Source organism: Pyrgilauda ruficollis, unplaced genomic scaffold, assembly GCF_017590135.1.
Source record: "Pyrgilauda ruficollis isolate IOZ18807 unplaced genomic scaffold, ASM1759013v1 scaffold155, whole genome shotgun sequence".
NCBI classification, from domain to species: Eukaryota; Metazoa; Chordata; class Aves; order Passeriformes; family Passeridae; genus Pyrgilauda; species Pyrgilauda ruficollis.
This window is the reverse complement of record NW_024514210.1, coordinates 59251-129355: the sequence shown is the minus strand read 5'-3', so window position 1 is coordinate 129355 and position 70105 is coordinate 59251. Positions and strand designations below refer to the sequence as shown.

At 50.9% G+C, this 70105-nt stretch overlaps 1 long non-coding RNA gene across 1 annotated transcript; it reads left to right on the top strand.

Moving 5' to 3' along the window:
• Nucleotides 1–13079: 13079 nt before the first annotated feature.
• Nucleotides 13080–66613, top strand: LOC121350468. The gene is made up of 3 exons (XR_005954674.1): nt 13080–13228; nt 15462–15634; nt 66508–66613. It is a non-coding gene; the product is annotated as an uncharacterized LOC121350468 (long non-coding RNA).
• The last annotated feature ends 3492 nt before the right edge of the window (nt 66614–70105 follow it).

The following is a 70105-nucleotide window of genomic DNA, read 5'->3' as shown; positions in this document are numbered from 1 at the left end:
GTTAGAACCACCCCAGGATGGCACTGACTGGAAAAACAAAACCTTGCTGTCTTTAAAAATGTCTCTGTAACTGTAAAGGAGGAGCGTGGGGCTTAAGAACAAACTGTCTGTGATCAAAGCCTCTCCTGGAAGCTGCTTGCTGCGAAGTGATGCTTTGATGATGTGTTACCTGTTCAGCAGCTGGCAGGGCCCCCCTGGAGCAGCAATCACCCCCAGCCCTGCAGTCCCTGCACTGCAAGAGCCTCCTTCGTGCTGGGGCAAACTGTGCTGGGCAAGAGGCTGCTCAGCCCACAGGCTGGTGTCACAGTGTGGAGACAAAGCTGTGCCTCCATCAGCTCTCCCTCCCAATGTGCCAGAGCAGACCTGGAAGCTAAGAAGGTGCCCTGAAAGGCTGGGAGATCCCTAGTCTGCACTGCTGCAGCTGGCCTTGCTGGAGAAGGTGGATGATGTTAATTAACTCCAGCTGTTTCTAAAGCAGGAGTGGTTAAAATTGTTCTCCTGTCTCTGCACAGCACAGCCCAGGGAGAGCATCTGCTCTGAAGGGCTTACAGTGAAACCATGGGGTGAGCCAGTGGGTGGAAGCCGAGGAAATAACTGGATAGAATCCCGGAGTGGTTTGGGGGGGGAAGGACCTTAAAGATCGTCTAGTTCCAACCACCCTACCATGGGCAGGGACAGCTTTCAGATTAAGGCAACAAGGAAATTACCTGCACAGTTATGAATAGGGTGGTGTGACAATTCAGGTGTCTAGGCAGGCCCAGAATTCTAGGGAAATTTAACACCTGTCAAACCAACTGACATCACTGGAAAAGAAACCCAGGGGTTTTTTTGGGACACATCAAACCTTTACCAGGTCTCAAACAGAAAGAGCAAACTTCAAAGGGAGATGCAAATGGGGAAGCGTGGCTCAAAGTTTAATTGGACTTGTTAATCAGCTAGACTGGGGGAGTGAAGAAGTAGCTGACACACGAACGCAGGGGAGAGCCTGGCCTCTGCCCAACTGAGCCAATGCTGCAGAAGCACAGGCAGATCACCACGTTGCCCCAGCTTGATTTTCAAACAGAAAATATAATAATTTAAATTACCACTCACCTTCCCTGTTGAGGCAACAGGTGCCCTGGGGACTGGGTCTGCCTGGTTCTGCTGGTGCAGCTCTCATCCCCACTGGGTATCAGGGGTTATGGCACAGGGGGCTTCAGGAGGCTGCAGAGCTGGGCTGGGCTGGCATGAGCAACCTCATGGATAGGCTTCACGGACCTGTCAGAGGTGACCAGAGATGGGAGTTTTCCTTTCTGCTGAAATCTCTGATATTTTTCCAGCAGAGGCATCATGAGGGACCTCACTGAACCTTTGCTTTGGGGGAAGCATGTGTCAGGAAATCAGGAAACCACCCAATTCCTGCATGTTGAGATCCCATTTGGGGATCACAGCCTTAGGGCTGCTTCTTGGGGCTGAAGGGGGATTTGTGCCTGGCACTGCAGACAGAAACAGGCATGTCTGCCCTCATGGTGGGAGAACAGGAACTGGCAGCTGCAAATACCAGCAATGCTTGTTCCCAAGGGGGAATCATATTCAAAAGCTCCAGTCTTGAAAAGCCTGGCAGTCGCATTTTCATACTTTTGGTCACTACAGAAGGAAAATGAAAGTTTTCCCAGCCTGAAGCACTCTGCTTTAACTTCCTGAACTTGTTCCAAGTGATTGGAACTGTGTAAGCATCTCCTTGGAGATGGACATTGCTTTTGAGGGTGTTTCCCTCCAGGAGCCCAGTGCCTGTTTCTCTCACTGGATCCTTCTCCTGGCTATGGAGTTGCACCTTCCAGTGTCTTCCTTGATAACTGGGATGCCCGTCTGGAGCAGTCTGTGCCGCATGGTGAAGAACGAGACATTTTAGGGGGAAACTGCCACAGGAGGGAATGATTCACGGGCTCTAGGAAATGCAATTCTCTGTTGAACACGCTGGTAGATTTACAATTCCTCAACCCTTTTGCACAGCAAGGAAACTCGCATGACAATAGCTTACCAACCTTAAGATGCAAATATCTGGCATTTCTGGAGATAGCAGAGGGCAGAGTTTTGTGCTGGGACTTGGTAGCAGCAGCAGTGTGTGACTGGCAGAAACTGATTTGAATAATTGGGTGTCACGTCTCTATTTTTCTTTCAGTTTAACTACATGTGCAATTAATTAAAATAATAACCTAAACGGTCTCCTGCTGGGGTTGTGTTTGCTGCTTCACTTCAGTCTGCCATCAACGCTGCTGAAAGAGTTTTATCGAGAGTTGCTTCTTGCTGAGAGGAGCTGGAGCAGAGAAAGGCTTTCCCAGAAGAGAAACATTTAATGCTTGTGGCATCTGTGCTCTCCCCAGCCATGTTGTCTGGGTGGCGGATAGACAATATGTAGGGATTTAATGTATCACTTCCCACATCCTCTGCCTGACCTGTGCTTTGCCTGGCATGGAGAACTGCCCCATTCATGTCATGGGAAATGTGGTCCCTGTCCTGCATCCAAGGTGTCTCGGTGATGCTGCAGAAGGGCTTGTGGGGGTTGCTGTGAAATCAGGACCTCCCCCAGGTGCAGGCACAGAATAGCCCTATCTATGACAGAGACAAGGTAGAGAACACAAGACTTGTGCTGCTGAAAGGTCCCTCAGGACCACTCCATAGAGCGTCAGATGTCCAAGACTCCAGGCACTGAAGTTTTCCTGAAAGTGCCAACTCCTTCTCCTCTAATTAACTCTAATTTCTAACAGCTCAACACAGGTGCACCTGCCTCCAGATCCCAAGTGATAATTTTGCTGTCTGTTTCCATCCACGTTCCCTGTCTCACCTCTGCTCTGTAAGCCCAAGGCTGGCAGATGCCCTCGGCAGCCTTTGCATGAAGAGAAAGCTCTGGTCCATGAGGGAACCATTACAGGCTCTTCATTCATTCATTCATTCATTCATTCATTCATTCATTCATTCATTCATCCATTCATTCACAATGCTCCTAAGTGAAGGCCAAGATTTTGGTGCACACAACATCCCTTGCAAGATCATGGTGCAGCTTTTGCCCGTTGCTTCCATGCTGCAGTTCTCCATGGAAGAAAGTAAATTACTTGGGGAGCTGTGCTCCTGCTTCTCACACTCCTCCTAAACACCCTTTATCTGTGACTACATGCAGTTACAGTGGCAGCAGGAGCATATTTTAAAAAATCAAGATGCTTACAAGTCTTTCCCTGTTACTGTATTCATTGCTGGTACAAGAAATATTGTTCCCCTGCAGCTGAGTGCATTCGCATCTCGTCTTGCTCCTTTTCTCAGTTCTTTTTCTTGCCTGGCTGATTCTTTGTCAGCAGCCAACACTAATCTATCCCTGGCAGTTCCTTCCCTGCTTTTAGTTTTAAGGATGCTTGAGATACAAGGTATTGACCATGGTTGTGAGCATGGTGCCAAACTGCCCCTCACCCCACAACTCCTGCCTGCTCCTGGCAACAGAAGACAATGGCAGAGATTAAAGCGCCTGGCTGGCAGAAGCAAGATTATAAACTTGTCCAGAAGAAATTGAATTGGAATTTAGCTGAATAGGAAAGCAATCAAAATTCAAAAGGTTTTGTTGGGTTTATTGTTTTGTTGGTTTCGTTGTTTATTTGGTTTTTGTGGTTTTTTTTTTTTTTTTTTTGTTTTTTTGTTTTTTTTGGGTTTTTTTTTGTTTCTTTTTTCTTAAAACAACTGACTGAAGTAGAGCTCCCAAGACTTTGAACTGCATTCATAAACTTTAAGGACAGCGAGGACCATTTTGATCTTCTGGTCTGACTTCTTCCTTGGTGTGAACCTGATCCCTCCTGCCAGCCTGAGCTCTCCTGCATCAAGCACAGGATTTTTGTACATCTTTTTGGAAAAACAATCTATATGGATAGAGAGATCAAGAGAATGGCAAGCATCTCACACTCTTCAGTAGTCTGTAAGTGCAGATTAAGCTGTTTTATCAATTCTTTGAATAAAAGGATGTCTAATGCCTACCCCAGAGATAATGAGGACCTGCTTCTCTGCCCACTTCTGGGCACAGGATTTGCAGAGCATGAAGGATATACCAGGAGGAAAAGCCAAAACACTGAGTCAGAAGAGAAGGGGAAGAAATCTAAAAGCACTGCTTGACAAAATATCACCACTTTCCTCTCAGCCCATTGTCTGAAAATAAGAGATGGTGTGCTTTTGTTTCCATCCCCACTTCAATTAGCACAGTGGGGACAGCCATTAGTACCCAGCACGCCTCATCCAGAACCCTGACCTCCACAGAGAGGTCTCTAAGTACAGTTGTGATCTACAGCGGGGTCACTGCAGTTATTTATCACTGGTTACAGCAGAGAGTGATGTGGTAGGAGCTGTTACACCCCATGTACCAGCATTACAGCACTTTCCTAGCACAGGCTTGAAATGGCTGCTGGAGGGGAACATTTTCCTCTGGCCCTGACAATCCAGATGCTAGGGAGGTGCTGAGAGGCAGAAAAGGGTGAAGTCCCAAAAAGGGGTTTGCTCCCTGGCCAGCTCAGAGGAGCCTGTGGGAAGAATCCAGCCCATGAGAGGCACATATGGGGCACTGCTGACCTGGGCACAGCCAGAGCAGAGTGGGAGCACTGATGGGAACAAGCTGGGATCCAGCGCACTGAAATCTAGGCTGCCCCAGCCCCATGGGGTAATTTGGTTGTTGCTCTGTTCACTGATCTGTTCTCTAGCCTCTGCAGGCTGTATCTGATGGGCTGCACATGCTTGGGGGAGCATTCTCCTCACCAGCTGTTTGGGATGTTTGCTGCCCCTTCTTCTGTCCTGCCCTGAATACATCCCTGCTTCACTAGCCAGTGCAGACCTCAGATGTGAGCCTCACACTCCTAAACCCAAGTACACCCTCCCAGAAGCAAAACTGCTGCTCAAAACATCTCACAGAGCAAGAGCCACCTGAAGGCATGGAAATGGGACCTTCTCAACACTTCTTCTCCTCCGTATCACTGCTCCCTTGCCAGGGGGGCCTGAGGAGCCCAGGACCCACTGCTCGATAATTTGAAGGCACAGGAGGATGGGCCCTTGCTTCCCCACACTGCTGTAGGGACAGGCAAAAGCCAGAGGAAGGATGTAGGGAAAACATATGGACACTGTGAGAGCTTCTCAGGGATATTTTCATTTATGCCATGCTGTAATGTCCAGCACCACTCTTCCCTTTCTGTCCAGACATCAGGTTTAGCAACGGTGCCTGACTGTATCGATAGTGAGATCAGTGTTTGTCAAAGAACACCTATCTCAGTTAGACACCCCCCACACGAGGTATCACTTATATTAAAGCAGGGCAAAATGCGAGACCACTGCGTTACCTCTTTCCCCGGCAACCTCAGCCCCTCGGAGCTCAGCCCAGCCCCGGGCAGGCTGGGGGAAGCATCCCAGGCTGAGCACTGCCCTGCCGAAAGGTGTGCCCATCCTGGAGAACCCCCGCGGCCGCTCCGAGAGCGCCGAGCATCCTGCGGTGCCGGGAGATGGCACTGCAGGCACGGAGAACATCCCGCCGCGCTCCGCCGCCAGCAGCCGCCCGAGCCAAGACAGTCCTTTCCTTTGGTCTTTCCTACCCTTCCCCCGAGACCCCGCTGGGAAAATACTCTTCTCGTCCCCTGTGATCGCTGCATCCTCGCCGCTTTGCAGTATTTCTCTCTCACAGCGCAAAACTCGCTAAGCAAGGAGGCGGCGGGTGCACCAGGGATGGTTGGGAGCAGCTGCCACATCCCTGTCAGCATCCGGGCAAAGAGGGATGGAGGCAGAAAAAGTCTGTGCCCTGTCCTTAAACGATGAAGACACCCCTTTCCAAACGTGGCTTGCAGTCTCAGACTCTGCCTGGAACCCTCCAGAGCATGAATATTTCAACTGCAGCCTCCTCTGGATCCATAATCACCCAAAACTTCCCTAGGAGCTTTTTTTCGGTTCAAACAAAGAAGCTGTGCAAGCATAATTAATTTCCCTGTCTCTAGGTGGGAAGCTTAGCTAAAGTGGCTGTCAGGAAATCAAAATTTACAGCACCTGAAGTTTTGCTAACTCGCTGTTTCACATTGTAGTACCAGGGGAGATGCAGATTTTCTTGCTTCTCATGAGAGCTTGAATCTCCACCTGGATGAGACTGAGAAATTTCGGCAGCCTTTTGCAATGCTGGCCCAATTTCCTAAGGAAATTTCATGGGCTTTTCCTCACCCTGCCAGATTTTTCAACACCTTTCAGGAAGTCACAGCTGAGCAGTTTTGGTCAGGATAGTTTTGCATTTCGGGGAGAATATTTGGGCTGTTAGGTCTTCTTGGCAAACATTTGTTGGATACTCCCAGGATGGGTGTTTGTGCTCCACAGTGGTGCATTGTCCCAGGCAGCAAGGTGTTCCTAAAATGGGATATAATGAGGAAACTCAGTGAGAAGACACCCACCAATTCTCTTGTGAAAACACATCTGTTTGGGCTTAGATAAAAGGTTCCAAACTGATGCTGAGGCTTGGGGGGTTTTTTGCTGAAGGTTGGGTATGTGGTGGGTTTTTTGGTTTGGTTTGGTTTGGTTTGGTTTGGTTTGGTTTGGTTTGGTTTTTTTGTTGGTTGGTTTTGTTTGCCCCTTTTTGGGGGTGGGTGGGGAGAGGAAGGGGTGGATGGGGTGATGGGAGATATTTTTTAGTAGAAATTCTCAAATCTGAAGTTTTGAGAACAGTAACACGTAGGTGCCCTACCTGCTCTGAGGAGATGATAAAAAGCAATTATGCATTTTGACGTAATGCCCTATTCTGGCATTTTTACAGAGAAGTGGTTTGCTCAGTTTCAAGAAAGAGCTAAATAAATCTGAAAGAAGATCAGTGTCGCAAATGGAACGTTTCAACATGAGATAAACAGGCAGGTGGGCTGGACATCCTGTGATTGTGCCAGGTGTGTGAGAGAAAAGTAAACATTTGCCCCCTTTTGGGTTTGGTAGTGGTGAAGGTGAAGGAAAGGATGGCTGGAATGCAGCTAATGGGGAAGACAGAAAAAGGAAGATGGCAGAGGGTGCAGGAGCAGAAAGCAGAGGGTGGGTTTTTTTTTTTTTCCATTTTTATGAAAGGACTGTATGGAGCACAGCAATGTCCATTCTGACTTTGTCAGTGGCCACAGGAGCCATTCATCTCATGGTACAGGTCTACCCCACACACAGGCACCAAGGAGCTGTGGGGTGAGCATGGGGCTTAGCCCAGGAGGGCTTCACTTGCTTGACTGAGATTCTGGACTTGTAGGAATTTATCCTCAAGGTTAAGGAAGACAAACCAGCAAATCATTACTAAAAAATGCATCTTTGAAATGTTCATATTCACTTGAGAGCCAAAAGTTGGAGGGCACAGGAATGGTGGTGGTGGTGGTGGTGGCATCTCTCCACAAGCATCATATTTGGGATGGTGACTTCCCAGTGTAGCTCTCTCCTCCAAAGGCAGCTCATGGGATCTGCTGTTAGAGATGGGAGCTCCCTCTTCTCTTCATTCCCTGCTCTGCACACCCAGCACTGATGTTTCCCAGGTGTTTCTGACTTGCAGGGCTTGAAACTGAGTCACCTTTGATTTCTCCTGATATTTCCCAGAATTTTTTAAACTGCAATATTGTATTTATCCCAAATGTGGGTTTCTGGGGAAATCGTGCTTTTCAGCTAAAGACAATAAAGAGAAAAAGTGAAACAAAATTAATCTTTCCCCATCAAAACCCCCCAAAAAAACCAAAAATAAAGCCAATCAAAAAAAGCCCCACCAAAAATCCCCAACCCTTTTGAAAGTCATGGGGGCAGGGGTTTTAAAATTCCTCACCAAAAGACATTCAAAAAGCAGCTCTTTCACTTTTTTCTTTCAAACCAAACCTTTTCATGCTAAAAACATCAAACCGCTCTAATCCCTGGCTTCTGCTTTCTTATGTGAAGAAGATGATTTGTGATAGAAGCCAGTCCCGCAACCAGAGCAAGGAGCCACGCTGCAGCAGATGCTGGCTTGCCTCGAGGTGTTAATCCACAGGCAGATCGTGGGGATGAACCAGCCCTGCTGGCACCGGCCATGGCTTGGGAAGGGCTCACACGTGGCTGGCAAATGGTGGGGTTCTCTGGCAGGGGCTCTCAATCCAGAGAGATCCAGAATCTCACAACCATCAGGACATCCTTGCTTTCTCCATCCTTGTGCCATGCAGAGCCTGGGGCAGTTTGGGCGCAGTTCTGCTGCAGAAGGGGCTGGAGGCAGAAGGCTCCAGAGAGCAGCACTGACCTGGGTGTGCCTGATGCCATCCACATTCCCTCTGGACACCTCCAGAGCCCCCGACCCCAGCAGCGGTGAGCCCTTGTAAGAAGTCCTGATCCATGGGGAAAAAACACCCGATCTGGCAAACACACGGGATTATGGTGCTGATTTCCCCATTCCAGGAGCATTGCAACACTAATCCTGTAATTCAGTGCAAAGTGGTGCAAAACATGATCGCTTCAATGTCTTGGTTCTTGCCTGAGATTTCATGGGGTTGCTCTTCTGGCACCACAGGAAAGAAAGTGCTGGAGGAAAACTTTTCCAGACCCCTATCCTCTTGTTCCTTGCTCGGAAAGACATGTGCAAAAATGTATTATAAATATGGCTTTCATTCCACGCTGAGCCCCTTCCGAGTGAGGAGCTGGCAGCCAGGGGTCATGTGGTGAGTGGGTGATGGGACAGACGTTATTTATAACAGGTGTCAGGCGATACTTTGTCATCGATATCTTACCCAGCAGCGGCAGCAGCAGCAGAAGTGAGGGGGTCTCTCCGTACTCCAATCTCTGTTTTCCAGGAGTGGGTTTGGTAACAGCATGCACCTAACCTGACGTCCTTGTTGCACATGGAAATTTCACTCACTTATTTCAGCTGACTGGCAAGACCTGGTTCTCTCTGTACCACTCTGCATCCCAAATCATGCTAATCACTCATCTCTGTGCCACTTGATGCCCGTGATCAGGGCTACATCCAAGGACAGGATTTTCTCCTGCACAAATCTTTGCATACACACATGGCTGCATCACACTCTGTCCAGGATCTGGAGGTCCCCATGGCCTCTCCTTGCCCACACATTGTTGTATGCAGGCAGATGCTCACCACCATCACCAGGACTCTTCCCAGGCAAATGGGTAATGGGCTGGAAAGCCACAGCCAGGTCCTGTGCTTATTATCTCCATCTTTGTCTTCCGCATGCACCTCCCACTATCTACACAGGAAGAAGTTTTGGCAGATGTAATAAAGACAAGGTGAAGTTTTACATAAAATATTCTCTCCTGCTATGAGTCCTGAGGAATTTTAATCAGTCCAGGAGTACCAGCAGAATTCCTTTGCCTGCAATCTTTTCATGATCTTGCTTTCCCCTCTTGTTCCTCGTGGGGAGCATTTGCTGAGAAGATGATTAAATTGGGCTGGTAAAAAGCTCGTCGGCTCCATAGCTTCCATCTTTTCCTGCTTCTTTGCAAGAACATTTGTACTTTTTTCTGGCCTGCGGCATGCAAGGTCAGCTGCTTTCTTTGCAGTTTTCTTGTACGTTTCCTCACCATTGTTGTGGGGTTTTTCCCCCTCCAGAGAATCTCTTTTGTGCAAAGGCGAGAGACAAGGCTCCTAGCTCAGCCTGCTGTGTTGTTGTTCGCCTGAAGTCCAGCAGGAATTCAAGGAATGGTTCCCCACGTCTCCTATTCACCTTGCTCCTGCCAGTGGCAAGGGGTCGGGCAGGGGGCGGATATTTTGGGGAAGCTGTGAGCAAGGAGTGCAGACTCAGGGGCTGATGTGAGCTCAGGGATTTTGGAGGGCTGAAACTCATCTGCTGTTGCCTGCCAGTAGTTCAGTGTAGGAATTTGGGCATTTTCCTTTGAACAAATGATTCACCAGTAATCATTTAATCAGCTCTCCCGGTGTTTGAATAATCTGTGAGTAATTTAGTCAGATGTTTGCCACAGAGTATCAAATAAATGGTTTGGAAAGACACTGGCTCAGACTCCCACCTCGTATATGCACAGCTATGGGGTAAACCAGGCCAGTGCTGTCCCCTGAGCTTTGGCCTTAGGTGCCCAAGAGATTTACAACGGGCCAGGACCAGCCTCAAACTGGCCAGTTCAGGATCTGACCATGGCTCAGCTGCACTGTATTTTTGCCATGCAGCTGTGAAGCATCTGCTCTCCTGCTTGGGATACCACTGCTGCTGGAGGCTGGGGGTGGCATGCAATGCAGTGGAGTGGCATATTTGGTGATAAGTGTCCTGGCTGGAAATCAGTGTACAGGATTGTGATGAGCCCCTTGCTTGCTCTGAGTGGCTCCCTCTGGGGTGCTGTGGATGGGGAAAGCAGCCCAGGGTGATGGACCGATGCTGGCTCACAAGCTAATGGAGAATCATTTCCCCAGGTTCAGCTCTCTTCCTGGACCTATTAAAAGCTCCAGTATCTTTCCATTCCTGTCCCCACAAAACCACCTGCTCTCCTGACACACTTCCCAATGGCATCAGAGAGCTGCTGCTTCTCACAGAGCTTTGACTCCTTTTTCAGCTCTGATCCTGGCTGACAGCAGGGAGGGGTGGAGAGAGAGAGTGAGGGGTTGGCATATTTTTTCCTTTTCTTCCATTTTGTGACTACTTAAATCCAATCCCAACTTTCTGGGCAGCAGGGTCACTCCCCAGCTCTGCTGCATGCTGTTGAAAGTCCTTGGAGAAATCTGCTTTTGACTTTTAGTTTTCCCTCCTCATTTTTTTTTTCTGTGTCTTTTTAATTTTTTTTTCCCTAGGATCTGCTATCACAGATTCCCCCAGAGTCCCAAATGCTGGTTATTCTTCATGGATAAAATTACTAACAATAATAATTTATTGTGCACTTTCATCTGAAACAAAACATCATTATTTCCCTCCAATTAATAGTGTCTTTTAGCAGCATCAGTGAAAGACTAGACAAAATCTGGCTCCCACCCAGCCCCCTTCCTCTGCCTGTGTGACACTGTCTCCACAACTGCAAAGAGAGGTGGTAGCTTTGATTTGATCAACACTTATCTAGTTAAAACAAAAGAGAACTGCTTTTGTAGTCTTGCCCAAATATTAGGGTTTTGGGTTTTTCTTTAACAGGAAGATCAGGAAGAAAGCTCTGTTGTTTTGTTACTACTGTTGTTTTCTTCAGACCAGGAGGAGTCCTGGGATGCCAGGGAAAGTGGGAACCTGCCAATGGGAGTACTTCTCTCAAGTCTCTCTGCAGAGTTTTCTCGCATGTGTTGTTTCCTGAGTCACGGGGATTTGAGCTGGGAACGCTCGGATATCTGGAAGCTGGAACAGCCCTTACTGCTGACCTAAATGCTGATGTCCAGGGAGCAGCACCCCTGCCACAGTCACTAGGCTGGAGATAAGGGCAGAGGATGTGCATAACGGGATTCAGGGCTCTGCAGGGCTCCCCAAAATCCCCTGCAGGCACTGCTCCCTGTCCCTTGCTGGCAGCTAGCCCCTGGCAGGGAGTAGGCTGTTTCTTCATGGGCATTTATCTTTTCCAGGCTGGGAAAACAGAGGTATTTTTCTGCACACTGGCAGCCAAGTGGGGGATGTGGCTGGGAAAGGCTATTTCCCCCAGGCCTCCTGCTCCATGGCATTCCCCAGCCAGTGCCACCAGGGCGCCAGTCAGCCTTTCCCCAAATCCTACCCACGAGGTGTTTGCTGTTGCCTGGGCAGTTGGCAGGAGGCAGGGGTGGATGGCCTGCAAGGGTGCCTTCCCCTCGGCCTCCTGCCCACCCTGCCCTTCCTTGCCCTGAGGCTGCTTGGCTGTCCTTGCTCACCCTCCCCATTGGCTCCTGCCTGCTTGGCCTCACTGCTGCTTTAATTTTAGCAATTCCTTGGAAAGAGTCATTTTCCATAACTCAGCTCTCAGCGGAGCCCTCTGCCTGCCAGCTCTGCCTTCTCACACGTGTTGCTGGCGTGCCCCAGCAGCACACGCCTGCACCTGCCCGGCCAGGCCTGCCTGTCCCAGCCTCTTGCACACCAAAGCCTCACACCCGGCTCCCGTCCCCGCTTGGCACACTTCAGCCTGGCACTCCCAACTCTGTTGTGTTGTGGCTGGAGTGGGCAACCTGGCCCAGCTGTATGGCCACCCCTGGAGCTTCCCCCTCATCAGGAGTAACTGAGCACAGCACAGGGAGACATCTGTCCTTTTTGCCCTGCAGACCCCACCCATACGTGTGACAGCTCTCTGTCCTTATCTGTGATGAGGAATGTGGTGTTTCCACATGCTGCAGGGGACCCCACAGCCTGGGGTTGTGATGGATGGGCAGGGTGGGCTTGTTCAGCACCACCGGCAGGTTTTATTGAAGCAGAGAAGGTGGGTGCAGGTGTGGCTGAATGGCTGTGCGAGAGGGAGCACAGCCCACACGTGTGGTGGGTGTTTGGTTGTGCAGTGTGTGTGAGAGGGGTGAGAGGCTTTCACGACAGTGTGCATCTTCCTGTGGGCACCCCAAGCTTACAGACACTAAACTGGGCACTCCAGGAGGGTGTTGGTGTGAGGGAGCACGGCACTCACGAGTGGGGCTTGTGCAAGGATGCGCACGGAGATGGAAGCGTGGCTCCCTCTCTTGGGTCTGCATCTCGTGGTGGAGGGAAGGGACAGTGCGTGTGGAGGGTGCATTGTGCACGACCGTGTGCGTGCGTGTGCACAGGGCACGCGTGAGGTGACCACGACCCTGCTGCTTCCACTCTGGGGAGGGTGGGGAGACTTGCAGGGACTGCTGCTGGTGATGTATGCGTGTGTGCGTGTGTGCGTGTGTGTGCGGGGCGCCGTCCCCGCGGTGCTTCCACGAGTGTGCAATCGCACGGGGGTCGGTGGGGCGCGCGTGTGCGCGGTGCCTCCCTCCGGCTCAGCATCCGTGGGGAGGGAGGAGGCGGCGGCGGCGTGTCCGCAGGGGCGTGGACCAGCGTGTGGCTGTGGGGGGTGCGTGTGTGGGTGTGCGTGCGTGTGTTTGTGTTTGTGAGCCTGTGTGTGTGTGTGTGTGCGTGTGTGGTTGCGGGCGGGTGCGCGCGGCGCGGCGGGGCCGGGAGCGCGTCCCCGGCGCTGTGCCGGGGGGTGCGGGCTGAGCTCATCGCTGGCTCCCCGGCGCTCCTTACCAGTGGCTTCTGCGGTCACATGGGTTATGTGCTGGAGTTTAAAAGAGCTTATAGCCCCCGAGCCGGTGCAGAAGCAGCCGGTGGTTGCATGGGGTAGCGCCGGGAGCGGCGGCAAGGAAGGCGCCGTGAGTACCGGGCGGCCGGGGCCGGAGGGCGGCACGGGATGTACCCCCACCCACGGGACGGGGGAGGCGGCGTGCGGGCACGGGGGTCAGCGGAGGCGAGCCGTGGGGCCCGCCGCCGAGGGAGGCGGAAAGGAAGGCGGGGGGGAACGCTTTCTTCCCCCGCATTCGCTCCCGGTCTTGTGTTCCCTCCCGCCCCGCAGCCGCGCACCTTTCCAGCGCCCGCGTGTGTCCGCTCCCCGACGTGGGCCGCGCGTCCACCCCCCCGGGAGGATCCAATTTGGGCAGCTTACTTTCCTGCCCCGCCGTGCGCGTGTTCCCGGCGGGAGAGATGGGGGGCAAGGGGACGGCGCGTCCCCGCACCCTCCGAGACAGCGGGTCCGCATCGGGGCGCGGCGGCGGGACCCCCGTCCCCTGCCCGGTGGGACCCCCGTCCCCTGCCCGGCGGGACCCCCGTCTCCTGCCCGGTGGAACCCCTGTCCTCTGCCCGGTGGGACCCCCGTCTCCTGCCCGGCCGGGAGGGCATAGCGGCCGGCACCAGGTTGAGGGCTGGGAGGGATGAGTTCTCCCTGCGGCAGTGCACGGGGCTGGAGCGGCTGGAACTGCGGGGCGGCTCTTTGTAAACCGGAGTCCGTGGATTTCCTGGGCGGGAGAGCAGTCTTCTTCGTCTCTTCAAAGGCGCAACCTGCCTTCTTTCCTGTTGTGGCAGTGCAGATTTTATTTTTTTCTTTTTTTTTTTTTTTTCCTTGTTTTTAATTTTTTTTTTTTTTCTGAAGTGTGATTTTATAAGAAAAGTGTCTGCATGGTGCTTCTGGGGAACTGCTCTCCCTGGGCTAGGCAGACAGTTCATCCCGAGCGTGAGTACAACGGCTGCTTTCCAGAATTGCATAATACACACCGATCCCTATGCTGCTCAAAACTCCCTGACATTTCCACATCTTGGTGACTTCCCCCACTGCAATCCTGAAAACGAGTTGTGACTCCAGTCAGCTCGTGAGCCAATTTGTGGTGTCTTCACTGAGGACAGAACCAGGTCTGCATGTTCCAGCTTTCCTGGCTCCTCTGGCAGTTGTTTCTTTAACCACTAAACTTTTTTTTGGTATAACGATCGGCACTTCTTTACTCTCTTAAGTTCCCCACCCCAAGTTTACGGACACACGTGCAGGGTCTGTTCAGAGCACAGGTTACAGAAAGGGGATTGCCTGCAAAACTGTTCAGTTTCTTTTCCCCATCTCTTTGTGTTTTAATTTGTGGGATGGTTGAGGAGGTCCTTTCCTCGGATTGCTTTTTTTCGGAAACTTGCTGACGTCTCCTCAGATTTAGTGAATTTCACTGACTGTGCCCCCTCTCAGCACACCACGTTGTGTACTTGTGTGAGGGACAGGACCTGCACATGCTGCTGCTAGTCCCACTGGCTGTGTGTTCAGGCAGCGAGGCACTGATATTGGCTGCTTTCTGCAAAATGTGCAAATATGTGGGAGCAGCCGTTCTTGCTCCCAGATCCCTGCCTTGCCCCTCCGTGAGGAGTTAGAGCTTTGCTGTGATGTCTGGAGACGTGCAAGGGATGCTCCTGTCTGGCCAGGCAGCACGCTGAGACCAGGTCCTGGGACCAGAACTCTCTGGGGCTCACTGCACCAGGAGGACTTTCCCAAGACAGGCTGAGCTTTAGAAATGAGAGCCTCTTGCCTGGCAGTCTTCCTTGTGACAGCTCCTCAAGATAAGTTTATCAGAGCCTCTTGTCAGAGCAAGCCAAGCCATGATCTAATGACTGTACATTATCTTTGGTCTGATTTACCCCAAGAGGACCCCATTGTGCCAGGACTCTGCATCCCCTTTCCCCTGAAAGGTGTTCAGCAGCTTCTGGACTTGGGAAAAGCCCTGATACCTCTCAGAGCCACAAAGCTTGTGGTGCACACACACACTCAAATAACTGTGAAGCTAAGGCTTAGCTTTTTGGAGACGTGACTGACTCTCTGAAGCCGGCAGCAGGAGTTTTGTGGGTGCAAGCCCCAGCTCCTGGCCACTCTCATTTAATTCCCTGCAAGCTGGAGACATGCATCCTGCTCCAGCTCAGTCTGGGGCTGGGTGTGCGCCTGGGGAGCCTGTCTCTCAGCTCTGTCGTTTATTACTGCTGCCGCTGCCATTATGCCTGACAAATGAGAGTTGCTGAGTAATGTGCTGTTTGTGTGTAAATATCTGAGTGCTCGCAGCTGAGCTCACTCCTGCCACTTTGCAGGAAGCCATCTCAGCACCTTTCCCCTGTGAAGACCCAGGAGTGCAAAAGCATCCTTCTGCGGGGACCTTCCCACCGCTACGGCCAGCTCTAGCCTTCGCTCTCCACTGCTCCCCTGCAAGCGTGAAGCCTCCATCCTCTCCAGCTATCGTGGCAGCCCTTCTGCTTTCCTGAGTGTGAGTCAGGGGTGGGAAAGGGCTGTGTGTGTGTGTGTGTGTGTGTGTGTGTGTGTGTGTGTGTACAGGCTCTCTTGCTCCCCGGGGTCCTTGCCCGAGGCAGAGTGAGTTCTGGGGACTTTGAGTGTCATGCATAACTAGGCAGGGAGTTTTCAGGTTGGTTTGGGTTTTTTCCCTGTCTACTCAGCCCTGAGTTCCCCCTCATTTCATCCCAGTACTGATGAAGATGCTAAATTACTCTTGCCCATATTGTTTTCATCCCATTTGCAGATTAGCATCCAACTGCTTCTTGCAGTCAGCACTTGCTCAGCCCAGCTAGGCTGATCGCAGCTTTTTTAATCTCCCCTTGTAAATCAATCCCTCCTGCCTCCTGATAATTTTTGTCGCTCATTTTTCTGAAATCCCTCCAATTTGTCCATTTTGTGTTAGTGACGTATGCCTGGCCCTAAACATGATGTATACCAGGCATGGCAGTGTGAGGGAAGGACACCTCCTCCCCTCCCACCCCGCTGGGGCTTGTGATGCTTTGTCAGCACTGAACTGAGTTACTTCCCCATTATTCTAAGCTATAGTCCCTGCTCGGTGTTGCAGAAGAAAGCAGCATACTCAGGTCAGTGCCCTGGGGAGAATTCCTCCAAATTTTGGTGATGGGTTACTGAGGTTTGGTTGCATGCTGGTATGAGATGCTGGAAGGGGCCGGTGGTCTAGGTGCATTCCTGGGGTGCCTCTTCCCACAAGAACTAACAGCTGAACAGGAGGGATGAGGAAAATAAGAGAGGGTAAGCTGGGCAGATGGGGAAACTGAGGCACGTGCATGCACATTTCCTATGCACCTTTCCAGCACACAGCTCTTGTTTAGGTGCTCTGTGTGTGGGGTGTGGTTGCACTCGTTAGTGTTGCAGCTGGCACGGGCATTTTCCGAGGAGTTGCTGGATCTTTGGTCAGAGCAGGCTGGCACATGGGGATGCTGGGTTCTGTGTTGATTTTGTTCCTTGTTTCTCATGCCCGTAGCCAGAGCCTGATGCCACAGGTGCTCTCATGGGGAAGAAACAGGGTAACAAAGTGCCTTGCATTCGTGCACTTTGAAGTTTTATCATGCCAAACCCTAAGCTCCTAGGACGGAGCATGAGCATTCCCTGGAAGGGCCGTGCCCTTCCAGGATCCGTCTATTTTTAGGAGGAGTTGTATTCTGGACAGTGTCCACTGCAGATGCTCTCTGCCTCCTCCTCTTGGCCCTCCTCCAGGGACACCGTTCGGGCTATCTGCGGCAGGGCCCGATCTTGCGGGGGCTCCTCCAGAGCAGAGCGGAGGTGGCTCCGTGCTGGGCATGGGGACGCCTGGTGGGCTGTGGCTACCCCGGGGTGCTGGGGAAGGACAGCGAGCTCACGCTGTCCCTTGCATGAACTGTTGGGAATGGCGTTTTGCTGTGCTCTCGGTGCCAGCGGGACACGGCGGCTTCTTCACGGCGGGATAAGCAAGGGTGCCGCCCGGGCCAGGTGGTACCCGGTGCTTGGCGGCTCCCGGTGTCGGTCCGTTCGCCAGGATGACACTAGGGGGCACGAGATCTGCTGGAATTCCTTTGTTGGGGATGGGAAAGGAGGATGCAAAGCTGCTCTTGACCCTTCAAGCCCCGTACATCATTCCCCCGCGCGTTCTGTAGGATTACGAGTGTTAAACCCCACGAGCTGTCCCGGTGACTCGTCCCGCTGCCAGGGCAGGACGCAGCTCTCTCCTGGGTCTGTCCCTCACTGGCCGTGGAAGCAGCAGGAGTAGGAATGGATGCGGTCAGCCGGAAACATCCCCGAAGCGAGGAGGTGGATGCAGCCGGAGTGCCAGGGAATCTCCGGGGAATCTGGGAAATCCAGGAAAACACCTTAGCATGGTTTTAATGCCTCTCTAGAGGCGTTGTCCAGAGCAGGGATTAAGTTAGATTCAGGGCTGGCTTTCAAGATGCAGCGTGTTATGGTTTCATTTTCTGCTGGTTGTTAAATTCATGCATGATGTCTCCTCAGGGTCATGTTTTCCCAAAGCAGCAGAAACTTTAGAGAGTCTGATTTAATGAATGGTTCTGATCGATCTGAAACATGGAGTGTGTGTGTGTGTGTGTATTATATATGTGTCCATCTACATATCTGGGTGGGGTGCAAAGGATTTGTTTTTGAAGGATATGTTTACGCATTTCTGCATACATCCAGCTGTAATATTGTCCTGAGTCCTTAAAATCTATTATTCCAGCTGTGAATGCATGTATATATATATATTAAAGCACTGTATACTGGAGTCTTTCTCTCTTGTTATAACAAACCTCACAGAAAGCAAATAAAGAGACATTGTTCTCATGGCAGGCTTTTAAGGGCTCAGTATTTATCTTCTATGAATTTTGATAGTTTTTGTTCAGCATGTTTGCAGTTATGATGGTGGTGGGGGGTTTGCCTATCTACTTCAAATCTTGTGCTGTTGGGAAACTGAAAACATTTGGATAATTTCAGCTTACTCATTAGGTAATGAAAGCAGAAGTCAAGCTTCTGGATTGAAATGTTGGCACTTGATATCATTCTGGCATATTAATTTCTCAATGGTTAGGGTTTTTTCTAATGCCTTCCGTTGCCAGATACCAGGCTCCTTTGCTGGAGCCGTGCTTCTCTCGCGAGCCCCCGGGCAATATTTTTAGTAGGACACTGATGCATCGCAAACACTCCTGTACTCCGAGAAAAAGCTTTGCTGGCTGTTGTTGGAAGTAGCACTAGCATGGGTAGAAAGGAGAGATCAGAGGAGGACGGGGCTGCCGCTGCCTCAGAGCGTTTGCTTTGTGCCTGTGATGGAGGTTCTGTGTCGGGTCGTGCAGGTGCGTGCCTGTGCGGATGTGAGGGCAATTCCCCAGCTGGGTTCTGAGACAGGACCGAGGAGCAGGGGTTTATTTATTTTGAACTGCCTTGTGAATTGGAAGGAGGTCCGGGAAGAAGTGCCGAGTCAACTTTCAAGTCAATTAGGGATGCGTCTGGAGGTGTGAAGTGGTTTGAAGAGGACAGGGTGATTTGTCTGAAAGTGTTACCTAATTAGAGGGTATAGTCAGGGCTCTAATTAGCCATGACACCCTAAAGATGTTATCAAAGCCCCCTTGAGGCATGGCTGATCCAGGGCCGGGGCTGTGAGCTGTCTGGTCGGTGTGGCCGTGCACGGCCAGAGCTGCCGCCCTCCGACTCAGAGGCAGCCCAGATGCTTGAAGAGGCTCTTTTCCTTTCAGGTGACTTGTGATACCCTCCGGGGCTGCTGCCAACACAGAGTGATGTTCATAAAGTCACAGAATGAAAGGAAAGCCTGCAGCAGTTGGAAGAATTAATACTGGTGCCCACTATGTGGGAAATCTCCTTTCTTTTCCCTGAGGGGGATCACTTTCTGCTGCTCTCCGCCTGGGGGAGGCTGGAGGAGGAGGGCTGTGAGGATTTGCATTAAGTGATGCTGTGCTAACAGCTGGTGGAGGAATCGTGACCCCGTTCTTAGCATTGCCTGACAGAGGGGACATGGGATCAACTGAAATCTGGCTTGCCCAGACCTGGTTGTATTTAAATACTATGCAACACACCCTGTGAGGGGGAACTGGTGCGGGGAGCAGTACAAGAAGTGCTGGGTAAGAGGGAAAGGCTCCTGCGAAGGCTTTTCCCTGATATTGGAAGGACCTTGCAGCCTGGACCACACCTGGGTGGTGGGTGGTTGTTTCCCTTTTGAGAGTGGGGCTGGGGGTTGCTCCCACTGGGGCTGCTCTCGCTGCCTGTTGTTCATCTATCAGAACCATTGTTCAGTCAGCCCTGTGAGGAGAGGAGAGTGGGAGTTGCCCATTCCCAGCAGTGGTGCCAAGAGCCAGTAGGAGCCACCTGAAGCCAGGGAGGTGGCTGGTGGATGAGCGTGGAGAGCAGGGCCCATTGCCATGCTCAGCAGCAGTGAGCAAAAGAATGCTCTCCTCTCTCAGGGCTGAGGTCCCCATGGCTGTCAGAGCTCTCTGAATTGCCGGGAGAGAGCAGTGGGTAGCTCAGACCTCCTTGGCAGGAGGGAGCTGCTGTTACTCCTGTGTCAATGGGAAATGAACTGGATCCTGGGGCGAGGATGTTCCCTGTGTTTTTCGTCAGTGCTATGAGGAGCCTGGCTCTGCAAAGGGAGTCTCTTTGCTTGTGTAGGTGGTATTGCAGTCCCCCAAATGCAAACACAACCAGGCACACTCCTGTGCTAACAGTCACCGAGGGATGCGCCTGCTTTTAATTATGTGGGTGTTAAGCCAGTGAATTCATTTTGTTCACAAAGTTGCAGCCTGGTGTTTTCCTACTGCTCCTGGTCTCTGGCATTCCCAGACTCTGGAGCACATGTGCAAATAACTTGGGGAGTGGGTCTGGTAACTTGGAGGACACAGGGCTGACCCAGGCAGCTCTCCCTGTGCTAGTGCCCTGGTGTCCCAGTGCTGCAGGGGCCACGCTGCATTTTAGGGTGCTGTGTTATAGGTGATGGGTGGGGGGCTGCTCCCTGTGCTGTGGCATCACAAGCTGATCAGCACAGAAGGAGGGCTCTGCACTGCTGCCCTCCTGCCTGGGGAACCAGCCTGGTTTGGGTACTTTGGTGCCAGGTACGAGATTTGGTTGTGAGTTCAAAGAGTATCATGTATAATAAAACAACCTTATCTCTGCTTTTGCTCTGGGTACACTCTGCACCACAGTCCTTTTGCCTAAGGCCTAAAAATGCTGGTGATAATGAGGACACATCCTTTCTTGTGGTTAGAGTGTGGTTTTCAGATGCAAAGGAGAGGCAGCCTGTGCTAGACTTCACCACCAATGTGTGATTTACCCTCCTCTGTGCCACTGAACTGAGGGCTTGAAAAATAAATATGTTAAAAGGAAGGAAAGACAACAAAAGGCTGCTGGTGCTCTGAAATTCGATCAAAAAAAGCTCTGTCCAGTCCTCTGGGCTTCTCACTTAACAAGAGCTCTAGAAATAATAGTGTTACAGTAAAGTGCACCCTCAGATAACTGTGGGATTGGGGACGGGACTGTTTTGTTCTTGAGGAACCAGGTTGAAGTTCATTTTGGGCATTTTTACTCCCCCCAGAGGGGAGGGTTACTGTCACTCCGTGAATCCAAGGCCATTCAAAGCTGCCTGGGACCTCTCCGCTTTGAAACCCTTGTCTAGCCTGTAGTCTCTCCCCAGCACGCCAGACACACATATGGGTGGGAGGCTGCTGGATTTGGGAGCCCAGCTGGTGGGGGTGGGAGCAGTCACCCCGAGCTGCCGCCGCTGTTTCTCCCGGCTGGGTTCAGAGCGGTTTCCTCCTGCCCCATACCCCGGCCATGTGCGGGGCGGCCGATTGCCCACACGTGTTGCACAGACACGATTCCGCGCCGCCTCTTTGTGCCTGCCCACCTATTTGCAGTCGGGGGAGCTGAAGCTGCTCCTTCTTGTGATTGGTAAAAAAAGTCTCTCTCTGGATGGAGTTGTCTGTGCTTTTATTGACCTGGTTACGGGAACGACAGAGGCTTTTCCGTCTCCTGGACGCGTGATTTCTGCAAGGGCTCTGGAGCAGGGGCCGGCTCTTGCTGCTGGTGTGTTTCCAGTTCTCCTAACGTGATTAGTTTGACAGGCCCATTGGGTATGCTGGCGAGTCTAGTTTTGTGCATGAAAGTAAGTGCTATGACAGGGCTCAGAGCACCAGCTAATGCTGACATCTGTGCAGGAGGGACAGATGTCAGTATTTTTGGACAGTATTTTTGGCTGTGCCTCAGATGTGCTGTGCCACCTGGCAGAAGCCCCTTGCCCTTTTGATGTGGCATTTCTGTAATGTCCCAACTTCCTGACCATTTTGGAGACTCCTCCCTTGTATCTGCAGTTGGAGTTGTTTTGCCAGAAAATGAAGTTTGAGATCAGTGAAACCTGAGTGCTGAGGACATTCCAGGCATGCACCTGACGACTCTCAGTGAAGGTGTCCATCCTTCAGAAGTCCAACAAGCTATCATCAGTCATTCCCACTTGCACGTTTGCCTGCTGGGCTCCAGTTTTGTGTGTGTTGCCATCTTCCAGCAATGCTGAGGCACACCATGTTTTTGGGGCTTGTTTAGATGGGGGGAGGACTGGAATGGGGATCACTGATCATCCCTACCCTGCAAACTGCTTTTTGCTGTACAGACACATCTGCTCTCCCCCAGCCCTCTTTGATCTGGATCAGCAGTTCCAGCTTCACCCTAGCTTGTTCAACTGCAAAGCGAGGATGAAGAGGAATTTCCCCAACAGCCATGGTGGGTCCTCGACTTCAGGAGCATGCAGCATTTGTGCCTCCTAGTTTTGGTAAATCTGTACCTCTGGTCAGGCCAGAAGTGGTGGTGTTTTTTCCCAAGCAGGGCTGCCTTAGGCACAGGGGAGAGCCATTTCTGCACAAATGGACCTGGTATCTCCCCAGTTCCTTCCAGAGGAAGGAAGGAGATGATGGCATGACTTACAAAAGAGCCAGTGGCAAAGGATTTGTGTTGATGATTTTGACTTTGCCTCTCCCAAGGAATTGAACTGGCCTGTCTTAGGGTGTTGGACCCAAACTAGAGGTTTAATTCACTGCACATCTGTGATTAGGCTTGGAGGGTTCCCCAAGGCTGTTTGCTGTGGTACATTACCAGGGTCAGCCTTTAACCTTGCCACCACTAGGGGTTGGAGGCAAGCATCATTGCCTTCAAAGAGGTGAAGCTGAAACCTGGAGTGGCTTTGGGATTTCCTTGAGGTCCCAGAGTAGAGCTAGTGGCAGAAAACCAGATTTCTTGAGTTGCTAACAGCTCCTGCCAGCTGTGGGACACATTAGTAAACACTTGAGTAGATCAAAGTAGGGCATCCGGCTCTTTGTGCAGCACTGTGCTTATCTGTCTATCTGTCTGTCTGTCTGTAGTGCTTCTGGCAGTCAAGCCTAAGATGACATTTAAAGGCTTTACTTTTTTTCTCTCTTGCCGGTTTCAAATCAAATTTGCTGAGTTGTCAAGCTGAAGATTCTTTTCTCCTAAGTGCTGGCCCAGCAACAGCTTGCTCTGCTCCATCCCTGCCTTGGAGGAGTCCAGCTGGGTTCCTCCTGCCTCCCATCACTGGCATTCACGTGTGGGGGCTGGAGCAACAGCTTTGCTGGTGGACAGGAGAAAAGAAACAGATTTTAGCTTCCTTCTTCTCCCTGTTGATCAGGCCATTCTAGGCTCAGTTAGCAGCAGCAGTTCAGAAACAGCAGACAGAGCCAGGCTTGCACTGAAAAAGATGTGTTGGGGTGGAGAGGGCAGTGGTAGAGGCTTGCAGGCAAACCCTTCTTCCTCCTAAGCCTGGGTCTGACCTAGGTCTCAGAGGCAGGCATGTGTGCCATGGGCTGGTGGGCTCTCAGCAGAGTCCCAGCAGGCTGGGTGTCTGTCCTAAGACAGTCAGGATGAGTGGCACTAATCAGCCTCTCACCCACTGGGCTTCAGCAAGGAAGGCGAGCACTGTCCTTGTGTGTGCGGTGAGGAAATTGCTCCCGTGTCCCTGGAGGCAGTCACTCCAACACTTCGCTGTGCTCTGCTAGTGGGGAGCGGCACCAGAAGATGCCTCTTGCTGCTGTCTGCCCTGGGGACAAGCACAGACGTGTCTCCAGCTGGAAGTCAGCTTGGGGAGTGGAGAAACCTCCCCAGAACATGAATTTGCAAGCTCTGGTGTGTCGCAGTCCCTCCCAGGCAGTCACAACCTCCTGCCACGGTGTGAGCAGGAAGGCTCAGTGCCTGTTTCCTGGTATGAGAAGAGGATGGTGCTTACCCTGCTCTGGAATAGAGAGCCAGGGGTGGCTGAAGGTGCTGGAGCTGGAGCCAGAGCCATCCCTTGTTCCCAGCACCAGCAGCCAGCTCCAGCTTTAGTCCTGGGAGCATTTTTGAGGGTTTTGTGCAATGTGGTTTCAACTCCATCCCTTCCTCTTGTGCAAGGCTCCTCCCTGGGCAGGCACAGTGACAAAGTCAATCCTGAGACAGCTGTAGCTCTCTGGATTTTGCCTGCCTCTCACTTCCACTTTACATTCACCAGACCCTGCACAGTGCCTGTCTCAGCTGTCCCTGAGCAGCATCTTTCAGCAAGAATGGCAGTTCAAGAGGTTCCCCATAACTCAGTGGGGTGCTACCAGTTTGACCCAGCCAGTGGCCCTCTGGCAAGCCCAGCTGTGCCTGTGGGGGATACCAAGTAGCTGCTAGACAGCAGAGACACAAACTGACCTGCACCTTGGCTTTTTGGGGCAGAGTCAGGCTGTGTGGATAGAGCAAGGCTCTGTGACACAACCACTTATAGCACTGGCTTCAGTGACCAGAAAAGCCAGAGGTTGCTCTTGTCACCAGGCTAGGAGATGGAGGAATTTATTTATTGTTCTAACTCCTTTCCAGAAGCAGCTCAGATGCCTCAGCAACAGGCAGCTCTCTAAAACTGAGACGTAAAGCACAGGATCTTTCCTTTTGCTGTGTCCTGGAAAGTTAACCCTTTTAGCCATCCCGTGTCCAGATGGCGTGACCAGGCTCCGTGGGACTGCGGATCATCTCTCTGGAGACACCTCTGGGCATGGCCATGCCCACAGAGCAGTAGTGCTGAACCCTTCTATCTGCACAATTGGGATCTGCTCTGGGTAGAGCCTCTGTCTCAGTACTGCTCAGTTTGAAAGCCCTGCCTGATCGCTGTCCCCCCAACAATTGCTGCTGTGGACATTAATTTTTCCCAGATTTTTGCTTCCCTTTGAATATCTCTGCTATGGATCATTTTCCTTGCATGTGTTAGCTGGTATTTTCCCAAAGCTGAAGCTTGTGCTATTTCCTGCCCGTCTTTCTATGCTTTCTCTTGCTCCCTCTTCTGTCATGCCTAAAACCACCCTGGGCTTTTTTTCAGCTCACTTCAGAAGAAACTGCCCCTCTTCTTCTGAAAGGTCATAAGATGGGAAGAAAGGGCCATTTAAAAATATGAGGAATGCTGTCCACCCACATTGTGCTTCGCACCTCCCCAGCTGGAGAAAAGTGTCTCAGGACTCCTGGGGTGGGAGGATCAGCCAGGTGTTTTGTGGATGGGGAGAGCCTTGCAGGGCAGGAGCAGGCTGCTGAGGCTGTCAACAGCTTGTGAAGGCTGCGAGGTGAAGCTCCTGGCTGCAGCAGTGATGGGAGGGGATCTGGGAGCTCCTGTAGCAGGAAGTCTGAAGAACCACACAGGATGGGTGCTGAGGATGAGGCAGCAAGGTCAGGCTGGGTGGTAAGAGGGGTCTCTCCTCTCCTCTCCTCTCCCTCTCCCTCTCCCTCTCCTCTCTCTGGTGTTTTAGCTGGGGTTCTATGTAGGGAAGCAGGGCGTGTAAAAATTAGTCAGTTTGTCCTTTAGCAGTGTTTTTCCACTGTTCTCTGTAGATTCCCAAGTGGAAACTTATTTTAGGCTTGAAGTCACCCCAATGCATTTTATTTGTCTAGCTGTGGGTGCTGTTCAAGCCAAGTCTGTGTGGAGAGTATGTGATAACTTCTTTTTTAATGTCTCCTTCTTTAGTTCTATGCTCCTTAATTGATATTTGTAGTCTTTTATCTCTTCCAGCTGCTGCACTTGTCTCTCTGAAGGAGAGTGATGCTGCAAAGAGTGGGACAGGTTTGCTGCAGATCCTCAGGCGCTGAGCTGGGGACAGAGCATCCCCATTGTTGGCTCCTCTTGCTTTACCCTAGTCCTCATGCCATGTTGTGGCATTTTTAGAAGCTGTGGGCAGTCCTGTTTGCAGGGGTAGACTGACACAAAGTTCCAGGAGGATGGAGTGGAAAGGTTGCTTTACCTATCTGGAACAATGAGCCCCTTTGTGCACCTTTTTTTTTTTTTCCCCCAGACTTACCTTCCTTGTACCCTGCCTCAAAGAAGCAGGAAAGTACTGCTTTTCCCAAAGCCAGGTACCAGGGGACCACCGGCTCACACTGTAAGCTCAGGAGTCAGACAGCAGCTTAAAGACTAAATATATCTGCCTCTGCAGCTCTTGGCTTTTACAAAAATAAATCTTAAGGAGGTAACTTTCTGCTGTGCAGTTCTCAGGGCTGGCTCTGCTGTGGTTTCCACTGAGATAGCATTTGGCTAGCACAGCCAACCAGGAGTGGAACAGGCCTGGAGCTGTATAGAAAGTGATTAAGATAAGGCAGGGTTATGATTTGCCTGTCTGATCCTGAAGCTTTGTGCATTATTTAGTGTGTGTAGCAGGAGGTCAGTAGCCTCCTGATAATTTTCATTAGATTAGTCAGGCAGGATAATCACCTGCTCAGGAAAAAACCAACTCGACACTGTCTGTTCAATAGTTGGGGTTTAACTGAAAATAAATAGTCTTGTAATTATAAGGACATTGTCAAGGTCAAGAGGCTCAAAGATTCACTTTCTTTTTTCCTCTGGTATATTTACAGAGATCCTGCAATTCTTTGTGAGATGTTTGTTTTTTTTTTTCCTCCCTTAAATTCAAACCGAGATCTTCAGGGCTCTTAAAAGAAATTCAACACTTCCACAGCAGTGGACGTGAGCAGTGTTGCAATAGCCAAGTGGTCCTTGTGCCCTGCTGCAGCTGAGTGACCCCATGCTAATGAGCAGGGCACTTGCAAGCGCGCTGGGAGTGTGTGCAGCCAGCCCAAGCAGACCTAGACTGGAGTAGGGATGCTCTCCCCTCCTCCTCTGGGCTGACTGTGGGATGGATCCAGCCCAGAAGACTGAGTCCTGCCAAGCAGGCAGAGGATATCCCCTCCCTGGGAGCAGTCAGCCCAGCACGAGTGCCACTCTGTTGAAATGAGGGTGTGCGTTATCTCCTGTGGGTGACTTTGCTGCTGTAATTAGCTGAGGCTTTCAGAAAGCCCAGGAAAGAAGAAGTGGGAGTGAAGCTGATGCCATAATCAGTACCAATGGGTTCTGCAAAGGGTGCTGTGCTAAAGAAACTGATAGGTTATTAAAGCTGGGGTTGGTGCTTGTGCAGTGCCAAAATGCCTGCCCTTTTTCACCCTAGAAGGGCTTGTCCTTGCTATTTATCTTCCTCATACAACAATAAAGCTCAGAGGGACCTTTGTAATCATCTTAATCTGTCCAGCTGCAGGACTGGTGCTTGCTGGATGAGACCCAGGAATGGCTTGCAAGTGCTCAAGGTAGATTCAAAGGTGATGGTACTAGCCCAAGGTGATGGAGAGCTTGCTGTGTCCATGCTGTGGCTCCTTGGCAGTGTGCTGCCAAAGCAGGTAGCCTTGTGTGGGAAGTGTGGGAAGCTCTCAGCTCTCTGTCCTGAGCTCAGCTGCGAGCCAAGAGAGCTGCAGGGAGCCTTCAAACATGGTAACCTATATGGCAGAAGAGGCAGGGTTTGCATGCTTGTGCTGGCTGTGCATGCCTCTACCATGGAAAAACAGAGCTGGTGTTGTGGCCACATGAGCTAGTCAGTGCCCTGAGTCCTTGCTGCTTTTGTTTTGTTTTGTTCCCAGTCTAATTGCTCATAAGTGGGGATGCTTGTCATCAGAGCTGGTGGGGCTTGTGCTCAGCCCATCTTCACTAAAAATCTGCTGCTCTGGCTCCCTGTCACGGGCTTTGACAGATGCCTGGGGGAAAGCGAGGGCACGGCTTGGCCTGATATGCCAAGTGACTGGTGACTGATGCCACACGTCCGCAGCAGGCGCGCGGGTGCTCCCTTGCTCTTCTTCTGTGGGAGATGGGAAGAGAGGGGGCTGCCTTGACAGCTTGCTTTGAAAGCAAAATTACTCCAGGGCTGGATTTCTTCTCCCCCATTCCCATCATCTTCCCCCCCCCTCCCCCCCCCCCCCCCATTTCTTTTTTGCTTGACAGAAAAAGCATAACTCGTCTTTAATTGGTGCTTTGTGCCTGTCTCCTGACAGAACTCAGCAGAGAGGGGGCTGGCTGGATCAAAACAGCTTGAAGTTGTGAGACTGTTACACGTCTGCCCTCCCTGTTTAAAACAAAAAAAAAAACCTAGACTTTTATTTCCAGCCCCCCTCCCTGTTTTAAGCCAATTCCTTGTGAGCCATGAAAACAAGCAGCGCTCCTCAGACATCCCACCGAGGAGCCCGGCTGACGCGGGAGCACGCGGCGGAGCACAGCACACCACGCACTTGACCCTGCTCTGAGCCCGGGATTTGGAGCATCTAATTGACATGTGTGTGGAAGGTTTCAGACCACTTCATCATCTTACAAATAAGACCTGCCAGTGTCTTATTTGTAAGATAAAACAAATGTTGCATGGTGGATCAGGCAGGGAAGTGGTCTGCACTCCTCGGGCAGCGCTGCGGCATGGCGGCAACAGGGGGAACAGACCTGGCCATGAGCTTCTTCAGCAGTGCTTCCTGTGTGAGCAAGGAAAAAAACAGGGTTAGAGCAGTGCCCCATGTCCCTTCAACTGCCCTGTTGTGGTTTCTCTCTCTGTTGAACATCTGCAATCGCAAGAGGCCAGGTAACGTCTCCTTGGGGGCGGTGATGGGAAGAATCCCATGCCCTTGTGATGTCTTCAAGCTCCAGCTCTGGCAGAAAACAGCACTGTGAGACCACCCTGGAGCCTTTGCAGGCTGGGCTCACCCTGGTCTTTGCAGAGCAAAATCACAAAATCATAGAACAGTTTGGGATAGAAGGGACGTTAAAGATCACCTCATTCCACCCCCGTTTCATGAGCAGGGTTTCCTTGCACTATCCCAGGTTGCTCAGAGCCCCATCCAGCCTGGCCTTGAACATTTCCAGGGATGGGGCAGCCACAGCTTCCCTGAGCAACCTGTGCCAATAGCTCAACATCAAATTGTTTGCTGCAAGATGTGGCTCCTGTCTGCTCGAACACTCCTCTCTCCAAGGGGCTTCAGCTCCTCTCCTGGATTTCTGGAAGGGGCTTGGATGTCTCCTAATGCTGCTTGTTCCAGCCCTGCCTGTTGGGGTGGCTTCCAGGGATGTAAGGCATACACTAGGTGTGTCATTGAGGTCCTTTCCAGTTGGGTCTGTCCCCATGCAAGACGGGGACAGCAAGAAAATAAATTGCTTGGAATTGTTTATTTGTTTGTTTGTTTCTACTCTGGGGTTTGCAGGTGTTTCTGCCCTTCCCCAGCCAGAGGCAGGGATGAGACATCAGCTTGCAAGCTGTTCCTGGCTGGGAACCCTGCTGGGCTGTTCCCCTAAACTCTGCTTTTAGTACACACCAGCCCTGGTGCAGGTGAGGTAGAAGTCATTGCAAGTGGATTCACAGCAGTTGCTTGGTCCTTGCTGAGGCATCAAAGCAAACCTGAAGCTGGGTTGGTACTGCTGTAGGTGTTCCTGGGGCTCCTAGTAGGATGATGGGAGAAAAGTACAAAGTGATTGGTAACTAAATATTGGGCAATTCCACGGGCACCTTCAGGAGCCACGCCACTGTTGGTAAGCAGCACTTTGGGGGAAAGGGGATGCTGGGAAGAGACTTGGAGGAGCATGCAAAGAGGGGAGTATCTGCAGCTGGAGGCTGGAGAGGTCTGAGCAGGGTCTGTTTGCCCAAGGAAGGCAGCTGCAATGAAGGGCATGGGCAAAAGTGGGAGCCTGGAGGAGCTGGGTGCAGTCAGAGGGGTGGAGTGGTGTTACATGTGGTGTCCTTGAGCCAGGGAAGCACCATGATGGTCAGGGTGAGCAAATAGTGGAGACTGAACTGGTAAATTGGCTTGTCCTGGGCTGAACTGGAAGTGACAGCTATGTCTCCATGAGGAGAAGTCAGACTTAGACTGCTGCAACCACTCCACACAGCCACCAAAGGGCTCTGAGCGAGGTCTTCTCAATATTTGGTGGTATTTGAGCACAGAGGAGGAGGAAAAGAGCTGGAGCCGAGTCCTGGCTGGATTGATGCAAGTGCAGAGCTGCGTCACTGCCCATGGTGAATTGTGGTACTGCAAAGATCTTACCCCACTCTTGGGACAGGCAAGGAAGGGAAGCACCACCTGTGAGAGACCAAAGCCCTGATGGGCTGCATGTGTTGGGGATGTTTAGATTGTGGGCAGGGCTGGAAGCCCAAAGGAATAGGTATTTGAAGGAAGCAGACCCTTTGAGCTTGTTTCTTATTATAGTCTCTGTGGAGCTTTGGACCCTCTTATGGGAGGGAAGAAAAAAAAAACCTATCAGTTCCATCACAGTAAAGTCATTATTTGCCAAATAATAGTGTCCAAGGCTGTCTTCACTCTGCATTGTAGGATTTTTCTTCACTTTTTTGGGGACTGTTCCAGGCATTCTCCCCACGGGTGGTCTCTCTCTCCCATCCACAATGCTTCCTGCAGCCACCCAGAGCATTTCCCAGCTTGTCCTCGGCTCTGGGTTGAGCATTGATGCTCTGGATTGTTCTTGTTTCTGAATTTGTAAAGTCTATTCAGCAGATCAGTATTTCAGACCCTCCCCACAGCTGGCTGCGTGGGAGAAGCTGGCAGCCACATTTGGGGGCCACTTCTGTCCCACTTTTAGTTCCAGGTCTGCAGCCTCGGGGTTCCCACCCCACCAAACCAACAGAACTGCTTGCCCTCCCCAGGGATGTCTGGAGAACAGCAGAGAAAGGTGGTTTAGGTAGTAATGCAGTCTTTTTGCTTTTCCTTTTACTTCAGCTTTAGTTAGTGTTTTCTTGTAACCAGTGTATACCTATTAAGTTCCTGAGAGGTCTTAACTTTATTTCTGGGCTGGAAACACCGTACTCGATATGGCAGAAACTGAGGGCTGCAGTGCTCCCAGCACTGCCCCGTCACCTCTGGGAAGCAGCCCACTGCTTCTACAGCACAGATGCTTTGTTGGTATCTCCTTGTTCCTGCTGCTAGGTGTGTGAGGGTCAGTGGCTCCTCAGCCCTGAGTCTGGAGGCAGGAAAATGGGGCAGAGCAGTGTTGTCCAGCAGAGGAGTTGTGTTAGGAACTTCTGGCGCTGTCCTTTGCTGTGGGGACCATTTTTCTGCCCCTTCAGCCTGCTGAGAGCTCAATCTCCTGCAAGGTGTGTGTGCTCCTCCCAGGTGGAGAAAGCGCAGAGGCTAGACGAGGGGATGGCCTCTTCCAGGATCCCTCTTCGCAATTGGTGGGATTCAAAGCTGGGGAGGGAGTCCCTCTTGCAGAGTTAGGGGGGAACCCTAATTGCCCTTCTTCCCAAGGCTCCCGTGCGTGTTAACGACCTGTAATGGGACGGGTTGTGCCAGCCCATTAAGCCCCAATGGCGTCCTTGTCGACTTAAAAGTGTGAGGAATTTCACTCAGCCGTGTTAAAACACTTCCACCCCCTTTAATAGCTTCACGCATTGATTTAACCCCATGGCACCTGGGGTTATTGGCTGGGAAAAGCCATCTGGCTCTCCCCAGCCTCTTGCCCTGCCTTCGCGCAGCTACCTTGGCCATCACTCGCATTTCTGGGGGATCTTGTTAGAGGGAGAGCTGCTCTAGCTCTCGCCTTCGCAGTGCTCCTGGTGGCTGGCTCGGCAGACTCGGTGTGAGAAGCAATTTCCCTCCCATCGCACCGAGCGTGGTCTTGCTTTGCTGCTTTTAATGAGAGTACTTTTGCCCTGGCTTGTGTCAGCTGCAGCCCACCTGTGCTGCCAATTACTCCAGCGAATCTGGTGTGACCTGCCGGGCTGGATGTCCGAGGTTTAAGTGTTTCTGAGCTGCAAGGTGTGAAAAATCTCACCAGTGTTGAAACAGCAGGGTGGGAGAGCGGCTTTCTGGGTTATGAAAGACCTGAGGACATGCTGGTATCAGGTGCTGTTGATCTCCGGGGAATTTAGAGAATCAAGGGCTCGGTAATTGCAGGCATGTTGCCAGCATGTTGAGAAAGAAATTCTTAATCACAGGCTGTGTGCCCTAATTCTTTATTATTTTTTTTTTCCTAGTAATTGAATTAGTTGTATGTGTATTGTAACACCTCGCTGCCTGGCTAGGCTGGGAAGGACACACACACAGGCCTGAGGTGTGCCTGTGTGCAGACAGACTGACAGGGCTCTGTGGGAGCGGCAGTGGCCGTTCTGCTGCATAAACACGCTGCATCTGTCACACATTTCCCTTTTCTGGAGAAGCTGGCGTGCCAGCCAGCGTGTGCCTTGCTCACGCTGACCCGTGCCTTGCTCACGCTGGCTCCGTCCAAGATCAGCTCTCTGCGGTGCCCATGTAGCCATGACTTCCTTCTGGCTGGTGCCTGATGCTCAGATTCTTCCCGTCTCCTTGTAAAAACTGTTGTTATTGCCATGGTTTGGGTCTTTGCAGGCCAGGATTGAAGGAGAATATTGGCTGGGCTGGTGTTATCCCAGATTTGTTTTTTATCTTGCATCAGGTAAAAAGCAGTAGTGGGGTGTGGGAATTGGGGTAGCTGGGTTAGTGCTGGGGAGTGAACCCTGTCTTGGGGCTCAGTGTCCCTTCTTGTTCTTCATGCACCAGCAAGCAACTCCTGTGTGCAAATACACTGATGCCTGAGACACGTTCAGAGTTTCAGCTGGCTTGTGATCCTCTGATAGGGCCTGGCAGCTGAAAGCTGGGAGAAGCCACAGCATTTTGGATGCTGGCTGGGCTCTGCAGTGGCTCGGAGGTGCTGTGGTCCCACCTTGGTGCAGAACAGGAAGCAGGGTCCATGGGGAGAGCAGTCCCTGGCAGCACAGCTGCAGGTCAGACGTGTCACAGCAATAGCAACTCATGTTAGCTCTAGCTCTGTCGAGGTTTCTGGTGTGGGGGAGAGCTTGCCTATAGCAAGCAGTTCTCAAAAGGCTGCACCAGGGTACTTGGTGAATTTTAGGGCAGAAGCTCTGCTGCCTCTTGCCCCTTGTGGGACCAGCTGTCTCCATGTATCATTCAGAAGCCCTGTGCTCCCTAATAAATACCTCTGTAGTTAGATGCAGGGAAGAGAACTACAAATATTCAAGGTGGGGCAATTACAGGGAGAGCAGTGAATGAATGAAGAGGAGTGTGCAATCTCCCTCCTCAGAGCAGGGAGGGCAGGGGGGATTGATGCAGTTAAAAGAAATGGGAAGATACTGTTGGTGAAGTGAAGCCTGTTTCAAAGGCCTAAACCTTCTCTGGACACCTGCAGCACAGCCTGGCCTGGGACTTTTCTTTCTTGGCAAGGATATGTCTTGTACATGGAAAGCTGGTCTGAGTGACCTTCTGCGTCGGGCTGTCAGAGGAAATGTGCTGAGTCGAAACAAGTGTTCCCAGAGCTGAGTGCTCAGGCTCGGGGTCTGTTTATCTCCATGCTGAGATGCTGGGGTTGGCAGCCGGGCTGTGGTCCTTCTCGAGTGCCTGGGCTCGCTCCCAACCCAGGCCCATCAAACCACTAGTGATACGAGCTTCCTTCTGACTCTGAAGGTCAAATGGCTTGCAGCAGGGTGACAAAGGAGCCCTTGATTTCAAAGAGATTGTTCTTGTGCCTTGCCCTAGGAAAAGTCTCATGGGCCGGGATGCATGCTGGCTGAAAGGAATGCTTAAAATGTTCTTTCTTTGCTCCTGTCAAAAGCCCTTGCAAATGTGAATCAAAATATCTGCCTCAGTGCTTTCCTGCTGCATGCTTTAGGCTGGCTTATTCCTTGAGAATGGCTTGGTCAGTGCAGCCAAATGTCCTGGGGTTCTGTCCCTGGCAGTGGACAGTACTGGACATGCAAGGAATGGTGTAACAACAGGGTGAGTATGTGCTATAACTCCAGCCTTTGACAGTCTCAAAAGTAAAGAGCTTTTTTTTTTCTTTCCCCTCTGCTGTGAGTTTGTCTAAGGGCATTGATTCTAGGAAAGCAAGTCGTGATCACCCACAGCATCACCACCCCACCCACCCACTCTTGGGAAGAGCTGAGGACCTGGCTGAGCTGGCTTTTTGTCCCTCTTTCTGTGGGAGCTCAGCTGCTCTCAGGGTTCAGTGGGAAACTTGTCCCTCACCACTGCAAAGTCTGTGTCTCTGTACCTGCAGCTGCAAGGTGCCCTCCAGCAAGGCTCTGTGCTGTGAGGAGCCTGGGTGATGCTGTGCACCCCAGCTTCATGCTGCATCCCTCCTCTGCCCAGACATGCCTTGTCAAGCATATCCAGGTACAGGTTTTATGCTGTATGACAGTAATCTGGTTGAGCATCTTCAGCGCTGATGCGTGACAGCTCTAAGATCAGGAACATCCCAGCTGCCCCTCACAGAGGTTTTCCCTATCCCTTTCTGTTCTTGCTCCTTTGTTCAACCTCTGCAATAAAGAAACTGAGGGTGCTCATACTGGGCAAATAAAATGTCAACACCTCAGCCTGAAAAATACCTCACAGATTTGTCTACACAACTTTAAGTTCAGAAGGAGAACCCATGAACTGGCAGTACCAGTTCTGGTGAGCCTTTGGCAGTCCTCTTGTGATCAGGAAGAAAAGGGTCTTGAGTGACTTTGTCATGGCAGAAAGTTGTGCTGGGGATGGAATAAGGTTGTGGTAGCTAAATTGATCATCCAGCCTTATTCCATTGGAGATGAGGTGCTAATTACTGTCGTCATGTGTAAATTGAAGGCAATGTTCAGGTGCTGGGAGGCAATGACTCCACTTAAGCACGGCAAAGGGCTTGCCAGTTGGAGCAGCCTGGCTGTATGGCATTTGTAGCCTGATTCAAAGGCTTCCTGCTCTGCTCCCGCTGCAAGTGTGGCTTTCTACCATCTGCTTGCCCTTGAGCTGCAGAACACAGCCCTTGGCCAGGGCAGTGAGGCGCAGGGATGTTTGCAGAGCAGAGATGAACTGCGTTTTATCCAGAGGGGAAACACTAGCAGGAAAGATGCTGAGTGCTCCCAGCTCTGCCGTTGTGCTTCCCTGGCCGTGAAGCTGGGGCAGATGGGAGTGTTTTGGTGTTGCTCCCCAGCTGATCTGATCCCCAGCTCTTGCTCCTTGTACAGATCATGGCGGGCTGGTTCGGTGCTTTCAGGTTAGGATAACCCTAACCAGGACCTAGCCTGTAGATTGGTGCATTGTCTCTTTGGTAGCAGTGTGCCTACATTCTTTTGGACAGCCAAAACCCGAGTGGCTGTAGCTCTTTCCTTACAGAAAAAACAAAGGACCTGCTGGCTCGTGCTCCCCACGGTGGGGCAGGGTCTGAGCAGCCAGTGGAGAGCATGTTCCCTGCATGGCATTAAGCCTTGCACATTGCTGTTACATCTGGCTGTGAAGCCTTTGGGGGATCTCTCTGCTGCCTGTGCTGTGTAAGTGTAATACAAAATCCAATCTACTTAAGATGCAGGTCTGCATCCACTCTCTCCACGCTGCAGCTCTGGGTCACAGATGGTCACTTAAAAATCACAGATTCCATCTGCCTTGAACTGAAGGAGGCTGTTTGACCCAGAGCCTCAGACCGAGATGCTGCACAGGCAGGTGAGGGAGGGAGAAAATTTTTTTTTTAACCTCTTGTTCCTTGTACCATCTCTTTGAAACGATCCAAGCTATTTAAGGAGTAGATGGTCAGAAGGCTGGCAAGGATGGGAGAATGAGGATGAACTGTCACTTGGTGATGGTCCAGAGTACCCAAGGAGCTTATGCAGGGCTGCCCAGACGTTCCTGCTGGCGGAAGATGAAGTGTCTGTGCTGTCAACAGCTGATGGAGAGCCCCACTCTGACGCCTCCCTGCATCTGCTGGCCCAAGTGACCTTTCCTGGGAGAAGGGGACCTGCCAAAGGGTACTTTCACTTTTCCTTTTGCTGTTTCCCACATTTGGATTGGGAATTTGGATTTTGATTTGATTGCAAAGATGCCACGTTTCTCCAGCATCTTCCAGCTCCAGGGGTACAGGCATGGTAAGCCCAGCCAGTGCTACCTGCACCTGCCTGACCCTGGTGCTTCCCTGAGAACTGAGAGGCGTAGGACAGAAATGGCACAAGCTGCAAAGGAGCTGGTTGGTGTGCTTTGATCTTCCCCTCTTAAGCAGATCAAGCAGCTGATCAGCAATCCTGGCAGGCTCCTTGTGACCGGGAGCAAGAGTATCATGGCAATGCAGGGAGCAGAGTGCAGAAGGTTTGAAAGGGCACTGGGAGGTCAGGGCTCAGATCCAGTCACCCCGGGCTCTCCCAGGTGATGTGCAGGAGGATATTGCTGTTGTGTGGGCAGATTGCTGTGATCCCTTTAACAGGGCATGGTCAGAGGCACTTCAGAATTAGTTATCTGGCCCTAGATAGAGTGCTCAGTGCCCTGTCATGTCTGGCTGGGCTGAGGACAACCTGGTAAAAGGTTACCTTGTGGCACAGCACAAAGTGGGTTAATTTGAAATACTGAGGAAGGAAGTAAGCAAATCTCCCTTCCTGGTTTGGTTTTTTTCTTTTTCCAAATCCTCTTCTAATCAGAGGGATTAGGCTGATTGTTGGCATGGCAGTACTCTGACTGTCCAGACGATAACTTCCATTCTTTTGTCTTAAGCGACAGAAAGTGCCAGCAAGGAGTCTGTTTGCAGGAAATTCATTGAAAAACAAAATAGCCTGATACCCTGCCAAAGCTGGTAGTTTCTTATCTGTGCTTTGGTTTTTCAAGACCTTAGGCCAGCAGAAGCTCAGGTGGAACAAGCTCCTGTTTTAGTGCTTGAGTGCACAAGGGCACCTTGTCCTACTGTTAAGGCTAGGGTCTGTGCACATCTTCTGCATTCTCTGCATCAAGGAAACAGTGGGAGTTTTAAGGCACCTTGGTTTTAAGGCTTTTGTGGTCTTGCTGTGGCCATGAAGACCTGAGCCTTCAGGACTGCATTCCCTGACTTTTAAGGGCCACCTTGTATGTAATGACAAAAATCCATGGGCTGTTTTATGATGTATTCCAACATTTTTCTGCTCACAAACCTCCTCTCCCTCTCCTACAGCTGCTTGTGTGTGCAAGTAAGTGCTGCTGTGTGTGGCTGTGAGGTTTTGCCTTTGCAGCAGTTTTTGGGCTGTGCAGTGATGCCTTCAGTGTCTTGGGTTGAGGAGTGCTGGTCCTAGGGAGCAACGTGCTGCTGCATGGGGCTGGGATGGGGCACCTGGAATTCGTCTCCTCCCAGCATGGGCTGCATTTCCCTCTTCTTGTTTCAGTCAGAAATGCCTGACTGAGCTCATCTTGCTCAGGAGAAGTTTGTGCCTGCCTTGCCAGCTCTGAGCCCTTCTAATACGCTTCCCCAGGCATTTATTCCTGTGCTTTCTCCAGAGCTGTCACCAGCTCAGAGCACAAACGTCTTCAAGATTGAATGCTCTCGTGTTATCATTTGGAATACATGAGCAACAAAGATTTTTGTAGGGAATGATAATGACCTTGATGCGTTTGCAGTCAATGAGACATCAAACTGCCTCTTCTAGGGCTCCTCTTGTGTGAGTGAAGCTAAAGCCTTTCTTTTGAGGAAGGATCTCTTGGCTGGTCACACGTTCTAGCAGTACCTGCAGCCACCATCCTCCTGTGGTGGTTATTTGTCCTGGGAGATTAATCTCTCCTTGATTCAGGCATATTCTTACTGGCGATATTTCCCTAGGAAGGGAAGCTGTGGGGAGAAGGGAAAGGGTTTTCTCCTCCTGCACCCCAAACTGGGTCTCAGTGTTGAAGCATCTGATGCCTCTCTAACACCTTGGATGTGCTTATGCCGTGCGTTGCAAGCAATGGAGTGGCAGCTCTGTGTTTGCTCCTGGAAGCCTGGCTGTGCCAAAATCCAGCTTCAGACTGGCAGCTGCCTGGCCCTCTGAGTCGTGCCACTGGCCAGCAGGCTTCAGAGCCAGTGGCCCACCGGGGCACAGTGCAGGAGCTGCTCTTGGCACCTCCTCTGAGGTGCCAAGAGCACTTGGCTCCTCATGCACTTGGCTGCCAGCTCCGTGGTGTCTGCCATCCCTGCTTGGAGGGGACAGGCGTGCTGAGGGTTTGATCTTGCCAGCTGCTGGCAGCAGCACATTTTAATTTCTGTAATGGACCTGGTTCCTGCAGAGATGGTCCGGAGAGAGATAAATCACACGGCTTGGAAAAGAGAGGTTGGGGCGCCAGGTGAAGGAAGAGCCCATCTAGTTCCCATCCAGTTTCTTCCTCTGTTTCTTGTCTTTGCCAAGGCAGATATGCTTCCTGCAGTCTTGGATCCTCTCCAATACCTTATAGTTTACCAGGTATAAATCACATAATTCACAAAGGGAAGGTGCTGAAACAGAGAGTTTCCTGGCCCTGATGGGAGCAGGGAAGGAAGAAAAGGAGCAAAAAGGGCTGGAGAGAGGAGGGGGGTGAGGTTTGAGTGAGTGGGAGATGGTTTTTGGGTAGGGGTGAATATGAAGCAAGCAGGACCCTGATTCTCCACACAGAGAGGCTGTTTAAAGGAAGGTGGTGTGTTGCTGCAGCCTGTCACTGCTGCTTCCCATCACTCTTTCCCCATCTGTCCCCACATTTGTCACAGCAGCTGCAGGAGATGACTCGGAGGTGGGTGATGTTTCCAGATCTGTGTCTCCCATCATCCCTGAGAGGAAAACAACACTGCTGGGGGTAGTTCTATCTGCAGTTACTCTCTGTCCAGGTCGGCCAGCCCTCTTCTGCTTCCTTGATTGAGGCTAATGCTATTAAAGAAAAAAAAAAAAAAAAAAAAAAAAAAAAAAAAAAAATCTGATTTTAGCATGTGGGCTGTTTGCAGCATCCCTTCTGGATCTTCATGGCTCTTCTGGAGAGAGGGACCTTGAATGTGCTGCCAAAGCAATTTTTTTCCTCTTAAGTCTTCTTACTTATCTGCTTTTTTGCTGCTTTTCTAATAATGCCTTGCTGCTGAGCATAGGACCTTTCTACAATGAGCTGGTGAAATGTGGTCCCTGAACACCTTTTTGAAAATTCTCCAAGTGGGGAGGAGCTGTGAGGTGCTGGGGTGAGACAGTGAAGTGGCCTGCATCCCATGTGTCTGTCCAGTCACCTCCCGGGAGGCTCCAGCCAGCCATGGCAGCAGAGTAGAAGCAGAAGAAGCTTAGTAGCAACTAACTCCATGTGTAATGGCAAAAAACCAAAAACAAAAACAACAACAAAAACAAAACCAAAAACACCAAAATAAGAACACCACCCCCCCCCCCCCCACCCCCAGCCACAAATTTAAGAAAATGACTGAAAAGGAGGAAAAACTTCTTCTTTTTTCCAAGGACTCATTTTGTCAGACTGACCAGTGAGGTACTGTTGCCAGCGTTAGGAGGCAACCTAGAGGAGAGCAGGACAAAACCCCACAAAGTCAATAGATGAGAATTGAGCTCTGGCGCCGATGCCCCAGGACTGCCCAGTTAAATTTACTCTTTTGGATAAGCTCAAGGAAGCAACTTGGGCTGTGCAAATGCCCTAGGGCTTTGATATCCTGGCCTGAGCACAAACCCATGTGTCTTTGCAGGTCCTTCAAGAGCTACTAAGTGGTTTTGGTTTGGTTTTATGCATTCCCAGCAGCAGTTCTGCCCCTTATCCCTGTGCTGCACTTTCCTGTTTGCTGGGAGCTGATGGAGACCAGAGCGTGCCTCACAGCTTGTAATGAGCATGGATAATACAGATCAGAAGTGCTCTGGGAAATGATGTTTTCCTTCAATTATATGTGCTTGTTACTTGTGGCAAGGGCAGGAAGTGTCCCTGAAGGTGAAGGGTGGGTAGAGTTCATGCAAAACCAAACCAGCCTGTTTTGGCTGGTTCTTCTGGCCTCTCCTCCCTTCTCACGGGGGTTTCTTTGCCCTGGTGCCCGGAAGCCACACTTGTGCTCCAGCCTCCAGCAGGAATGGTTGCAGATGAGCGCCTCGGGCAGTGGAGAGGGAGCACACAGCATGTTCTGCTTGCTGCCCTGCAGCGAGCTGCCTTCCTCTCTCCTGACCTGGGTTTGTTTTGGCTTTGTTTTGTTTTCTCATCCCCACTCCTGCTGTATCTGCACAGGCTCTAAATCCCTCCAGGCAGGGCCTCTTGCTGTGTGAGTGGTGTTGGAGCTGCTGTCCAGCTGAAGGCTCTGGGAGTGCTGCAGGGACACAGCTGCACATGGGCAGTGGGGACAAGATGGCTCAGCACTGACCCCGCTGATGCACAGTGGCAGCACTGCAAGCACACAGAAGTCTGGCGACCTAAGAACTTGCATTGGTTCTAGCTGCCTCCAGGAGAAGGTGATGGGAAAGCTGTGATGAAACAGTGAAGGACTCTCGGGGGAGAAAAAATGCCTGAGGCAGGATTCTCGCTGTGAGGTTGTAGGAAGCTTTACATCCCCAGAATACCTCACCCGGTTGCATTTTTAGGTCAATAGTTTTGTACCTGGGAAAACTGAAGTAGAAAGTGGACTTTGAAATGGGAGGCTCTCAGAGGTGTGAAGTGGCCCTGGAGAATTGTGTCAGGAAGAGAACCAGGAAAGGAAAAAATTGTGAGAAGACATGCAGCAGTGAGGGATGTAAAATGAAGAAGTGTGCTCATATGTGGATTCTGTGGGTCTGGGAAGAACAGTCAAACTATTAAAAACTCATCTGCAAGGATGCTGCTAGATGTCAGAGAGGGGTGTGGATGCTCTGGAGTTCACAATGGGATGAAGCTCTAAGTCACAGTGTCAAAGTGTCCGTGGTGCATGATCTCAGCCTTTCCAGCTGGTGATGGAAGGAAGGAGAAAAGCTTTTTCACAGTACTGCCAGGGAGAAGAAAATAGAAGAGAGACAATGTCCATTAAATAGAATTGTTTTCTCACCAATTTCTTTTCCTCTCTCAAACTGAGAGAGAGGAAAAGAATGAGATCCTTGCCATCTCTTTATACCTGTCTTTAGCAAGACTAAAAAAGCCCAAAGAGATGTGTGGGAGATTGGGAACAAAACATGACTATAGAGAAATAGCTATTAAGGAAAGCTTGAGGGTACTTTGAAAGCATCTCAAATGCTTGGCTAACCTCAGCAAATACTCTTCAGGGCATTAGGGGAATTAATGATAGAATGTAAATAACTGTGTCCCTTTGCTTTAAAAAAAGAAAGTAGTCTGGTGCCAGGGGTGTAGACAGTGCAAAGGACATCCCAGTCTGAGGGGCAAGAAGGGCTCTCAGTGAGTTGTCCCTGTCCCCCCATGAAGTGGTGTAATGTCTCTGCACTCTCATGTGCAAGTTCAGCTCCAGGATGCACCTCTGAAATGAGATTACAGCCCCAGTGTGAAAGACCTGTGCCATTTATTATGCAGCTCAAAGAGGCATCTCAGGCAGCCTTGCCTTAAAGGTGAAGTGAGCTGCAGCTGGAGGGACAAGTGAAGACCAGGCTTTGGTGTTGCAGATGAGTTTTAGAGTTGCAGAGCTTCCCTGACAAAATTGGTTTCAATATGGAAGCAGGAGTGGAAGAACAGTAAGACTTAAAAGTGATGGTGAAACTCTTTGAAGCCTGTTCTGACCTTTTGAGGTTGCTGGTCTATCCAAAGTGATCTTCCCCTTGATCCCGTCAGGATGGCTGACTTGCATTTTGAAAGCAATATAATCTGCCTTCTCTTTTTCCATTGGCCTGACTCTGAGAACATGGGCTTCTCCTCTGGCAAGTCTCTTACATGTGAAATTAAGAGATAAAGGAAGGTGTAGAGGGACATCTCAGGGTGGGCTGTCAGTAGATGCTCTTGGTGTTGTGATGCAGGTTGGCTTCTGATTGATCTTTTTGGCTAGCCCAGGGAAAGGGACCAGGGCATCTCCAGTACTCATGTGCCCTCCTCTGTTATAGCTCGGGCCCTCCTGGGTGTGGTGGCTTTCAGATGCAGACCTGGGCACAATACTTGCCTCCCCAGCCTGGTTTGCCCTCTTAAAGTGACCCACAAGCTGAGTTATCTCCTTTGCCTTTGCTGTGTGGAATCTGGGCAGCCCTGGACCAGAGTCCCACTGCCAGCAGAAATCTTCTCCCTGCACTTTTGCAGGGGGTGATTAAGTCCTCTCCTGATCATCTCTTGGCTTAGTTGGACCAATCGAGCGCTCAAGCCTGTGTCTGCACAGCAGGCTTTCCAGTTCCCAATTCATTCTCCTAATTATTTTTGGAAGCTGTTCCACTTCCACAACCTCTTTTTTTTCACAAGTGTGGACACCAGCACTGGAGGCAGTAGCCAGGAATAGTCTCACTGTGCTCTAGCAAGAGCTAATACTAAGCTCATGCTGTTAAGGATACTCCCTGGTGTATGCAGGGCATTTTTCCCCCTTAATTATATTACTGTGCTTGAACAGCCTGGCTTGTGTGTAGGAGCCACAGAGGAGATTTGGAACAGCATTTTAGGATATAGGAGGCTCGTTTAGGTTAACAAGTGGGCTGCAGTATTTGATTGTGCTGGCATAGGTGGTGCTCAGCCTGGAAGGGGAGCTGCAGCCAAGGGGACACGGCAAGGAGAGCCAGTTGCCCTTGTGACACTGGGCGTGCAGCTGATGCAGCGCCGCAGGGTTTGCTTGTGCCATGGCCTCGGGTCCGAGGGTAGGGATTGAATAGTGATGATTGCTTGGGAGGATCAGTTTTCCGCTGAGCAAGTAGGTGGAAAGTCAGGCAACAAAATTAGCTGAGTACACAAACAGTCTGGGCTGGACGAGGTTCTCTCCCCTGGGAGAGATTAAGGCATGTGGTGCCTTACGTAGCAGCGATGGCCCGTGTGCGCTCGGCGTGCCTTGGCGCTCTGAGCTGACAGTTGTTGAGCTGCTGGCTTTGTGCTCTGTCCTCATCACTCCCAGCCCCTTTCCGGTGACCAGCTGTGGTAGAATGTCTCCTGACACATGCTCCATCCTTCTTGCTGCTCTTTTCCCACCGGTGGTTGAGCGCTCTGCCCTCCATCCCTTGGGGGACTTGAGCCCAGCTTTGCCTCTTGCCTGGATCTATATGTCAGGGTGCAAGTGTGGGACAGGCAGGACTCTGTAAGCCCTGTGCCCTTTGGTTTGTGCCAGCTGAGCTTTTAACAGCAGAGGCTGTACCTGTGAACATCATATGAGACTTCAGAAATAACTGTGATTGCACTCAGACTGTGTCCCTGAGCTGCTGGGTGCAAAATGTCAGCACACCCATGAGCATGGAGCAAGTGGCATCTCTCTCAGCCTCTTCCCTGACGCACAGGATCGCAGAGGGGAGGTGATAGGTGCAGCTGAGCACAACAATAAAAGCCTTCAGATCCTCAGCTGTTTGTCACCTGGAGGTGTAGAAATCAACAGCGTGCTCTTGGTCCTGGCAGCAGGATGGTGTGCAGTGATTTTCCTCCTGTGGGAGGTTGTGGAGAACCAGGACCCTGCAGGTGGTAGCTGTTTCCAGTACAGGTCTCGTAACATCCTACCCAGACTCCATGAAACAAACAAAAAAAAAATTTGTTGCATGTTTTGGCTTTGGGGGTTTTTTTGGTGTTTGTTGTTGTTGTTGTTGTTTTCATTTGTTTGCTTGTTTGTTTGTTTGGGGTTTTTGTTTGTTTGTGTTTTTGTTTGTTTTCCTGCAAGTGTGTCATATCTGCTATTTAGTGTCAAAACACCTTAGCAGGTGGTAACTTTTTTGCAACAAAACTTGATGCAGGAATGGAAAGCTTCCAGCAAGGTCTTAATCTGACTTTATTTCTGAGAAGGATGGGAGCTTTTTCCCTCCAACCTATCTAACAGGATGTAGATAAACATATGGCAAGGTCTGAATGTAAAGTCCCTTGGCGGGTCAGAATTCACAGTACCTGGTAAAGCAATAAGAGGCTTGAAGGTGTCTCAAGTGGCATTGCAGTAATCTCTTTAATTCTGCTTTTAATTTATGTCTGCTAATGAGCAGGGAGGAGTGGCAGCAGTCTTAAATTCATCTTGTGTAACTTGGAAAAGAGAATGAAACTTGAGGAGCCGCCAAAAAAAAAGGCAAAAAAAAGGCAAAAAAAAAAAAAAAAAAAAAAAAAAAAAAAAAAAAAAAAAGGCAAGGATGTGAAAAGACTGTAAGGAAACCAAAACAAGAGAGGATGAGAAATGAAAACTCCAGGCTACTGCAGGAGGGAAATTAAATCCTAAAGTGTAAGGAGTTTGGATGTTTCCTGTGCTGAAAGCATCAGACTTCAAGCATTTTGCAAATGGAGTCCAGGGGCCAGGTTTCCTTCTGCATAGTTTGGTGTGCACCACGCTGGGTTCCCGTCAGCTGCCTGGCTCCAGATGTACAATTGCCCTGCTTAGGCAGGAGAGGGGATGGGAGGAGAGCTCTCTGGTGGTCTCCTTTCCTGGTGTGCATCCCTGGGGACTCTCCCCTGCTCTGAGGCTGCTGGTGTCTGGGCAGAAGTTAACACTGTGGGTCCTCCAGGTACTTGCAAATAGCAGCTTGACCTGATTCTCTGGCTGGTTTTGGGGCAGAGGGTCACTCTGACTCATATGCTGCTTCTTTGGCAGCATTTATCACAGAGCCAATAACTTTGGTGTCTTGTAGCTCCTTTGTCATTGGTGTGTGCTACTAGAAAAGCAATAAGGAAGGAGCAGGGAGTATGGGAGGAACAGGTCTGGGTTTTCTCTTCTCTGTTTCTTGCCCCAAATTCAGGCTGAGAAACCCTAAGGAGGCATCTCAAGGTGGAAAATACATATTGGAGAGGACTGGAATTGTGTTTTGATAGATCCAAAGGTGGCTTGTGGCTCTGCCACCAAAAGTCAAAAAAAAAAAAAAAAAAATGCTAATATTGGGGTGTGGGCCCTTCCCCAAAAAAAAAAAAAAAAAAAAAAAAAAAAAAAAAAAACACAGGCTGTGCAAGCTGTGAGAGATTTTGCTCTGTCTCCCACACATCCACTGAGTGGGTCTTTGGAACCAGGCACCTTAAACCACAATTTGATCTCTGTCTCCTCATGGCTGCCGCTGGACAAGGCAGGTGTTAAACTGCATTGCTTCCCCCTATTGTTCACCTGCAGACCCCCACAGCCTTGGCTAGTAAATTCTAAGCCTAAACTTCTCCACAGGAAACTGCAAGGTAAGTAAATATTCTCCTTTAGAAACTTCTTTCCCAGCTGAATTGACTCTCTTGGTACTTTCATGCATTTTAAGAAGTCAGAACAGTTCACAATTGAAAACAAGCAGTGTTTAGCTCCTGTGAAGGGAAATAGTCAGGTACCAGAAAGACTGTCATTTTCACCATGCTCTTACAAAAGAGGGTGTTACAGTAAGCTTGCTTATTTCACTGGAGGAGAATTCAGCAGGCTTGATGGAAACCGGATGAGACAGGCAGGGTAAATGGATTTTGCTGGGCGAATTGAAAGCAAAGAAACACGCACGTGTGGTGGCTGGTCAAGAATTAACTGCGTCTTGCAGAAACCAGGAATGAATTAAGGACAGAGAACTAGGAAGCCCTGAAACAACATCTGTCCAGCTTTATTTAAGATCTCTTCACCTGTGGTATGACTCCAATGGCAACTGGATGCAGCGAGCCAGGTGGCTCTCTTGAACTGTCTCGCTGCATTTTGGCTCTCCATGGGCTGGAGGGATTAGGAGTGTTGAGCTCCAGCACACTGCCATGCTGGTGTAAGGTAGGTTGAGGGGGTTTTCCCAGGTGCAGCGTCCCATGGGGTCATCATCACCTGCTGGAGGTAGCCAGGAGCTTGTGAGGACTGCTGGGGTAGAGCAAAGGAAAAGGTCAGGTGTCTCCTGGTCCCTGACCCCCAGGAGAGGAGTCATATCCAGCCTTACTCATGGGGCAGGAGGTTCTGCAGTGTTTTCCCACTTTTAGAGGGAGGTGCCCAGTGAGCACAGTGTGGGGATCACTGTATCCCTTACTGGCACAAAGCATATATTCCCTGTTCCCAGTGCAGCATCAGCAAGGAGCCTTCTGTTGGAGCGGGACCTCTGCCCTGTCTTGCTCACAGCTGTGTGGAGGGCTGAAGGGCTGGGGAGATGGGGCACTGGAGAGGTGTACGGCATCTTATCTGTGCTCTCTTCTGCAACAGCTCACTGCCATAACATGAGAACAAGGCTCCCGTCCTGCAGCCCTGCAGGCTCTCAGCAAAATTGCTTGTTTTGTACCATTATAGCTACAAAAAAACCCAATCTTCCAGGGCCAGGGGCATGGGATGTATTGGGTTTGTGTGCAAGGCTTTGGTGATAGGGGTGGGAGCTGCAGAGGTGGTTTCTGTGAGAAGAGCTGCCCGAAGCTTCCCCGGTGTCCGACAGAGCCAGTAAGAGCTGGCTCCAAGACAGACCTGCCACTGGCCATGGCCAGGCCCACCAGCAGCTATGGCAGAGACTCTGGGAAAACAGATTTAAGAAATGGGGGAAGAAATTGCAGTTGCAGCCAGAGAAGAGAGGAGTGAGGTTATGTGGGAGTGGCAGCTCTGCAGAGAGCAAATGCCTGGAGAGGAGAGGTGCTCCAGATGTCAGGGCAGAGTCCCCTGCAGCCCAAGGTGAAGACCAGGGTGAGGCAGCCGTGCCCCTGCAGCCCTTGGAGGCCCATCCTGGGCAGACATCCACGTGCTTTCTGTGGAAGACCTCACGCCGTGGCAGTGGATGCCCAAAGGAGGCTGTGACCCCGTGCTGGAGCAGGCTCCTGGCAGGACCTGTGGCCCAGGGAGAGGAGCCCACGATGGAGCAGGTTTGCTGTCAGGACTTGGGACCCTGTGGGGAGCCCACGTTGGAACAGGCTCTTCCCAACCCTGTGGAGGGGACCTGTGCTGGAGAAGTTAATGAACTGCAGCTGATGAGACAGACCCACGATGGAGAAGTTTGTGTAGGACTGACTCCTGTGGTAGGGAACCCACTCTGGAGCAGGGGAAGAGTGTGAGGATTCCAGCCTCTAAGGAGGAAGGAGCAGCAGAGACAACGTGTGATGAACTGACTGCATCCTCTAATCCCCATTACACAGAGTCTCTGTGAGAGAGGAGGCAGAGAAAATTGGGGGTGAAGCTGAGCCCAGGAAGAAGGAAGGGGTGGGGGGAAGGTGTTTTAAGATTTGGTTTAATTTCTCATTACCTTACTCTGATTCAGTTGGTAATAAAATACATTAATTTCCCCAAGCTGAGTCTGGTTTTCCAATGACTGTAATTGGTGAGTGATTTCTCCCTGCCCTAATTTTGGCTGAGGAGTTTTTGCTGTATTTTCTACCTTCCCTGTTCAGCTGAGGAAGGGAGTGATAGATTAGCTTTGGTGGGCATCCAGCCTGGGTCAGCCCACCACAGGGAGCTCTGAGCTTTATCCCCTGGGGATAACCAGGCAGGAGTCCAGCAGAGAGGAGGGCGGCATGGTTGGGTGTGCTGTGCTTCTCCCAGCCTGATGAAGGAGCCTCAAAACTGCTGGGGGCTCTGCTTAGTGTGTGAGGACAGCTACAGCCAAACAGCCTTTCTGGTGTCATCCTAAGGTAAACCACCTTGGCAGGGAAAAATCTGAGTGCCAGCATAAAATATCCTCCTTAATCATACCCCAAGATACTCCTCTAGCAGCGACTTCTTTCCTAAACAGGAGTGACATTGGCCAGGTATAATGCACAACAGCAGGCTCCTTGTGTAGAAAATGTGACCCAGAGTGTTAGGAAGAGGGTTTTAGTTCTTCCATGTTGACTGTCTTACCTCCCCGGTGAGCACTGAGGCAGAAATATGCTCATTAATAAAAAAATATTGTGCTCTGCCTCTTGGTAGTGACTCTATTTACTTTAGTAAAGGGAAGTTATATTCTCCATCAGTATAAATCAGGAATAGTTGCCAGTGCTGTGTCCCTTGGCAGGCTCATGAGCTCCAGCCAGAGATGAGGAGCAGAGGCACTCGAAGAGGGGCAAATAGAAAGCAAATTATAAAGCTTGCCATTTATAAGCTTATAAAAATAAGCAAAACCAGGTAAAAACTGAAGAAAGGTAGGGCATCTCACAATAAGGGAGGCTGCTTGAGAAGAGGTGGCCTGTGAAAGGCTTAAGAAGTGCCTGTTTAACCTTAGAGCACTACACCCTACATGTGACCCATGAGTGCATTTGGATCTCGGGGCTGATGATCCGTGCATGGTTCTTGGACTGTTTGTTTATGTTTTCTGTGTATTTGAAGCCCAAAACACCTGGAGTCCCTCTTCATCACCTGTATAAGGTGCAAGGTGGAGATGTGCTTGGGCTCAAACCTTGGTTGCAGATTCACAAATTCACCTGGATCTTGCTTTCTCTGTTGGGAATGGCTGGATCTGGGAGCCTCTGCTGTTCAGCAGGCAGATGCTGGCCATCTCTGTATGCTGGTTAGTGGCACAGACCAGTTCAGCATCATGGTTGGTGCCAAGGCTGAATGGAAACACGACACTCCAGGACGAAAGGGGTGGGGAATCAATCTTACATGGGCCCTGATGGCAAGGGTAAGCTAAGCGTATTTCCTCTTTGCCAAAAATTAAGTCCTTCAGCTTGTGAGGTGTACCAGCAGCCCTCAGTTTTGCAGAGACATCAGTGTCCCTGCTGTTTCCAGCACAGGGTTCCGTGTGGCTCCACTACTGCTTTACTCTGGACCTGTTCCATGTCAGCCTCTCCCTGGCTCCACAGCTGGCATGGCCACTGCCTGGATTTCCCCTTCCCTGCCAAGGTGCTGCCTGCATCTCCCTGCCTGTCAGCAGGCACCTGGATGCCCTTTGAAAGGAAAGGGTGCTTTCTTGCCTGGAGCTCCCACTGGACTTAGAGGCAGAGGGTGCCTTGGGGAGGTGTAGGGCGATCACTTTCCAGTTGCTGTCATGTCAACAGAGGCTGGCTATGAAGCCACAGCTGCTGTAGGAAAGGCTCTCTGTCTTGCTGGAGGGTTTGTTTTCTCTCACCAGCCTCCTTTGCTGTGTGAAAGCCTTTGACCTGATGGAGTCTGGCAAGCTGGGCTCCTTGTGATGTGTCCTTTGGGAAGGGCATTGCTTAGCATTGGGTTGTAGCTGCCCATTGCAAAGTAGCAGCAGGATTTTTACCTGGTGACAGCGTTCCTGGGTTCAGCAGCCCAGCAGGAGGCTGCCTGGACCCAGAGCTGTGGTTCTGCAGCTGCTCCAGCAGCTCCTGCAGCACCCACGGAGCCCTGTGCCACTGCCAGGCTGGAGGCTGTTGCATGGGCTGGAAGTGCTTGTAGGTGTGGTGGTGTCCAGCTGTCAGGCTGTGTCTGCACTGAGAGCATACATCCTGCTCTCTCCCACGACACCAGAAGTACAGGCAGGGTCCTACCTCCTCCAGATACTGCAAGGGCAGAGCGTTTTCAGTGTGAACTACCTCTGTGCCTTTCACTGGCTTAGAAATGTCCTAATCTTTATGCTAAAGCACTTCCCCACTCTCCTCTAGCAGGGCTCGGCCCCACTGCCCCACACCTCCGGATTTGTCTTCCTCACCTCTCCATCCTTTTAGGCCCCCACCCCAGCCTGGCAGTGCTCTGGGGAGAAGCATCCTTTGGGGAATGGAAGCTGGGGAAGCAGACAGCAGCAGGATGAACAGGGAGATGGTGTTGGGGCATCCTAGGCAGCAGTGCCACCTGCGACTGTCACATCTCCTGCCGGCCAGATGCTGCCCGTGGGTCCCATCTCCCAGGGGCAGGCATGGGAGCCCATCGAGTGCCTTTTAGCAGGAGGCCAAGGCTGCTTCTCGAAGCCGGGAGGACAATGAAGGCGCTGAAGCAGCCAGAGCACGGCCGGGGGCAGAGGGGGACAGGCAGGCAAGGGGAAGCCATGCAAATGGGGACTTTGATGTGGCTGCAAGGACCGGGGCTGGAGCATTGTTCCTATCACATCACATCAGTTTCACATTCCTCATGCAGGAGTGATCAACGCTTTCAGGGCCAGACAAAAGAGCGGGGAGATGAACAAAAGCGGAGGGGGGGCTTTACCTACTGCAGAATAGAGGAGAGGATGAATTGCTCTCTTGGCAAGCCATGGAGATGGGCTGGCGGTTGCTGTGCTTTAGAGCACCAGCTTAAAATTTTTCTCTTTTATTTAGAGGACGGGAAAAAAAAAAAAAAAAAAAAAAAAAGGTAGGAGAAAGGGTTTCCTGTGTGTAAAAGGGGGTATAAATAAGATAGCATGACAAGTATCTGTGGTCCTCTTGCATTCCCTTGCCTGGTCTCCCCAAGTGATGACTCTAATCTTATTGCAGAAGTGTCCTCCTGAGCTGGCAAACATGGGTTTGACCCAGACTGCAAAGTGAGAACATTTTCAAAGGAACCTTCTCCCAAAATTAGCAAGGTGAATGGGCTTGGAAGGGCCTGACCACCTACTGTGGAAGATGGGGCTCTGCAGACCCATGAAGGTTGCTGGCATCAGCCCTGGAACAGGGGGAAGAGCCGTGTTGGAAGGAGGTGACCACTGTGCCCACCTCTCCTAAGCTGGAGTGTGAGGAGTAGAAGGGTGGAGGAGCTGAGGATGCACTTCATCTTTGCAACTGGTTGTTCTGGGGTCCTGCCTGTTGCTGCAGGGATAACTTGGTCAAGGCCCTTCACTGGGCTGGGTTTTGCTGGAGATGGAGAGCAGGGATAGGCCCAAGGCACAGGTCCGTGTGTGTCTGTGTTTTTGTGCTGCCATCTCAGCCTTTGCTGCAGCCCCAGTGTCTGAGCCCAGAGTCACTGAATTCTGGCTTTGCTCACTTGTTTTTCCTGATGTCTCCTGGCTCTTGCCTGTCACTGACTCCTTTCTTCTCTGTGAGCCTGTGGTCCCTGTTCTGCCTTGTCCTCAGCTTCCTGCTTTCTCTGGTGTATGCTGCCATACCCTTACCTCAGGAAAGACTGCATTGTACCAAATCTCTGTGTTCCCCTTGCGTGTGCTATTGGCAATTCGGATTTTGCCTGTGTTAAGTGGAACTTAATATCTCCTCAAGGATACTCTAGCCTCTCAGCCTTTCCCAAAAGCCTTTCTCCTGTGGAAGCACAAACCTTGAACATTGTCCCCACTGCTCAGCCATCCCCTGCTCTCCCAGCCCCATGCACTGCTCTGGCTGCCCCCCCTCAGCCCTGAGCCACAGCCCCCTCCCCTCCCTCAGCTCCGGGCCCCTCTGCCTGAAAGGCTGTCAATCAGGCTGAATTGTCTGGTGGTTTTGTGATGTGGAAAGACTCCCACCAAGGAGTCAAGGGCCAGGCTGAGACCTTTAAACTCGATCCCATTTGTGTCTTAAATCAAACAGGAATCCAGGTCCTGGGATGGAGGGGGAGGTTTAAGGGGATGCAGAGGCTCAAAAGCCTCCACTGCCCCCCCTGAGTTTTCCTGGAGTCCTTTCCCCACCTGCGCTGTGTGGAGCAGGGAATGTGCCCATGGCCCTGGAGTTTAGGGCTTTGTTTCTCTCTGTGGTCCTCTGCTCTGGGGGTTGGCAGAACTGCTTCCTTTAGTGCTGGCCCTTTGAACCACCCTCTGCCTTGGGGTACAGAGCAGAGGTGGTCCTCTGAGAAAGGGTTGAGGAATATGCTGGGAAGTGGAGACTTCCCTAGGGAAAGGAAGGTTTCCAGGATCTGCTGCTGTTGGGAGCATATGGGGCTGGGGAGGTGGGCAGAGCTCAGCAGCATCTCTGGTCTCACCAGTTTGTGGTGGCTGCTGCTGCATGGGAGGATGTGGCTGCAGAGGACAGATCAGTGTTTGGTGGTGTCCTGGAGATGGGTGCAAGGTTAAAAGTGATGGTTTACCCTCCTCCCAAGACTCTACAGGTAAGCTTGACCTTACTGGACTGCTGTCATTGCAAAAGAGGAGAGTGCTCTGGTCACTGTCACTGGTGTGCCCATGGCTCAGCAGCTTGAATCACACAGTGCCTGGTGTTGAAATTCATCTGCTGGTGTCCATAGAGAGGGGATAAAACCAAAATGAGATGTCCCAAACTCCCAATCTACTGGCAGAGCAGGGCATCACAGCAGGCAAGGAGTGTTAAACACTCTCTGCTGGTCCTTACTGTGTGTAAAGATGGGCTCAGTCTGCAGAAGGAAGATCATCTTAAATGGCAGGTTGAAATTTCTGCTTTTTTCTCTAGAAGGGTTTGACAGCAGCAGAGCTAGTGCTGCCCTAGGGCTGAGCCCCATTTGATCTCATAGGGTTTGCTGGGGGCCCTTGACCTAGGGCTGCTGCACAGAGGAGGGAGAGCAGGGCTGGGTGGGGAACCAGCTGCTTTTTCAGCTCAGTTCATGTCTTTCTCTGCCTGCTTGTGAGCAAAGGGCTTGCTGTTCTTTTTTTCTTCCAACTTCTTTCCAAAGTCCGCATAGGTCAGAGATTTCATTTTGTCTTCCCAAGTGTAAGTTGCAAATCTCTCTTCCCCTGACAGAGCCGTGTTTTCAGGAGAAGCCTGGAGCTGCCTTAGGACATGTACAAGCTCAGAAATGCAGTGGCTGTGTTTATTTTTTGTGTTCTGGGCAAAGTCAGAGCTGCTGCCGGTGCTAAGTAAATACAGAACTACCCTCATGAGTGACTGCATTAGCCAGGGCCATACTTGCTGCCTGCCTGAAACCAGATGGATCTATCTGGGGACTGGAACAGCAGCTTTCTTGTGACTAGCAAAGGCAGAGCCACTGGCATTTGGATTACCAGCTCTCCTGTGCTTTTAACAGAGTGCCAATGTTTGACAAAACCATTAAGTTAAATTAAGCCCTACGTGTTTCAAGTGGATTCTGAGACTTCTGGCTGACTCATTAGCAGAGCTGTCTCTTCTCCCTTTCGTCTTTCTCTCCTTTTTTTTTTTTTTCCTTCCTCCCCCTCCTCCATTTAATTCCCTCTCTGTAGCTGGTTTTACTGATGACATTTAAAAACAACATGTGGAGACTCAAGGAGAGACCTGGCGTTGGGATGGCGCTGCTGTGAGCCCAGGCGTGCCCGGACCCGCTGTGGTGGGCAGGGAGGATGTTTGGAAGGTGTTCGCTTGAGGCAGGCGCTGGGTCCCACAGAGCCTGCGTATGGATTAGCCAGGGATGCTCCGGTCCCTGCAGAGCCCACGGCTGCTCTGCTTTTACCCATTGCCAGTGTTATTTATGGCCGAGGTTGCTGCTTTGCTGGGCCGTTTCCAGAGGGCAGAGAAGGATGCCCTGTGTTCCCCGGGGCTCTCCAGGGATAGCAGGGAGCATCGGTGGGAACAGGGGCAGCGGCAGCACGGTCTGTCCGAGTCACCTTGACTTGCCTCTGGCGAAAGTGAAGTACTTTAAAGAGGCACAGGGCGATGACCTTGTAAATGGATGCGTGACCCAAGTGCTTCCCTGTGGCGTCGGCTTCTTTGTGTCCCTGATACTGCTCTTCACGCCTGTGGGGAATCACTGGGGCTGGGGGGTGGTTGCTGGGGTCTCATTTGCACAGCTGCGTCTCAACTGTGCGAGCTCTGCTAGTCACTGGTGTGAGAAATGCTGTCAGCCCTTCCCTGTCCCTCTAACACGTCTCTTCTTGGGGCAGCAGAGCCCTTGTGGGACCTCGCTCTGGCTACTGGTGGAGCTGTTGCTGCCCTGGATGTATTTTGGGGGTGGAGTGTGAAGAGGCTGAGCACTGAGCAAAGCCGTGAGAGGGGCACCGGCACATACGGAGGTGGGATTTGGAGGGATGGATGAACTCTGCATGAGGACCAAAGGCAGATGCTTCACTGTGCTGGTGTCTGAGTTGGTGTCAGGAAACAGGGAGAACGGTGGCATGCAGTGGTCTTAAAGGCCAGGGATAGAAAAGCACTGAACAGTACTGGAGTGAAGGTTTTGCAAGCAGTAAATGTGCTGAGGGGGATCTGATGGAGCTTGTGCACTAAGGAGAAGCAGTTGGATGGTGGAACAAAGCTGGAAAGGGCTTTCTGCTGATGTCTGAGGCTTTGCAGTACTCCGATGTGCTGCTCTGTAGTCCTGGTCCATGGCAGCACACTGTGCCAAGTGCTGTGCTGGCAGACAACATCCCATATGGAGGCTCCTGTTCCTCTGCCTGAAAACTTCAAAATATCAGTTGCAGATTGAAATAAATGGGCAGGAGATCTTTCTCCTTTTTAATGCCTTTATTAAAGAGATTCAGCTCAGGTGGGGAGAAATCGACGGGTCGCGCCCACGCCGCCGCTGTCCCCAAGAGTGGCACGGAGGAGGAGGGTGATGCAGCTCTGTCCGCTGGTCTGCAGGCAGAGCTGGGGACTGCGTCCTCACGGGAGATTGGCAGATTCCTACTTTTCGGTCCAACACTTCGGGTCCCCTCCTTAGTGAACATCTTTTCAGGTTAGGGTGAGAAGCAAAAAGGATCCGAGCAGGTACTGGACTGCGCGCCCGTCCTTAGACATCACCTAGGGTCCCCTAATTCTATATTGGCTCGTTGTTTTTTGGGGTTTTCCTGGGAAAATTTCGGAGCGGTGCATTTCTCATCTGCATACGTGGTCTCAGGCCACTCCTATTCTCCTGGGCTGCCTGTCCAGGTGTAGCTCCAGGGCAAGCCCTGGGAGGACAATGGCTAAATCACCAACCATTGATGGGCAATTAGATAAGAACTCTTTAACAATGGAGCTAATTTGACAGCAATTGGTCCAACTGGTTTTAGCTCTGTAATCTTAAACAAAAATAGGTAATTTTTTTATTCATAACACAGATGATGTGGGGACTGCAAGCTTTGGAGAATCTGGTCTGCACTGCTGGAACAGCCTTCCCACTGAGCAGGTCACTGCTCTTTGCACTGACACGCCCTCACAGCCCTCTGCTCCTGTGCACCTCTTGCCCCGGGTCTTTGCTGCCCTGGCCCCGTGTTTATCAGGTCATTCTGAGATGTGGCCTCTTGACGCACACGATCTCCCCTCTTGCTCTTCCTGTCACAGACTGTCTGGAGAGGAGCCAGGAGCCGCACGAGGGGAGCTTTCAGCAGATCAACACGACTTGGTCTCGGGTGTGCAAAGCTGGAGCGTTAACCCACGGAAAGCGCATCTGGGTGAAGCCTTGGGAGAATGTCAGCACTGTGCAAGTGCTCCCATTGACAGCCAGAACACGGTGCCCGTCACCATATCTCCCTGCTGTGGGCACAGCCCCCATCCCCCGTCAGTGTCTTGTTTCTCTGGGTGCTCTCTCTCGTTATTTCCATGTTCATTAACGCTGATACGCTCAATTGCATCAGCTCGTTTTGAGGGACCAAGTGCAATCCTGTGCCTTCATTTGCATCCCCGCTGCCTAGCTGTTGCCCAGGCAATGCCAGGTGCTTTGACATCATTACCCAGCCAACTGGCATCCTCTCTGCCCCATTAACCTTCCTGTAATTGACTTCAAATTGAACGGGGAAGGGAAGGGGAGGGGAAGAGAGAAACTGTCTTGAAACGGCAACAGTTTGTGCCACCATGGAGCAGGGCTCTCTGTTTTTTCAAGGGAAAACTGTGGCAGTTGTTTACAGCTGGATACAACTAGGTTTGGGGGGGGTTTCTTGTCTGTTAGGAAGCTGTGCAGTTTCTCTCGGTTTGTAGATTTCCCCACCATCATCTCCTGGGGGAATGAGATGTCAAAACTCCTTGGGGTGGTTTTGGGCAGGGGAACTTGGAGGGTTTGTGGAGGAGAATGATGTTGGAGATGCTGGGAGCAGTGGGTCTGTGCAGCCTGGGAAGGGAAGGTGAAGCTGGATGTTGAGGGGCGTCATGACAATCTCAAACTCCTAGATGGGTAGGGAGAGGCAGGAGATGGAGTGGTTTTTGTAAGCACCAAGGGACAGGGCAGCAGACCACAGTCCAGTTTGGGGTCAGCCGGTCAGGCATTGAGAATTATCTTGTCCCCATGTCAAACACTGCAACAGGAATAGGAGATGGGGAAAAGTCCCATCTTTGAGATGTTCAGCCCTGATCTGCAGTGCCTGTGTACCTGAGATGGCTGGTCCCATGCCCCCTGCATGGCATTGAGTTAAGATCTGAGTCAGGCTGCAATATTCTACAGCTCAGATACTAAATCCATTCTGGTAACTACAAATACTTTTTTTTTTTTTTTTTTTAAGTCTAAAACTTAAATGTTGAAATAGTATAAAACTTACCTGGAGTTTTTCCCACTTAAACGTAGAACTTGCTTCTTGTGTCATTTTTGTTTTGTCTCCTCTTGGGCCAAAGTCACCCAAACAGATGCTTCACTACAGATTCTCTACCACTGAATTGGCATCTTCTATCAACTTGAGTCAATTTTATTTATTCACCTTCTGCTTGCACAGCACTGCGGCCGCCAAGTCTTCCTGTGTTTGCTCATGACTTGTGCTGGATGTAATTCGTTAGGCTTAATTGAGCTGCCAGAGGAGAAGGGCAGTGCAAGAGTGGATGGATGGAACCCTTGGCATCAGCTGCTTGACTGCCAAACCCAGCAGAACTGATCCTGCTCCAGCAGAGCCCCTGGACAAGGCAGGTCTGTCTAAAGCGTCAAGTGCTGAGCTTCTCTTGCATGAGAACTTCCCATGTGCTTCAAAGACGGGGCAAGGGGGTGAAATACTCTAGAACTTTACTGCCTCCTGTTCATTATTTACTAATATTATTGTTTTATTACTTATTACTTGTTACTTGTTACCTATTAAGAGAGGAGGTAATTCTGCACTGTGTTCTTAGCTTTTCAGAAGGCAGAGCTGAGGAACTTTTGGCAGGAGGGATTTCATAAGATCTAGGATTTCAGATGGTGTGATCCTTCCTGCCTGGCATGGGCTGTTTCTTGCGTGGCTTCATCTCCTTATTGCCTGCAAGATGCAGGAGTTCACACAGGACCAGAAAAACCTGGGGCTTTTTGTACAGACCTTGAATTGCTGCTGGGCTGTGGTGATAGGAAAACTGCTCATCACCTCCAAGAGAGGAAATCTTTATTTCAGGTGAGCCCTGGGGCTGTCACTCTGAAGTGCTGTGTTATAGAAAAAGTCTGATGGAGGCTGTCACTGGCACTTTTGGCTGGTGGTCTGGGGTCTGAATGTCAGCTGGGAGAGGGTGTTCAAACCTTTTGTGGTCACAGTGCTTGGAGGCAGGTCAGGGATGGAGGGAGTGCAGCACTGAGCGATCTCTGGGCTGAGGCATGCAGCTCAAGCTGGAAGTGGTGTGACTGTGCCCTCAGCAGCTCTCTCGGGGAGCTCAAGCCCCTCGTATTGCACTTGCAGTCAGTGAACCGTGGTGTGAGGGGCACAGCTCTGCCTCTGCTTCCCCTAGAGCTAACCGAGCTTAGTATCAATTAGCGGCTTAATTTGTAATTAATAACTTGCTGTCTCTTTTCTAAATGGCTTTCGGAGGGGGCTGATACAGGAGGGTCACCCAGCCTGCAGTGTGCTGTCATCAACTGCCGAGGAGCATCCTGAGATTTGGGGGGTGGGTTTGGACATGGATGTTGTTAGAAAGCAGGGAAACAGCCCTGGCAGGGGACTGGGATGCAGGCTGTCCTGGAGATGAGTCTGGGACCTCAGAACACTGATGCTTTTCTGTATTTGCATCTGTGAGATCTGGCTGATAATCCTGGGGTAAATCACTGAGCAGGGATCAGTCCAGGCACTTCCACCCTTGCAATCCTTCTGTGACAGCCACCTTGGCAGTGCTGGGGGCTGCCCGTGTGTCTGGGGGGTGCTGCGAGGGGCTGGCAGAGCCCTCGCTTCCCCTGCGAGTGGCAGCTCCTCCAGCAGCACAGGTTGCATGTGCCCCAGTCCTCGGGATCTTCCTTTCTGGGGCTGGCATGTGTCATCTTCCTTGCAGGTCTTTGTGGGTTTCCCTTCCTGTCCATATGGATTGTTGCTTTGCTCTCTGTACCATCCTGTGACGGCGTGAGGGGACTCCAGCCTGCTGAGTTCCCTTTGCACGGGTCCCTGCCATGTAGAAATTGGAACTGCTTGCCAAAAGTGGCAGTGAGTGAAGAGACAGCAGAGATACAATCAACCCGGGGCCACCCAGCAGAATGAACTTGCCCTTCCTTGTACCCTGGGCAGGTCTGCTAGCTCTAACTGTGTCGTATGTTGCTCTCCAAGTACTCTTCCTGGTACTGTCCTCGAAGGAAGAGCTGGATGTAACGATGCTGGTCCCATTTCTTCCCAGTCCCCATTCTGCTCCATCCTTCTCTGGCGTGCATGCTCCACGTAAGTGGTACAGAGCACTCCTGCCTTTGTGTCTTGCTCCCATCTGTCCCTCCCACTTTTCTTGGAGCCTGTACTCATTTTAGGACAGAAGTGCTGTCTTCCTTTTTCTTTGGTGATTATTCTTGAATGACCAGTTGCTGTTTCATTTTTTGAGAAATCAAAAGAAATGTCTGTGTACTACAGGGAGAAAAAAAATCTATGCTTCACCTGGCAGAGGAGAGATGGCACAGAAAATGCAAAGTGGATGTGTGCAGCTGTGGGAACCACTGGAAAACGATGGCAGAATGCCAGCACGAGGGGATGCTCTGCATGTCCCAGGTGGAGTGGGAGACATGGTGTCTGAGGGATGGATGTTCTTATGTCACTCCAAACTAGCCTTCCCAGTGTGAGTGACATAACTGGGTTTAAGTTGTTTGTGTTTTTCCATTTCAAAGCTTTTCAGTGCCCAGCTGTTTGAGCCAAGTGTTCCCTTCGCATTTAAGGCTCTCTTTGCAGGCAGAGATTTGCATCTGAGTTGTTTGGCATTCATTTGCTGTCCAGTGGGTCTCCTGTCTGGAAAGGTCTGCAGTCGGGTCAGAAGCTGAGTTAATTTGCACTGGAAGGCAGGCATACTTTGTTTTGCATGCTGGTTTCTTGCAGAAATCCCATTTGAGGTATTTGTTCTCTTATTGAACCCATGTTAGGAGCCATGGCAGCCTCCCTGCAAGGCTGGAAAAGAGACAGCTAGTCTGAAAGGTGCAAATTAAACCTGTGCTCAGATAAAAACTGTTCTTGCACTGTTAATGTGGGCCTTTCTTCGGAGTTTTGGGGCTTTTTGCTTGCAACTGAGGAAGAAATACTTACCAAGAATCCTGTGGGAAGTAAAGCAGGCTCCAGAGTTCAGTTTGCAGCTACATTGGATTAAATACGTCAAAAATTCGGGGGAAAAGTGCCAGAGGGTCTTTAACTCTCATTTGGATCAGCTCATGAAATGATGAGACAAGGCAGGCATTTTGGCACAGCTTGTCTGTGAGGAAGGAGACTTGGGAAGAGCAGCTGTGTGGGGCTGTGGTGCTGCTGAGGATGGGGGATGCGGCCACTGATCAAACACAGGAGGTGTTTGGTTTGAAACTTGATTGTCCAAAACCTTTGCTCTTCCCTGCCTGGGTGCCAGACTTGGCACCTGTGTGGATCATCTCCTCTGTGTCCCCAGGAATGTGTCCTTCAGGGATTGCTCCAGAGCCCACTTCCAGCTCCCAGCAGTGTGTGTTTGCATCCCAGGTGGTTGTCATCACCGACAGCCCAAGGACCACGGGTGCAGCAGTAAGAGTCGCAGTGGGCTGGGGTACAGATACCCCAAAAACATGTGTGAGGAAGGCAGATCCATCTGTAAGTCTGGAGGGGATCAAAACCAGGAGAGGCCATAAACCCTCTTTGCTGTTAAGAGGCTCTTGGTGACTTTTTACAACTCTGAGTGTTGCAGACACTGTTTGCACAGTCCCCAACTCATCCTAGCCTGGGGGTGCTCCTGAGGCCTCAAATACACCTTTTTCATGCCCTGCAGCAAGATTGTCAGGGCTTTGACAGGTAAAAAGTGATCCCTGCTGAGAGGTGTCAGCACTTGAGCTTTCCTTCACCTCCCCTTGCACCTCAACCAGCCCAGGAGGGAGCTGGCAGAGATGCCCATCAGTGATGCCAGGGCTGTGCCATCTGTGGAGGGTCTGGTGCCAGTGGAGAGCCAGCTGTGGACTGCAAAGGGTTAAACAGACATTGACAGTAAACAGAAAGAGAGGACAAAGCAAGTCTGCTGTAATTATGTAGCATTTATTATTAATACGCTGGAATTGCTGGAAGCAGGCTCTGTAATGTGAATACTGATACAGAGGTTCAGAAGACAATTTAGCTCATCTGTCCGTTTATTAGTTCCCTCAGCTCCGCAGGCAGTGAACTAAAGCCTTGTTTGCCACTGCCTTGCTGCTGTCCCTCCCTCTGCCCCTGAACTCTTTGCTGTTGCCATAAAGAAACCTGGTTTTGTTCATCCTCTGGCCGGGCACTGCAGCAATGCGTGGCATGATCCTGGATAGCCAAGCAAGGCTTCAATCCTTGACCTGAGCCTGCCTGTTTGCCAGGCATGGCCCAAAGCGTGGCCCTGGGCTGGGCAGAGCCATTGCCTTTCTGAGGGCAGCACAGCCACAGCTGAGGCTGGAGTGGGATGTCCCAGCTCCTGGGGCACAGGGCTGCAAATCCTTGGGGCAGCAGCGAGTCCACATGGCATGGGCTGCTGCAGGTTGGGGCCCACAGCTCATCATGGGGTTGTATGAAGGGAGAGGACAGAAGAGGTTTAGGAAACTGCCTGGGAAGTAATTGGGAAGCTGGCTAGGAAATAATTAAAGGCTGGTAGGGTGGAGAGAGCAAGAAGAAGTTAAACCATCTGTCAGGGGTTTCAACAAGTTCGTTTTTCCTTCTGTGGCTTGGTAGGATTTGTCTTTCTCACTTCTGTCCAAGTTTCTGAGCTTCAGCCTGGGTTTTTTCTGCATATCCTGAGCATATAGGACATCCATTCCCTTATGTATTATACAGTAGTTTAAAGAGGATTAAGACAATAGCTAATCTAAATGATGAATGATGTAGATTGCTCAGCCTCTGAGCCACCGTGGTTTTTCTTGCACACAGATTAGTCAGCTCAGTAGCTAAATATTGGGGCAAACAGTATAAATCCATACACATAAGCCTCTCTGGCTTGAATAGGATAGAAGGATTTAGAAATGGGCTCCGACACTGCTCTGTGTCTTGTCACGGCGTCTGCGGCCGCCTCGCTGACACGACGGATGGGGAAGGAGGCTGGTGCACAGCCCAGGTGGCCGAGGAAATACAGCATCCAGTGCTGCTGGGTCGATGCTGCTATCAGATACAGATGGTGGCAGGAGAGGGAAGGGATCGATGCTGCTCACCTCCCTGCTGCTGGAGCCAGGGGGGGCTGATCCTGTCCCCGAGAGCAGAGGGATATCACGGGCTGGTGGGGTTTTACTTGCAGGAAAAGGCTGGTGTGGCTGGTACCTGCCCTCTATCCCAGCATCAGTGCCAGGATGGTGCTGGCAACCCCCAGGGAGTGTGAGCTGTAGGAGAGAGCTTGTACTAGCACTGGACTGACAGCAGGTTTTTCTTAAGCTCTGAAGCAGAAGGATTTAATTCTTTTATTTATATGTCTGGTCAAGTATGTCAGAGCTGTGTCAAATATTTTTGACAAGCAAAAATGCCATTTGCTTCAGCTTAATGAAAAATGATTTTTATTTTCTCCCCCCTCCAGGAACTAAAGGAATTGTAGTTTGAATTGCAGACGTAAAAGCTCCTCAGGAAAAAAAAACAAAAAAAAAAAAAAACAAAAACCAACACTTCAAAAAACAAAACCTAAAAGCTGATTGTTTTGAGAGTTGGCTGTTAAAAGAGGCTCTGGGCTGATGTTTTGGGTCTGTGTAAAATGAGGGTCTGGAGAGCATTCAATCATATGGTATCTCCTTTTATGAAGCTTTCTGGGCATATTATTCTAATGACGTTTAATGGCACTGATTTCTTCATCTTAACCAAGTGGGTCTTTTCCCAGTCCCACATCATTTTAATTTGTTCTCCTTCTGAGAAGCATGAGAACTGGGACTGGCTTGACTTGGCACAGAAGAGGAGCTGTGTTGGTGGTTGTCTCATCCCTCCTGGTGGGGATGCATCTGGCTGTGTAAGGCTGAGGGTTGCGTGGAGGCAAAGCTTGCATCAGGACCAGCACTTGTCAGAAGACCTGTTCTCGAATGTTCTCTGCTCCTCTGGAAAAAAATTGTTTTCTGTTGTTTAATAGGGAGCAGTGTGGACATTATGGTTTGGCCAACACCGTGTGCCTAGCCCAAGGTCCTGCAGCTAAGTAAGCCCTGCCTCCTCCTTCTTCCCAGGCTGAAAAGCCTTGGTATTCTTGGAATGCAGAAGATGCTTTGTTTCACCTTCCCCTGTGCCTCTATTCCCTCTCTGTGAGGAACAGACTGTGTGTGGTGGCCAAGTGACAGTCGCATAGTGGACTGATTTGGGGCAGAGGAGTGCAGGACCCTGTGGCATAGGTCATCTACACCTCAGGACACGGGTACAGGTCCTGCTCAGGAATGCAGGATGGATCTGGATTTTACCTGGTCTCCTCTTTGAGCGAGATCTGGGTTAAGATTCAGTCTGGGTCACGGCTGACTGTGGAGAAGCTGCCCCATCTGGAACTGCACACAGATCCCTTCAGCTGTCTGGGTAGTGTGGGCAGAGACACAGATACTGCAGGCTTGGGGAAAAGATCATATGTCCCCCGCACCCTCTTTCCTCTTCCTTCCAGAGTTACAGGCAAGGCTTGCTTTGCCTGTGCCCTCATCTTTGGACACAGATCTCCTTTCTCCATAACCTAACCCAGTGCTTGGTAAGAGAGGCCCTTTCTTGGGTTCCAGCTGGGAGGGGGGTAGGGCAGTGGGGCAAGCTGACAAACACTCACTGCTCATCCTGAGCTGTTTGTCTGTGCATCCTGACTCAGGATCAAGCTGTCACAGCCCAGTTCCCTGCCTTGTGTTGCTTCCCCTGGGAGCTGTCAGGAGGCTGCTGGAGCCATGCGGTAACATGGGTCTCGGGGAGGCAAGCAAGGTCAGATGTCTGCTCAGAAATGAGATTGGCAATGATGCCACCGGTGCTGACAAATGGCCTGTCATTAATCTCTGACTCATGGCAGCGGAGAGGGCAGCAGTGGAAGAAACCCATGAGGTCACTGGCAGCCTCTGTCCCACGGGACCTGCACACAACTTCCACCCTAAACCTTTCTGCATGGGGTGGGCTCATCCCCAGGATGGGAGAGAATTCTTTCCTGCACACCTGCCCTGAGTTTTTGTGTTTGTGTGCAAGTGCAGGGCACAACTCCAGACAAGCTGCAGTCAATGCCTTAAGCACCTGGGAACTGGCACAATCATACAGTCCCTATGGAACTGGATTTTGGCTTGTGGCATAGCTCTGGCTCAGCGCTGGTGGAAGCAGGATGAAGGCTGAAACAAAGCTTGTTATCAGTGTGTTGCAATACCGCAGTGAGACACGAGGTGCTGTGCTGCTGGGAGAGGCTGTAGGGAGCTGGGGAGAGCAGACTGGGATGCTCAAACCCTGGCTGTTCTCGCTCATGCTAGGGCATTGCTGGGGGCTGGGTCTGCAGGGTGCTCAGCCCTCTTGCAGAGCAGCCTTCCCCCCTCTCCTGCTCTTCTCATGCTTTTTATGGAAAGGGGGTCTTTCCTCAGTTGTAAAATACTCCTTGGAAGTTATAGCCAAACAGACAGGACTTTCTGTGGTAGTGGATCCTGATGGAGATGCTGCACTCCCTGCTCAGCCACGCTGGTGAGCTGCACAGGGCTGAGCTGCCTTTTGGGGCAGCTGTTGGTGCTACCAGTACAGCCTTTGCACACGTGCAGGGAAGAGGTGACTTTCTCCTCTGGATTATTTGGGGGTTGTTTCAGTCTCTTTTAGGATGTAAGAAGACATGGTTATTCCACCTCAACTCACTCCAGATGCTTGAATTTCTCAGCTTGCACTGCTGAGTGGATGGGCAGCAGAAGGCAGAGGACACAGTGTGGGACTGGGCTGGGATTGGGATTTCTGTGCCTGGAAGGGCAGGGTAGAGGGGTGCACTGATGGGGATGAGGAGGTGCTGATTTTGGAGAGTGAGGGCTGCCACCACCCCAGGCTGCTGCAGCAGTGGCACAGCCTGAGCTGTGCCTCCAGGACCTTCCCCCTCTGCCTCTGCTGAGCTACGATTTAATTTTTCACTTTTCTTCCATCCCCTCTTAACTGGAAGAAGTCCTAAATAAAGTTGCTGTCACTTTTATTTATGGGCACAGAGGAAGACATGGACAAAAAGCCTGTGTGCTCCTGACAGCTACAAAGCATCCGGCTGTTTTTCCTCGCTCGCCTTGGCAAGGCAATCGATCTGGGCACAGGCAAGCACCCTCCCTGGATGCATGGGGCTCCCACGTGCCCCTCTCCAGGGCACCCATGAGGATGGATGGGAGGGGGCTCTGCATCCTGGGTCCTGGCTCTCAGCTGTTGCAAAGCCAGGCTTGTCTGGGAACACCTGTCCTAAAATCCTGGATCCCTGAAAATACAGATGCATGAACACGCCTGCCTTAAGAATCCATCACAGGCTTCTTGTCTCCATCTTGATTGGTTCCAGTGAGGTCAACTTTTTTTAATAACTCCTGGACTTCAGCAGGGAAAACTATTTCCTTCAGGAAATAATATAATTAAGGCTGCCTGACACTTCTGATTATAAGCCCCTGTCTTCAGTTGCTTGAAACGACGCCAGCCTTTAACCATTTGGACTGAAACTTCACATGTCTCTGCCTCCGGCTGAATTTTTTTGGAAAATTTTAGCAAAGACAGTTTTAAGCTGCTCTCAGAACAATTAAAAAAAAAAAAGCAGAAAAATTCTTGCAGTTGTGCTGAAGAAATTCCAATATCTTTGTGCTGTGAGACAGGGCTTGACAGTTTTGGGGACGGTTTTGAGCCAGGCATCAGGGTTCTGCTTGTTGCTGACGCCACAAAAATCTGCCTTCCCCTCGCCAAGTGGCAAGGCTCTGAATTGCTGTGTGGGTGTGTCACCCACAGCATGTGCAGGGAGCTCCCTGCAGCAGGAGCAGCTCTGCCAAACCTGTGCCCCCAGCTCCTGCAGGGATGCCTCGCTGCTGGGAAATGTTGGGCCCCTTCTGTTGGTGCAAGTAAAATTCGTGGATCCCTGATCAGTGTGGCCCCAGCTTGTGCTGGAGAGAGAGGTTTTTGGCAAATGATGTGTGTTTGGATTTTTTTTTTTTCATTAAGCAAGTGGTTCAGTTATCTATTAGCCCTTGCTGTGCCGTGCACATGTATTGTGTGGGACATGCAGCATGCCATGAGTGCTGGGCTTCCTCCAGCATTCTGCAAGGACCTGTCTAAAAAGTTAGTGCTTTTGCAGGCAGGTTTCTCTTAAGTCAGCTTGTTGCTACAGAAATGGCCAAAGCAGGAGCATTTCTGTGGGGCAGCCCAGACAGGCCCTATAAAACAGGTGTCACTCTGATGAAATGCCCTGACCACGGCGATGCTGAGACCTCGAGTGCTGGTGATTCAGGGTGAGCTCAGCAGTGATGCAAGCCCTCCTGCAGGGACCTGACCAGGACTTGTCCCTGCTCTATGGCTGATGACATTTGCTCCTTATGTGAGCCCACCTGAGCTGTGATCAAGGCTGTCCCATTATTATGGGGAAGCACAGCACACAGATCTTCCCTCTGGCTCAGGAGCAACTCATGCCCCAAGTCAGATCCTCCAGCTGACCTGTTTTGGACATGCTAAGTTCCTCCAAAATCCAGTTTGACCTCAATTTGAAGCCCCTAAAAAGCAAGTCATGCTTTGATTTCCATGTGGAAAGCTGGGCTGCTGGACCTGTGGAAGGGCTGGCTCATCCAGCTCAGCACAGGGCACAGAGGGGGCAGAGAATGTCAGTCCTTTCCACAGGTTTCAGAGATGTCTCTCAGAAAAGGCACTGGGATTTTGCTCTTTGTACCCATAATAATGCACTATCTCCCTGAAGGTACACACTGCTAAGCTCAGTCTCTCTTCTCAGGTCCTTACCAAGCTGGAATTAGAGCTCAGGAGGGTCTCTGGCAGGTAGTGATAAATGAGCCTCATCTCTTGCTGTAGCCTGGTCTTCTTTTCTGTTCCACTTCATCTGTGGGTAGGGAAAAAACCCAACACCCACAACCAAAAATGCTTCCAAAAAAAAAACCTGAAGAGTTACATTTTCATTGCAGAGAGGAGGCTTGGTGGGGAGCAGCCCTCTCCCCTCGCCAGTCACTCCTCAGCCCTGGGGTGCCTGGCAGAGCAGGTTTTGAATGATGGGGCATTGTGGGTGCTGAGCTTGGGGCAGCTGGAGTTAAATTTCTTGGTGGCTGACACCTGACAGGTGTGATAAATTGAGGCACACTGTGGCTGCCGGCATGACAAACAGTCAGCTTTCCTCCTTGTAAACTCTGGGAAAATTTTGTAATTATTTCCAAGCACTTTGCAAATGAGGGTTTCACCATCAGGCACCCAGTGTAGTTTCAGGGGGTGGTCATTTATTTATTTAGGCTTTGTAGGCAGGCAGGAGGTAGACGGGGGGGGGGTTGTAGTTTGGGTTTGTGCAGCATCCTCCCGTTGTCCAGGCTTTGCATGAGGTCCTGGGAGGAACTCTGGCAAAGCTCATCAGCTGAGGGTTGGGTGCTAATTAAAGCCTGTGGTGTTCCATGCTTGAAGTCACTGTCACCCTTGTGAAAGAATCTCTGCAGGAGTGAGTCCCAGACTTTTCTCTTGCCAGTGGGTTTTGGCTCCTATTTTTCATTTTTAATAATGCAGAGCCGTAAGACTTTTTTTTTTTTTTTTTTTTTTTTTCCCCCTTCAAAGCATTTAAAAAGTAGGGGGAGCAACACAACCTCAGCCACAAGAGCTGGATAATGAGCACAGATCTCGACTGATAATTTGTTTGTCTAACACAAAAAAGCGTATTTCCTGCTGTAAGAGAGGGCAGCACTGGTTACACCAGTGCCTCTGACTCCATCTCACCAGGCAGCGTGTCAGACCTAGCACGGAAAGTCCTCCTCCCATTTCCAGTCCTCGGTGTCTGTGCTGCAAAGCCATGCAGGCATGTTTTCCTGTTCACACTCCTGGGTTCAGTCGGACTGGCCTCTCCCTGCACCATTTAACACGTGTGTGAGGCTTTTCAGGATTAGGGCTCAGGCAGCACAAGACCTCATGGGCGGATGCCTTGGTGCTGGGCTGACAGTGTGGTGCTTCTGTGCTGTTGTGTCTGGGGAGCATTGCTGTCTGCCTTTAAAGATCAGAGATGCCCCAAGCTGCAGGGGTCTTTTTTCCCCTCTCCCATTTCATGTCTCTGAATCGAAGTAATTAAGCAAATACGTGCTTTGGGGCTGGACTGTGACGCTCTTGTGGGAGGGCTCTTGTTCTAACTAGGTTTGTGCTTGCACCGGTTACCCCCAGCTGCTAGGGCTGGGAAACAGATGCCCCCCCGCCTTGGTTGTTCGCTGAACCTGAAGCAATGGCAGAATTTGACCTGGTAACCTGACAGGTTGTCTCTTCTCTTTTGTTGAAGAAACTCCCAGATCTGAGCAGCAAGGGTTGGACAAGCATCCCAGAAGAACTACCCAGACGTTTATGAGAAGTTGGGGACACCCCAAGGACTCTGGACTGGTGGAGAGGTAAGAGGTGGGTTAAAAACCTTGCTCACCCAGCTTATCCTGAGTTGGTGTGCTTTGTGGGAGTGCAGGACATGTGTCTTCTGGTGAGGATGGTGGTGTTTATTAAAGTGTGGCAAAAGGCTGCTCCTGGCTCTGGCGCGTGAGCAGCCTTTTAGCTGCTGTGCAAAGAGGCCAGATGCTGAGAGTGGTTATTTAGGATGTGAAGGGGCAAGTATGGATGAACAGCCTGGAAAATCCCATGTTGTGGTCTGTCCATGGACAACTTCTCCAAAAAGAGCTCTCCCACTTGAAAGGCCTTTGGGCAGCTCAGAGGTGCATAGACCACAGTCACAGAGGTCCCGTGTTGTGGCTGAACCCCTCTGGAGCAGGTAAGTGTCACCCAGCCCAGTTGTGTGATGGAAGGTGAGGTGCCACCTCTTGCAAACAAACACAACTTGAAGCTCTCAGGTCTGCTGGGTTTTTTTTTTTTTTTTTTTTTTTTTTTGCTTTCCTGCCCTGGCAGATTGCAGCATCAGGGGTGAGGTGCATGGGCTTTGCTTGGAACGGAATGCATCCCCTTAGGAGACCACCACCACCAGCAGCCATGGGCAAGAGGTTGCCCCACCTCTGAGGCCTGTTACATGTGTGCTCAGTATGGGGCTGTGGTGACAGAGTGCTGTTGGAGGAGGGGATCATGTTCTTTGAGCCCTGGTGGAGCAGGGAAGGAGCCTGGAGATAGAGCTGCCCCAGCTGGGGATGCAGACCCTGCAGTGCCGTGCTGGGGAAGCCCAGTGCTTGCTGGTGCTGTGCCTAAAAAAAGAAAATGATGAATTAAAATTTCACAAGTCTCTAAATGCCAGACAAGGACGTCTTAAGTGGGAATTGTCACCGTTTGACTAGTGCAGCCTCTCACTTAGCTAAAACTGCATGACTTTAATTATGTTGATCCTAGAAAGCAATGGCTTACACTGAAGAGGAGAAACTGTTGACCAAAATAGCCTGAATAATGAATTTTCCCTGTGCCCCTTCCCTGCCCTCTACCCCTGCATCATGCTTCCCAGAGTTGTTTTGCAGCCCCTTCAACCCTGGATAAGCAGAGTCCTTTATCCTTTGACCCACAAGCAATGACAAGAAATGCCCCCTGTGTGCACGCTTGATTGTTTGCCCTGGAGTTAAGAGGTCAAGGCTAAGGACTCCAGGGGTGGGCAACACCTGATGGAGCCACGGAGTGGGCTGGAGTCTGGGCATGCAGAGATGCTCGGCAGCAGCAAAACCCTGCCCTTGGTGTTGCTTCTTGGTGGCATCTGTGGAGCGGCATGGAACAAGGACTCCTTCCCTCCCCATCTCGAGGTAGATCAGCCCACCCACGGGACTCCTTGCAGCTCTGCAAATAGAGCAGCTCGAGCAGGGTACGTCGCTAATAATACCAATTACTGTTACATGCTGGCTACAAGGTACACTGGCAGTAATGGGATCCTGGGGGGATGAAATGAAAGCGATATAATATGGTGAGATAAATTAGCGTTGTAAAATTAGCCATGGGTCTAGTCAGGGATCTGACAAATGTGTCGCAGCTTTGGTACAAGCTCTGAGCGCTGCTGAATTGGATTTAGTGGCCCAGAGCAGAGCAGATGGGAGCAAGGGAAAAAAAGAGTTTGAGGGGTCTCCACGCACACGTGCTACCAGTTAATGCTGCTTGTTTCTTCCTCGGATTTGTGCAATGATACGTCCCCTGACGCCTGCTTGTGCATGGCAGCAGATGAGTAAGAGCCCAGCCCAGATGATGTGCTGCTAGAGGAGCTTGAGCCTGGCAGAGAGATGGGAAGGGGGTTGGAGAAGCATCAGCAGGCTGGTGCTCCTGCCAGCTTCAGTGCGTCAGCTGCCGATCCCTGCCCTACATCACTGCCTTCCTCTCCCAGGTTTGCTCCCAAAGGGTTTGGTGGGATGTGTGGCAGGCATTTGCACAAGTTTTAGCTGTGTAGGAAGGGTAGAAAGCTGGTTTCTGCTTCCTCTGTTGCAGGGTGACCTGTTTTCCCACGCCTGCGTGGGCTCTGGGGCAGAAGGATGTCTGGAGCTGGGCATCCCACAGCCCAGGGACTTCTTCCTGTTGACCAAGGGTGTACAGCCAAGTCTTTCCCATCCAGATGCACACTTTATTCTTCACCCTCTGAGGCAGAGGGTGAAAGCCAGGAGATGGGATTTTGTGCCTCATGGAGACTCGGAAATGGGTGTGGTCAGTTCCAGTGGGATCCGCTTCCTGGTGGCTCATTAGGACAGGCTCCACCGCAGCGATGTGAGCACTCCTGCCCGTGAGGGGATGAGACCCTTTCATGGATTTGTAATTATTGCAGGATAATTGCATGTTTAATGGCTGACATGTTGGATCTGGGGACTGACTTGATTTAGGTCTGGTTTGGTAAGGCATGGTATGTGACTCACTATAATAACAAAGGGAGAGAAAAATTCTGAATATGCTTTGTAGCGCCCTGCAGTGGAGCTGAGGGGGCAGAAGGGTGGAAGAGAGATCTGTGGGAGGCCTCTCCCAAGCCATGCCAGGATGGTTCAAGAGGAATGGTGGGCACGTGGCAGACGTGTCTGTGGGAGGGAGCCAACTTGTCACGTCCCTGGGGGTGAGTTTGTAGAGGTCAGGCCACTGCAGTTCTGCAGCAGCACCAGCTGGAGAAACAAATGCCAAGGGGTTGTCTCAGCACTGCCCAGAGAGTCCCCAGAGAGCTGAGCCAGTTTGTGTGCTGAGCCTGTGGGGACAGAGGCCTGAGGAGACAAGCTGCACTTCGTGGGAGGTCAGCCTGGCCACTGCCCTCCCTGTGCCAGCAGGGCACAAGGTGCAGCGGTGACACACTTCAGGTATATCAGACCCCAGCCAGCCCCAGGGCTGAGTTGTCCTGCTAAAACCAATGGGGGGGGGATGAACTGGAGCTCCTTCCCTCAACTTTCCTGCTGGAGAAGTAGTGGTGTAGGACTGCAGCAGGACATTGAGCCAGCAGCTAGAGTGCCAGTAGCAGCATAAATAGAAATACAACTTCTCAGCTTCTTGTGCAGCTATGATATATCTTGTTTATATTGACTTTCTTAAACCTCTAAAATACATTGTAGATTGATCTACAAATCTGCAAAAAGCACCTTTTTTTTTTTTTTTTTTTTTTTTTTTTTTTTTTTTTTTTTGAACCTACTCATCTTCTTCCCAATTTTCTGCCTGCTCCTTGTGGTTGGCTCTGAACAGACACATGTTCTCTTGTCCTATTTGAGGCTGGCATGCTGCCACAGTGGTAGGAAGTTTAGCAATACTTGAGCTAGATCGATTCAAGCCCATTATCTCTGCTGCCTGGGACTTGGTGGTGAAGGGGAAGAAAATATTCTCCCCAAACACATCAAAGCCCTGTGATAAGGACACACAGTTAAGCTCTATTTATAGATGGACAGATGTCTTGCCAAAGCTTTGCTGTTGTCACTTGATGCAGTTTTTGTGTGCTTAGCAGTGTTTGGATCTGAAGG